Here is a 72,089-nt window from a genome sequence, read left to right as displayed (position 1 = left end):
TAAAGAGGTTAGTCACTATTCCTAAGTAGTCCCTTAGCCTACATTACAACCCGGAAAAGTCCTAATTGGTCCTAAATTCATCATTCTGATATTAGTGGAGCATTACACTAAGGGCAAGCCTATGATTCATTGTGTGTAATTTGTGAATTCTTTGTGAGAGTGAGTGTAATTTGATTCTTGTACCCATTATGTTATAAATTGCATTATTGTGAGTGATTATGGGTAACTCTCTTATTGTGAGGGGCACATGTTTGATGAATGTAGGTGAATTATATGATCGTGAATGAATAATATGCATGAGTTTGCCATGCAGGTGAGTCAATTCTTGAGGCTAGGATATTTTGAAGTAGTGTTTTTGAGCTTTCAATTGTGTAAATTACGTACTTTATGTAGAAACTTGCCTTCCGTATATTCATTTTAGTACTAGGTTGAGCATCTTTATTTTAGTAGAAGTGTAGCGTCACCTCAGTTTTTTATACTTAGATTAAAGAGTTGTTCGAGGACGAACAAGCGTTTAAGTGTGGGGTGATGATCTGAGGTGGTTTTATACACTTTTGTATCATTATTCTAGATTATTTCTCCTTTTTTTAGAGCAATTCAAGTGCTTAACGTGTTCATATTGATATAAATAAGCATTTAAGTGTCCAAGTATGTGATTACAATGTCCAAAGTATTTTTCAAACAAGTTTGTGTTTAATTGAGTCATTTAGAGTTCAACCCGGAAAATTAGTTTTACTAGCTTGAGCTAGTTGTGTGTCTAGTTGATCTCGGTAGATTCTAATGTGTTTAATTTGTTCCAAATATTTTAATGGTGTAATTATGAGTGAAATAACTTATTTGTAATGTGCAAAGTTTAATTTAATTAAGTCAAGAGTCGAAATAATAAGTGAACGATCATTGCAAATTTGCCTTAGCTTGTGTTTTGATTTGTTGTTAAGAATATTATGTTGTTTTGATCTTTAATTTGTGGTGTGTGGTATTGTAGGAGGCTTTGTGAGCTGAATACGGTGATATATTGATGATTTAAAGGCCAAAAATTTATTGAAAATACACTACAAAAGGCATTGACAAAGTATAAGACGTTCTACACTTAACTAGATTTTTGTACGCAAATTTTAGTGAGTCGACACGAAGTCAATGCATCACATCGAAGCTTTCTAATCATCGACACATTCAGTGACGCGTCGCTTTGATAATTCATGCATGGTCAAAAGTTAAATTCTGCCGACAAAAAAAAATATAATGGAGGGAATCTTGTGGGAAAAGTGAGACCACATGCTAGCTTCTTCTTTTAAATCCCACAAACATTTGAATTAGGAATAATATATATATATATATATATATATATATATATATATATATATATATCCACAAAGTGGGACTTTTCTGGTAGGGACAGTTGGACACCTGAATTAAGGTGGAGAAGTATATAAAAAGACTTGAAAAAATCAATTTGTCTTGGTCAACTACTGGGACAATTAAAAATTGAGGGGACAAGAACCTCGACACGGATAGGACCGAAAAACAAAAGAGGCAACTGTACTTCTTTTAATTAGGTTTATAATTTTTTATTTAGTCTTTAATTTTTCATATCATGTATTCAATTAATTGGATCATGATTATGAATATTATCGGCTATAATGATCTTTCCTGGATTAAAATCAAGAACATGATTACTATTGTTTTTGATTAATTTCATTAATTTTGCTTATCATATTTGATTGTTTATTTATTCTTGTTTTAATTATTTTTTGGATTGATCACCCATAAAATACATATATTGTCGGCTTTAGATCTCGGGAGAAGGAATAGGGAGATAGAACATGGAAATAAACAAAGTTCGGGTTTTTATTCTTTTGTAAAATAAAGAATTAAACGTAGCATCTAGGACAGAGATGTATGTAGATGCCTTACTTGATTCATACGTAGGATGATTGCTTTAATTAACTTAGTTGGATTATTAAATCCTCGTTCAATGATGTAGTTGTAATGTCCATGTTAGGTAAAAGATTAGAGGTTGGAAAAACCATGATCATGAAATTAACTCTACGAATCAACAACCAACATAAACAAGTTAACGAATGAAGTTCAATAACATAGTATTATTATTCAAAGTACTTTAACCCTATGTTTTAATCCATTGATTGTCCCAAAACTTTTATTTTTACGCATTATTTATTTTATTTTTAATTTACAATTCTAAAAATCTATTTGGTACTCTCCTCAATTGATTAAACTATAATTAGATAGTCGGTGACTTAATAAGACCACATACATTTGCATGTGCGCTCGAGAGCTATCATGTTCATAAAGGAAAACCAACTTTGGATCGGAGAAACTTTGCTTCATGTTTGCGATAGGTGCTTCACATGTGTGATGGGTCACGAACTGGGTCGGCTGTGTTCTCTATAGAACCATCACATTTGAGAAGATTATTTGAGACATAGATAGATTAAAAATCACTTTTTTTTTTTCAAATGTAGACTTTGTAACTCAATTTTTGTAGCTATGAAACTAATTTTTGGAGATAATTAAAGAGGGGGTTTACATATTCATTATTGGCTAAGTTTCTAAACCTATATTTTAACTTTTCTCAGTGATTAGTCATAATTTTACCTTTCAATATTAGTTTTTTAATTTAACAAAACAAGCCAATTCCATGCATATAAGGGGAAATTAGTCAAATCTTAAACTATGGTTTCAGCTTTAAGCTATATTAAATTAAGAATTCAACTTGAAATTTTGGAGTTTTCCCACTAAATCTATAGAAAAATATATTTATAATTTTGAGTTGATTTTAATTCCATTTGTTGTAAAATTTTAGAAAAAAACTCCCTAAGTTATAGGTAAATTGATTTTCTAATAAAATTCTAATTTTGTCCTTGGAGGCTTGAAGTTGACTTTTTGAATTTGAAATAGAAGTATAACAATATGGGTATCATTTAGATGGTATTTATGATTAGATATTATTTTTGATAGATTGGTTGTGTTTTAAAGATATTTGGAAGGGGAAGGCAAATTTATGATCGTCAGAGATTTGTAGTTCGTATTCGAGTTAAGATATGACTTAACTTTCATTAGACTTTGCTTGGGTGAGGACTTATCATATAAATCTTGATATTATTTTAGTAATTTAAAGTGGATTTTGATAAGGATTATTTTATGATTCCCAAATTGGGACCTATACCATGATAATAATGCAAAACTGAAATTTTGGACTTGAAAGTGAGGCTCGAAGTCTATGTTTAAGAGTTGATTGATATTTTTAGACTTTATTTCAATTTATCATATCGGGAATTGTGTTATTATATTTGATATTGCATATTTATTCGTATAATGGATATTTGTAGAGTGACATTACGATGAAACTAATTTTTGAATTGAGTGATCCTTTGCATTTGTCGGATGGTGAACTTTGATATTTCTGAGTAATCTGTTGCATTTGCCAGATGGTGAAGTATGATACTATTGATTGATTTGGTTTGATATGATTCTATTGAGTTATTTCCAGTGATTGTATATAGACCCTGTGAGTCCCTCATGGGTCCTACCTCACAGCAAACCGCTGGAGGGAGTGTATATGGAGTGCATTCATCACTGCATATCATTTCATACTATCGCATTGCATTTCCTTAAATTATCATTGCGATTGAGACAAACTGTTATAGTATTTGATATTGAACTGCTGAGATTTTTCAACGTGCACGGTTATTTTAGTATTCTTAATTTTATATAGTTCTCTGCTTAAGCTCTATTGATCTGTGATGCCTATTGAGTACAAAAAGATCGCACTCATTCCTACTTTTTGTATCTTTCTTATGTAGATCTTTGTAGAAGTGGTCCCCATGACTCATAATTACGCTTTTCAATGTCATTTAAAGTTGTGGTGAGCTCCCTCATTTAGATATTGTTTAGCTTCATCTATATTAGGGTTTCTCATATTGTGTATTTAAGTTAGCCTTGTATTTGTATTTGATTTTCTGTTAGAGTCACTCTTGTAGTTGTGGCTTTTAAGTCTTGGGATTTTAGATTTTTATTGTTCAGTTGTATTGAGATATGTTACTAATAGTTATTTATTTGGATTTGTGACTTGTTGTCTTCAATGTTGTTAATATTTCTGATTTGTTGAGTTAGGCTTCTGATTTGTTGAGTTAGGCTTACCTTCCATGGTTGGGCGGGGTTGGTGCCAGCACAACTTATGAGATTTTTGAGTCATGATAAGTTGGTATTAGAGTGTTAGGTTCACTAGTATCATTAATATATGAGAAATTTTCTAGTAGAGTCTCACAGATCGGTATAATGACATCCGTATCTATCTTCAGGTGGCTATGAGACATATTTAGGAAAGTTCTAATTCTTTGACTCATTGTCGTATAGAACTCATTCATCTCTTGAATTCTATACTCTGTGTTTCATTCTCTCACTAATGGTGAGTACATATTCTGTATTAGCTAGAGGTTCATACTTTGCACCTTCAGTACGTAGTAGAGGCAGCGGATGAGGTTGAGATTGGGATCGAGCATCAGGGGTAGCTAGTAGTTATGCTAGGATCCAATCTCTAGGGTTAGGAATTACTTATTATGATGGTTGGTCAGGAAAAAAGGTTTGAGTTTAGCATAAGCACCACTTGGTTTTATTACAACTCTTGTGATTTAAGATGTCTTAGTATAAAATTAGGTTTTCTTTAGGGGAGCATACTATTTATGTGACTCTAACTTCAGAGATTGTCATGATCTAGAATCCAAGGTCATGATGGTACCTATCTTGACCCAATCTTTGTAGGTTAGCCTATTGACCCAATCTTTGTAGGTTAGCCTAACTCCACAAGAGATATGAAAATACCAAAAAAAGATAAATAATAATAATAAAATCTGAGACTTTAGGATAAAGTCAGGCAAATAATATAAAACAACTCCAAATTTGAAATAGATGCAATTCCAATCCCAAAATCTAGTGTCATGAGTATAGACCACTCTAATACCAAAACAATGTATGAAAATATAAAAAGATTGTCGCTAAATGTAAAATAAAGATAACATAATGATAAAGAGAAATAATGGAACATGATCCAAAGTAAGAGCTTACCAACATTCTGAAACACTATCAAATCAACATGAACTCAGGCTCCACAGGTTGCACTCAAATTGGGATCCGTACCAAAAGGGCACATAAAGTAGGAGTGAGTATGGTCGACTTCTACTCAGTATGCATCATAGGCTAACCAAGAAAAGTAGAAAACTAAGCATATAAAGGAAACTATGACCAACACTTCCACCTATATACAGAAAAATTCCTAATAGCCGCTCAAGTCATACAACTCCTAAAAATATAAATAATACAATAAGAATAACAATATAATAATAAATACACAACAAATATACATATAAGAAAGACTAATTACATGCTATTAATCACACCAAAGAGATGCAAGTTATGCAATGCAGTGACATGATAAGGTTGCAATGCCTCAATTTCACCTCTTATACACCTTTTGAGTATAAGTTTTTAGGTTAGAATCCATAGGGGGTTTGCAACTTATATACTATTACAATTTCATCAATCAATGTCACAAACATATCTCTTGATTAAGGCATTTTATAAAGTGTCTCATTTCATTCAAAAATTGTATTTCTCAATGGTACCAGTTCCATGGATAGGATGAATGAATGAGGATGCATACTCATAACCAATTCAACATCATGTAATGAATCAACTCAATAGTGGTATAGATAAGTTCAAATCACCTTAAATTACAATAGATCATTATACAAGCCAACTCATGGCAATACACTAGTAAAAATTATGTTGGACATCAATAATATCCATCCAAGTCCCCACTCAGGCATCACAATAATAATAAAGGATAAATAATTCTTAAAAAAAACCAATACCATCCCCCACACGGGCATATTAGTGATAATAACCTATCAATCCAATAATAATATTAACATAAGCTCTCACACAGAAAACTGTAATACCCCGAATTTTCTTCCTAGCTAATTGCGTCCCAAGAATGCCTAATATTGGCTTCTAAATTGAATAATGATTATTACATGAGGAATATTCAAGATTTTCACTTTTTGTCATGTGGAAAATTCAATAAGCTTTCCATTGCCCAAATCCGACACCCGGGCGAAGAGTTAGAGCCTTTTTAGTGAGACAGTGTATCACTTGAGCGTCCAGCGCATCCCAGAGATAGCTCAAATGACAATTGTCAATTTCCAGTGTTGCTGTACGATAGTGGTGCATCGCTCCAAACTTCCAGGTCGCAGACAAGGCGGCAACGGGATATCTCTGTGTCGCGCCCCCATATAATTTCCTATTTGTCACTTTCCAGTGACTTGGCATGATAGTGGTGCGTTGTGCCAAGGATGAAAATCAGGAAATTTTTTCTTAGAAATTAAAGACGTGTCCTATGGTTAAATAGGGTCTATTTATCCACCCTATATAAGCCTTATAACATGAGATTTGGCCATAATTCAGCAACTTATACTTAATTACTCTAAAAAACTCTCAAGAACAAGCCCTAGGGTTTTCATAGAAGGTTCAATTCCAAGGGAATTCATCTTCAAATTTCATGAATCACTCCATCAATCTTCACGAAATCACGACTAAGGTATGCTTAGTGTTCATCCATGGATCCCTTTCATTCGTGGAGTCTAAGAATCATATTTTAAATAACCTATTGTGATTTGATCATGTTTATGTTAATAGTTGTTATTTATGTTTCAAGATGGTGTCTTGATGACCTTCCATGAAGTATGTGAGTTTGTTGATTGAAAACCTATGAGTTTGGGTAGTTTTAGATTCTTAAATTGATGAGTTCACCTATGCTATAAAGTGTGCATGTAAGGTGTTTGATAAAATGCCTAGAATGATAGAACATATTCCTTATGACTCAATAGTATCTAAATGACAAGTCCATGCTAACCCTTATGATGCAACACAATTTCCATGCTCTTGTTGTGTATTGACTATTGTGTTATGCAACGTTCATGATATTAAAATCATGCAAGTATTATATGTTATATGCATTCCCTTCCATGATCAAGACTATGATAACCATCTGAAGCATGAAATCCCTTATTTATGGCATTATGAATTATGAACTCTACTCATATGATCAAGAAGTATTATCGATAATTGGTGTTAGTTATGTAATCACGAATGTCATGCCTTATTAGTTTCCTTCTATTGAGTCCTGGGGGTACTTGTACCCAAAAAATATAGCTGTGTGCCTAGAGCCATGTCATGTTTTCATGATACTCTCAGTCAAACATTCCATAAAAGTCAGTCAGTCATGTGACTCAGGAAATCTCATAAATCTCATAAACACAGTCAGTTATCAGATATCAATAGTATTCCATCAATCAATGGAATTCAATAAACTCAGTCCATGTACAGTCAGTCAATCATGTTCATTCTCTTCAGATGGGAGTAGAAATTAGCACCGAGTGAACCCAAGGGTGGGAACACACACTGTCAGCTGAGGGTATGATTCTTAGTAGTCATCCTTATGTTCTAGAACTATGTAGCCAGCATAAGTTAAGACATCAACATTGTCAGATGAGGGTTGATGAGGTGGATAAGCACTGTCAGATGAAGGCCCCACCGTTCTATTTTGGGGACACTGTCAGATGAGGGTACCTACAGTTGTCCTTACCAATGGCGCGGTATTGACACCCTTCCAATCAGGGCACAGATTGGACCCCAACTCATCTGTTCTAGCATATTTGGGGAATGCCGGTTAAATAACTATTCCCATAGTTTCAGTAAAAGAACTCAAATAGTTAGTTAGATTTTAAGACTGTTAGATACAGTCAACTCAGTCACAGTATGAAACTCAAATAGTTCCAGCAGATTTAGGACTATCAGACACAGTCACTTATGTTATCAGTTATTTCAGTTATCGAAACTCCAGTATCAGTCATGCTAGATATCAGTAAATTCATGTCATCAGTATATAGATTTAGTTATCATGTTCTCACAATCTTAATTACTATGTATTCATGTGTGCACTCTCACGTTCATATTAGTCAGTCAGTTATTATCATTCATGCAAGTAAGCCTATTATTTAGCCTACCTTACATGTATATTCAGTACATTCTTTTGTACTGACGCATTTGTGCTATGGTGTTTTCTTTTTATGTTACACCATTGGTTCAGAAACACGACTCCCAGATCAGCAGCAGTAGTAGCATTCTAGGGTTCAGAGTTTTATTATATCAATTCAGTTTTTAGTTGACGGAGTTAGTTGGGGACATGTCCCATTAACTCCTTAGTCAAATAGTTAGAGGCTTTCAGACGACTACAGCATTTTTCATGTTTTTCAGACTTAAGTATTTCAGTTTTGTTTTGATATCGAGATAACACTCTATGTCAAACATTATTGTTATTATTTATTTATGTTTAGTATTGAACGTTATAGTCTCTCAGTGCATGTTTATGCATTTTCATGTCATATTATGTAGTGTACAGTTACAGATACCATTCATGAATAAGCTTGTGCTCCTTCGGGGTCATGAGTTCCATGTAGCGTTTCAGTTCAGATAATCGAGGTGTTACAAAAACACAATAAAATAATAACTTCAAAAGATGAATAACATTATAAAATTCATAACTCAAGACATACTTTACATGAATGGTTAACTTTTCAGCCCAATGAAATGAAGAAAGTTAAGCCATAACCTACCTCAAAAGATGAAACACGAGCTTGATCCTCAATAAGGGGCATTTCTTGCCATTTAGCCTTAAAATGAATTCAATCTATCAAAATTATAATTTACACATTAATAAGAGTCTAATGATATCCATATTAGACACTTTATTTTGGGTCCAAAAATCACTTTAAAAGTTGACCTTGAAATAAAAGGGTAAAGCTAAAAATTTTATCAAAGAATCAAGATACCCATATTTTAAGAATTCTAAATCTGAACCTATCGCAACCCGATTTACGAGTCATGATGGATCCTACTTTGTCCCGCCATTTGGTAAGACAAATCATAGCCTGGAGCTAAAATCAATGGGCCAATTTGGTGGAAAAAGGACATTAAATCTAGAAATTTGCAAGTAAACACTTACAACAGTAATTCAAGAGATAATAATAATAATAATTATAAAAGTACTAATACGAAGGATAAGTATGGTAAAGATAGCATCTCATGATCTAGTAGTGTTGGTACAAAAGCTACTAGCAAACAGGAATATAAGTAGTGTATTAGTCAAATACTACTGTAACGCCCCAAAAACAGGTCCCGGATCATCACACGGTGCTTGAGGCTACGAGTAGCCCTAAGCTAACCCTTTGAGCCATTTTCATTCAGTTCAACACGAATCAACGGGGTTTTCATAAATAACCCTCAAATATCAACAGAAAATAATTATCATCCAAGAATAAAAGAATTTCAGAAAGATAACAAAATACGACTTATTAGTCAACTCCCAACATCTATACTAGTTTGACAAGCCTCTAAGAAAATCAATAAAACCAGCGAGCCATTGAGACATGCCCCAACTGACTCATACTCAGTTATCAAATGTAAGCAATTCCATGAAACCAATATCGGACATCATGTCCTCGAAACATGAGGACTAACCACAACAGAGGATATAGAACAGCTGCCTGAAGAATCACTGTCGAACCTGGAACTGAGCATCTGAACCTACATTCCGAGAAATGCAGCCTACATCCAAAGATATAGGTCAGTACCATTGAAAGGAACCGAGTATATGGGGGTGTATGCAGTTTTATAAACATCATCATCATAAATATTTATAAGAAATATGTAGGATGTATGAAAGACTTACATAGCTCGAAGAAAATTATGATAATCATGAGAGGATGAAATAAGTATAATAACACATGTGAGTTATTATATAATTTGTCAATAACTTTCAGTTCATCAAGAATATCAATTCTCATAATGTAAATATCATTTAAATCTTTCGAAAGAATAACTTTCACAATTCCACTTTCAAATCACTTCACCGTTCACCATAGACACAAGGAAACACACACACACTGGGAGATCCTATAACCGACATAAACCATATGAGCCACATGGAGTCCAACATTCAACCCACATTGGGGAGAGTCGTCCTATCCTTGCCATCGGAGTAGGACTTCTAATCTCAATCCAAAAATACTAGTGATCACTATATAAATCAGCCTCAAGCTCACGTCCTATGGGGGCACGTAGTTCTAGGGAAGTAAGGTCACTTTATACCTCCCACTCGGTGCTAAAGAGTACTCCCAGACTTAGCTCAGATCATTTCAAAGACAATCCGCAACAAAACAACTTTCATTAATATATAAGTATACATCGGGATCCATCATGCTACACATTTATCATAATCAAACACGTTGTGGATTTCTTTCACATTCGAGTTCAAAGCGACTCCATTAAGACCAAAAGGTCAATCATTCAACACATCTCAAATATTCAACATCAACGTGCTTATAGCACACATTTTCTCAAAGACACAATTTTAAATGGGGTTCAAGACCCAAATATCAAAATCAAGATATATTTCGTTCAAGATTCATGCTTCATATCACCACACATGTAAATCCATCTTTCAAAATCATAGACATCAAAATTTCATAATAATCATCACAGAATATGAGTTCATGCTTCAAAATCATAATAATCAAGTAAAAATCATGTTTTCGTGAAGAAAATTACTTTTGGGCACAAGAACGAAAGAGTGCTCTTGTTGAAAAAAACCCCACATTCCTTGAAATTGACCTCTTGATTATGGAATTCTGTTCACATAAATAAGGGGTTCTCCTCGAAGGTCTCGAGATGATGAGTTCGATTATCGAATCAAATTTGAATTTCTACGATAAAATTGGAAGATATTTGGAGCTCAAAATAGACCTAGGGTTTAGTTATCTCAATGTTTTTGATGGAAGAACATGAATTTTATGGCTCATTATAGGTATAAATGGACAATTTTCGTCTATGAAGTTAAGGTATAATGACCAAAATGCCCTTAAAAATCAACTAATTCTTGAATCTGTCCTTTGGTAGACTATTTTGATAGTTTGAAGTAGATCAACCATAACATTTTGCTCCGATATCCAAATCGGATTAAACCAATTTCATTAGAAAGAGAACTCTCACATGTTTCCATTGATATATAGTATCTCACCCAGATCATTGTGTATGAGGAGTCATGATCATTTGAAGTTGACTCAAAAATTAACTTTTGATAGGCTGAAGTAGATCGACTATAACGTTTTTCTCCAATAGACAAATTGGATGAAACCAATTTCATCTGAAAGAGGACTCGTAGAGCTTTCTGTCGATATTTAGTAGATCACCCAGATCATTATGTACAAGGAGTTATGATCATTTAAAGTTTGAGTAAAAATACGTCAGGCATCAGTACTTTTTCCTGCACGTTTTACTGTTCACTACTATTCACGGTTCGATCGGAATGTTCATAACTCGTCGCTCGGGTGTCCATTTTGGATGATCCACATATTGTTCGAAAGCTTATTCGATACTCTACGCAATGGTGGGTCATAATATAAGACATTCCACACGAAAAATTTATAAGTCATTTTAGAAGATAGAACCCAACACATTTACGCACAAAATTTCAACGAAAAATTTCCTAGGGTATTACATCATCCCTCCCTTGGAAACATTCATCCTCAAATGATGCTAGACATGCCAAGATTAGATAGGGAATAGAGCATGCAGCTGAAACCATTCGTTAGACTCATTACCACATCGTTTCTCACTCCGAATGCAACATAGAATGCATAAATTGAAGAAACTATAGCTGAACACATAATAAATGATAGCTGAACTGGTACAACTTTTATCAAAATTGCATGATTTAGGAAAGAAGGGTACCTTCGGATTGATCAAAGTTCGCGGAAAATAGGTGCGGGTACTTAGATCGCATATCTGCCTCAGCTTCCCAAGTTGCACCCTCAACAGATTGGTTTTGCCACAATACCTTGACCAGGGGAACTTCTTTGTTCCTTAGTCTTCGGACACTGAAATCAAGAATCTCAATAGGAATCTCATCAAAAGAAAGATTTTCTTGAATGTCAGCACTCACAGAGGAATCCACTACCACAGCATCACTAATATACTTTCTAAGCATGGAGACATGGAATATTGGATGAACAGAGGACAACTGGGAAGGCAACTCAACCTCATAAGCTACCTTACCAACACAGCTAAGAATTTTGTAAGGACCAACATAACGGGGACTAAGCTTCCCCTTCTTTCCGAATCTCTTCTCCCCTCTCATGGGTGAAATTTTCAGATACACTAGGTCACCAACTTCAAACTCAAGGTCTCTCCTTCTAACATCCGCATATGACTTATGAAGACTCTGCGCTGTTTTCAAACTTTCCCTAATCAACTTAAATTTTTCTATAGCCTCGAATACCGAATCAGGACCACTCACAGCCACTTCACCCACCTCGAACCAATCTATGAGTGATCTACACTACCTCCCATATAAGGCTTCAAACGGAGCCATGCCAATACTAGAGTGAAAGCTGTTATTATAAGCAAATTCTATCAATGGTAAGTGATCATCCCAACTTCCCTTAAAGTCAAGTTCACAAGTTCTCAACATATCCTCTAAGGTATGGATGGTCCGCTCAGCCTGACCATCGGTCTGCGGATGAAAAGCAAAACTCAAAAGCACTTGGGTACCAAGACCCTTCTGAAAAGCTTTCCAAAATTGCGAAGTGAACTGAGTACCCCTATCCAAAATGATAGACAAGGAAACTCCATACAGTCTGGCTAGCTTTCAGATATAAAATCTAGCGTAATCCTCAGCAGTATATAAACTATGAACAGGTAAGAAAGGAGCAGACTTAGTCAATCTATAAACCACAACCCAAATGGAATCATGATGGCCTCGGGAAGAAGGTAAACCAATCACGAAGTCTATATTTATCTCTTCCCACTTCCAGGTGGGAATACTAAACTCTTGCATCATACCACCAGATCTTTGGTGTTCAACCTTAACCTATTGGCATGTTGCACACTTAGCTACAAATGCTGCTATATCTTTCTTCATGCCACTCCACCAATAGATTTCCCGCAAGTCTCAGTACATCTTGGTGGCACCAGGATGAATAAAATATTGCGCCCTATGCATTTCATCCATAATCCTTTGTCTCAGATCATCAACATTCGGGATACCCAATCTACCCTGCAATCTCAACATACCATATCCCCCTTGGGAGAAAGCCTCTACTTTTTGGTCCTTGACTGACTCCTTCAGTCTGACCAAACTAGCATCTAAGTATTGCTTTTCCTTCACTTCCAAAACCAAGGAGGATTCGGAACTGCTCTGGACCCCTATACTACCTTCAGCAGAGTCAAACAACTTAACCCCCAATCTAGCCAAACGATGTACATCACGAGCCAACTCTTTCTTACCTTCTACCACATGCGAAACACTACCCATGGGCACTCTACTTAGGGCATCCGCCACAACATTGGCCGTGCCCAGATGATACAGCACACTCATATCATAGTCCTTTAATAATTCTGACCATCGTCTCTGCCTAAGATTCAATTCTCTCTAGGTAAACACATACTGCAGACTCTTATGATCAGTGAAAACATCAACATGGACACCATACAAACAGTGTCTCCAAATTTTCAAACCAAACACAATAGCATCCAACTCAAGGTCACGGGTGGGGTAATTTTTCTCATGGGGTTTCAACTGTCTAGAAGCATAAGCTATCATCTTACCCTTCTGCATCAATACGCAACCCAACCCAACTCTCGAAGCATCACAGTACACCACAAAACCATCAACACCATCAGTTAAAGTCAAAACAGGGGCTAAAGTGAGTCGAGTCTTCAACTCCTGAAAACTCTTCTCACAAGATTTGGACCACAAGAACTTCACTTTCTTTTGGGTCAACCAATTCATAGGAGATGTTATAGAGGAGAAACCCTCAACAAAATGGCGGTAATAGCCAGCTAAACCAAAGAAACTTTGGATATCAGTCGGAGAAATAGGTCTAGGCTAATTTCTAACAGCTTTGGTCTTTTGGGGATCAACTCTAATACCCTCAGAAGAAATGATATGACCCAGAAAAGCAGCTGACCTTAGCCAAAACTCACTCTTACTGAACTTTGCAAATAACTTGTGATATCTAAGGGTTTGCAAGATAGTTCAAAGATAATCAGAATGTTCATCCTCACTACGGGATCAGTATATCATCGATGAACACTATGATAAACATATCCAGATATGGTTTGAACACTCGATTCATGAGGTCCATGAAAGTTGCTGGGGCATTAGTTAACCCGAAAAACATAACAAGAAACTCAAAATAGCCATAACGAGTTCGGAAAGCAGTTTTTGGGATGTAACACTCCCTAAATTTGAGTTGATAATAGCCGAAATGAAGGTCTATCTTTGAGAAATAACTTACACCTTGCAATTGGTCAAACAAATCATCTATTCTCGGAAGGGGGTACTTATTTTTTATGGTGACTTTATTCAGTTAGCGGTAATCAATGCACATATGCAAAGAGCCATCTTTCTTGCTCACAAACAACACAGGAGCCCCCCAAGGAGAAACACTAGGCCTTATGAAACCCTTATCTAGTAGATCTTTGAGTTGCTCTTTCAACTCCTTAAGTTCTGCAGGGGCCATACGGTAAGGGGGAATAGAAATAGGCTAAGTATCGGGAAGAGGATCAATCCCAAACTCTATCTCTCTATCAGGAGGTATCCCTGGGAGATCATCTGGAAAGACATCAGAAAACTCATTGACGACATTAACAGACTGGAGAGTTGGAGTCTCAGACTTAGTGTCTTTGACTCTAACCAAATGGTAAATATACCCCTTGGAAATAAGCTTTCTAGCTTTGAGGTAAGAGATAAAATGACTCTTGGGTGACACAGAATTCCCAGACTACTCAAACATAGATACACTCGAAAACTGAAACTTGACCACTTAGGTCCGACAATCAATAGAGTCATAAGAAGAATACAGTCAGTCCATACCTAGAATCACATCAAAATCTACCATGTCTAACTTAATAAGATTAGCCAATAAGACTCTATGAAGAACGATAACAGGACACTTTTTATACACTTTTTGGGCAACACTCTAATCACCCATGGGGGTAGAAACTAGGATAGGCTCAGGAATAACCTCAGGACTTATTTTAAAATTCACAGCAATCAAAGGTGTAACATATGAGAAGCTGGATCCAGGATCCAACAAAGCATACACATCAAACTGAAATATATGAAGCATACTAGTAACAACATCGGGAGAGTCCTTCTGTTCCTGGTGGGACGGTAAAACATAGAATCTATTCTGGCGCTGCCCGCCAGCATTGCTAGGAGAGGCACCCTGAGCTGGGGCTGGGCGAGTCGCTGGAACTGGAGCACTAACAGTCTGAGTTTGGGTCTGAGGGCGATAGTCACGATGCCCTTGTCAACCATAACATTTTACTTCGATATCCAAATTGGATAAAACTAATTTCATTAGAAAGAGGACTCTCATATCTTTTCGTTGATATATAGTATCTCCCTCAAATCATTGTGTACAAGGAGTTATGATCATTTGAAGCTGACCCAAAAACTCACTTTTGATAGGCTGAAGTAGATCAACCATAACATTTTTCTTCGATAGACAAATTAGATGAAATAAATTTCATTGGAAAGAAGACTCGTAGACCTTTCCGTTGATATATAGTAAATCACCCAAATCAATATGTACAAGAAGTTATGATCGTTTAAAGTTGGAGCAAAATTACGCCAGGCCTTAGTACTTTTTCCTGCACGTTTTACTGTTTACTACTATTCACAGTTCGATCGGAATGTTCATAACTCATCGCTCGGGTGTCCGTTTTGGATGATCCATATATCGTTGGAAAGATTATTCGATACTCTACACAATGGTGGGTCATAATCTAAGAAATTCCACACGAAAAATTTATAATTCATTTTAGAAGATAGAACCCAACGCGTTTACGCACAAAATTTCAATGAAAAATTTCCCAGGGTATTACAACTATGCAGTCTCAAATAATGAAAAACTAGATATAGATAATAGAAGAAAAGAGGGAAACTCCTACTTCAAAAGCTCACCTTATCTCTGAATCCAACTTAGCACAAACCGTCAGCGGTAGCCATTAGTACTTGCATCTGCACCAAAAAGGTACAAAAGTGTAGTATGAGTACCAAAGCCATGGGCACTTAGTAGGCATCATCGGCCAACTGTGATAAATCATGATATAAGTATAATAATATACAAGATAAATAAGCTAAGTCAAGGTAAGGACAAACCTGGAGTAACGCTCTAAATATTGTAAATAACAAATAAATAATTTGGATAATAAGGTAAAGAACATGCAATTATCACTAGAAATTAGCCCCCATAAGCCAGTAAGTACAGAAAAGTAAATAACCCAATGTGGGCCCCCATAAGCTTGGAAGGTACAATCAAGGAAGTAAGATAACTGGAGTTTTATTAATTGTCCAGGTCTCATCCATAACCAAGAATCCATCCATACTGTAAACCTCACATTAGAAACAACTCCATAACCATCATAAACTACCCATCACTGCCAGACTTGAACCGAACTTATATAATCAAATGTCAGACTTGAACCGAAACTCATATAATCAAATGTCAAACATGAATCGAAACTCATATCAACTCCTAATTCCAAAATAACATAATAATCATGTAAAAACCTTTTTCAAGATACCAAAAATACAATTCGTCCACAAAGCTACAAAGAGCTAATAATAATATTGGCATAAGGTGGTCGGAGGGGCCCAATTCTAATCCCCCAAGACCTGTTCTAAGGTAAATTCTAATGCACTAGACTAAGGTATCTAAGTTTACTTCATGATGTTAAATGAGTCACATTAAGCCCTAAGATAGAAAATTCTACTTAAACATGAGCAACTAAGCCAATCACGCCTAATTTACTGTTACTTAGTAGGCAAAAAGTCCCAAATTGTACTAATTATACCTTCAAGATCTAATTCCCAACCCATATCTAACAAATTATTATAAATATACTAAAATTATGCTAAATATACAAGAAGGGTAAACCTAGCCTATCTCAACGCCGAAACATGTTTGGTGAAATCTGCTAAATTGATAACTTTTCCTTTAAACGAGATTCGCAAGATGCCACTCTATCAAAAATCATAATATACTTATCAATATGAGAACAATGGTACCCTTATTGCATTTTTGTGCTTAAGTTTTAAAATTACGTAAAAATCTCATGTGGGGCCCACTTGTGAAATTGCACCTTTGAAACTATCAACACGTCCTTCTATGCTCAAGGAATATTTATCCTTAAGAATGGGTAAATTCTTAGCTCAAATGGTTCTACAATCAACCCACCAATATTTTATGGATTTTAAAAAATGTTAAGGGATTTAATTATGAAATTAATGAAATCTTACCAATAATTCAGAGAAGAAACACATTACTCGTGCTTACGAGCACCCTAAAATCAACCACCAATAGTTCTCCCAAGTTTTCATACTTCTTAGGGTTCTACACTCTTGAAAATGGGTGAAAAAATAGGATAAAACAGGCTAAGTGTGTATTTATCTGGTTCCAAGGTAGCCAGGTCCCGCTTAAACAAATACTAGGTCGCTTAAGCAGTCACCACTTTTGCGGCCCAGTGTTGCATTAGCAATATCTCCCATCTACATGCCTACCGCTTAAGTGACCCTCGCTTAAATAGTAAGGGCTCCACTTAAGTGGACCTCAGTTGGTACATCCTGTCTGCTTTAGCGGACTTCGTCTTAAGTGACAAAAGGGTGATTAAGCGGGTGCAGTAGCTAGACACTTAGAATTATTTTGAGTCTCCACCGACCTCTCAGGATTCATTTAGAATCCATTATATGCAAACGAACTAAGCTACCTTATTAAATTCAAAATTTTAGGCTCAACTACACAGTCGACATTTCCATACAAGGTTGTTTCAACAAAAAGTAGGACCCACACTACGTTTCATTTTCCTTAACTTTTGGCCAATAACCCAAAATGTGTTCAAAAGCCTCAGGACCCGAACTAAGGGTCCACCTAGCCTAACATTGATGTTTTAAAGTTGTTGGAACTATCAAAATTGGAATATAAGGTCATTTCGCTAAATTTTTTGTTCGATCGCCAAATTTAACCAACGAAGGCTTAAAAATAGAGAATTGGTCTAAAAAAACAAATGAACTACCTGATAATCGAACTGTCAGCTCCAGGAAGTCATAAATGACTTGGTGCAACTAAAGGAAAGCTCTAAATGGTGAAAATTAGCATAAATACAGAAATGACTTAGAGTGTTATTACAATATCCATTACTATAGGATTTTTCATCCGTAAAAGTAAAGGGTTAGGATGTACCTAAAGTCTCAAACAGGTGAGGATACTGTGTCCACTTCTCCCTATTGATCTCCCAAGTAACCACCTCTACTAGGTAGTTCCTCCCCTAAACCTTAACTACTGTAATCTCTAGTGCGCAACTGGATAACATCATTAGCTAAAATGAGCATCGACTCCTCCACAAAGGTCAACCGCCGATCCAACTGAATCGGGTCCTATCTAAGCAAAGGAAATGCATCTGGAATGTACCGCTGAAATATAAAAACATGGAAGACCAGATGAACAATTGCAAAATCAAGGGGTAAGGCTAACTCATTTTCCACCTCTCCAACTGTGTGAAGGATCTCAAAAGGCTTAATATATCTGGGCCTGAGTTTACCTTTCTTACTAAACTTCATCACACTCTTCATGGGCGATACATGGAGGAATACCCATTACCAACTCCAAATATCAAGGAACTATCTATGGTCTGCATAAGACTTCTGCCTACTCTGAGCTGCCCTTAACCTATCCTGAATCACCCTGACTCTATCCAACGACTCTTGAAGAAAGTCAGACCACGGGGTCTAACCTCTGAGATCTTAAACTAGTTAATCAGAGAATGACATCTTCTACCATATAAAGCCTCAAATGGCGCTATCTCAATACTCGAATGGTAGCTATTATTATATGCAAAATCTATTAAAGATAATTTTTGCTCCCACTAACCTTCAAAATATATAACATAGACTTGGAGCATACCCACAAAAACCTAAATAATTCGCTCTGACTAACCGTTAGTTTGAGGGTTGAAGGTTGTACTAAGATCCATCTGAGTATCCAAATCCTCCTAAAAAGATCTCCAAAATCTTGAAGTGAATGCTGAACCCCAATTTTAAATTATAGATATAGGAACACCATGCAATGGACTATCCCACGAACATCGATATAGGCTAACCTCTTGTCACTAAAGGACATCAGAATAGGAATAAAATATGCTGACATAGTCAATAGATCAACAATGACCTAAATACTATTAGAACCATAGAAAGTACAAGGCAACCTATTAATAAAGTCCATGGTGATCTGCTCTCACTTCCCCTCAAGAATGGGCAATCTCTAAATAAGGCCACCATATTTTTGATGGTCGACCTTCACCTGCTGAAAACATAAGCAATGAGCAGCAAAGTCTGCCATATTTATCTTCATACTGCTCCACCAATAATGCTACCTCAAATCTCTATACATCTTAGATGTACCTAAGTGAATAGAATATTTAGAGTTGTGAGCTTCATGCAAAATTGATTAAATCAAATGTCCAACCCTCAAAACACAAATGCAGCCATCAAATCTCAAAGAACCCTCAGAAAAAATGGTATTCCTCTTGGACTCACCACTCAATATCTAATCACGGATAATGAAAAGTTTCATATCCTTAAAATGATGACTCCAAAATTGCTTAAATGAAGTAAACCTCACCTCTACATTTGAATGAATCCTCCTGGGATCAGAAATATTAAATCTCACCATCAAGTTGTCAAAGGACTGGATGTCCTATTCTAACGGCCTATGGGAAACTAAGATAGAAGCCAAACTAACCATACTTATTACTTTCTGGATCCAAGCATCCACTACTACGTTCGGCTTGCACGAATGATACAAAATAGAAATGTTATAATCCTTAAGCAACTCCATCTATATATGTTGCCTATGATTAAGATATCTCTGGGTCATAAGATGCTAAAGACTATAATGATCCATGTAGATCTCATAATACACACCATAAATATAATACCTCCAAATCTTAAGCATGATAACTATCGACACTAATTCAAAATCATATGGGTAGTTGTACTCATCCACCTTCAGCTGCGAAAATGCATAAGTCATGACTCAACCCTGTTTCATTAGAACACAACCCAAGACAACATCTAAAGTATCAAAATATATGATGAATCCTTACCCTCGATAAAAAGAGCCAATATAGAAGATGAAGTGACAAATTCCTTAAGCTTCTCAAAGCTCGACTTACACTCCTCGAACCATAAAAAAGAAACCTCCATCCAAGTTAATCTAGTCATCGGTGCTGTAATAGTAGAAAAATCCTCAACAAACATCATGTAGTAACCAGCTGAACCAATTAAGCTACGAACCTCAAACCGAGATGTAGGCCAGGCCTAATCACAAATAGCCTTAATCTTTGTTGGATCTACCATAATCTTGTAGACATTACATGTACTAGGAATGTCACTGACACAAGCCAAAGCTTACACTTAGAGAATTTGGTGAAGAGCCTATGATCTCTCAAGGTCTGGAGCCAAATCCTCAAGTGTTGCATATTGTAATACCCTGTATTTTCATGCTGAAATTCTAACCGCCGTTTCTACACATCTAAGCTCTAATCCAAGTGATTCTCACATGAATATATATTGCATGATCATTATCCTAGTCTATTTAGTATTTTATAGGTGGAGAATGTTCATAGCAATGACCTAAAACAAAGTTGAGCTAAGATCAATTGATTCATCCAAAGTTTGTCATTTGATTCTACAAGGGTCTACTTCAAATGTACATAACTCTTTATATACATGGAATTTTTTATCCCAAGACCTATCAAATTGTAGATAATTGAATTAGCTTTCCAACTATTCCAATTTTGCAAAAATAAAATACCTGAGCAAAAAGTTATGGCCATTTTAGTGGCTGAGGCAGTAGCACCATGTGATAAGCATGTAACGCACGCTCTATCGCACGTTAATAATTTTCAGGTTCTATTTCTGCATTTTTAAGGGCAAAAGTGGTATTTTTCAACCTCTATCCAGCTATAACACGGGATTAAACTCGTATAAAACCAAAAAAAGTTTACTTTCTCTCAAAATCACCAAGAACATTCATTAGGGTTTCAACCTAAAAATTCTAATATCTCAAGATTCAACCGTAGGTTTTTGATAATTTTTCACGATTCGAATTCCCTATTCCAATTAATCTCAATAATAGAAATCCGAAGTTAAGAATTCATCCAAATCTTAAATTTCAAGGTATGTGGGGTTTGAACAAGAACACCCTTTAATTCTTGTGCCCAAAACTTATTTTAGATTATAAATTACTGAATTTTTGATTATTTTCCATGAAATTCTAGTTGGGGTTTATACCCATGGTTGTTAATTACAATCTTATAAGGTTCCCAATGATTTAGAAGTGTAATTGTATGACTAATTTTAGATATTTATGCAAGTAATGTGATTTTTCAGATCTTTCCAAGTGAGTTTAAGCGTTTTATTGTGATTCTTGATTTCTATATTTTGACATTGTTGAAGTATTTTCAAGAAGTATATTGAGTATGATGTTTTTCTATGATATTACATGAGTATGTTTATATTTTCATGCTTATTTCTGAAATTTTCAGATTTTGAGTTGATTCATCAATATTTACATTATCAAGCATGAATCTTTTGGTATTTTATTACGAGTTTGATGTATGGGTCATCAACCTCTATTTAAAGATTGCTATTTTGAGAATGAGTTATTGAGGACTTATAAAGAATTGCAGGAAGTATGTTTACATTTCCATTATTATGAGATCTTTAAAGCTTTGATGATGAGTCTATCAAGATTTCAGGAAAGAGTTGTTTTTTTGAACACAAGTAAGAAAACAAATCCACATTTGATTGATTTATGATAAAGGGGTAGCATATTGGTTCCCGATGAAAATTGTTGAATTGTTTATTGTGGATTTTCTTTAAAGTTCTGAGCTAAGTCCGGGAGTAGTATTTAGCACCAAGCGGGAAGTGTGGTACTTCCCTAGAACTACGTGCCCCCATAGGATGTGAGCCTAAGGCTGATATAGTGATCACTAATGAACTAAAAAGTTAAGGTTCTATTCGATGGCAAGGATAGGACAACTCTCCCCAGCGTGGGTAAGACGTTGGACTCCATGTAGCTCACATGGTTTATGTCGGTTAAGAGAAACTCCCAAAGTAGTTCCCCACTCTATCTAAGATAAAGGTATATGTTTTTCAAAAGCTATGATTCCAAGATTTCTAAGGTTCTCAAGTGTCAAAATATTTAAGTTTTCAAAGGAGTTCTTAGTTTTCATGAGATTAAACTGTATATTCGGAAAGATGTTGTTTTAAGACATTATCTAGACTACAAGTTTGAGAACAAAGAAAGAATGCAGATTTAGAATGAAGTGAAATGACTCAAGAGATTTATACTAAATGTTTCATTATTCATGATTTATGAGATTTATATTTTAGATATTATTCAAGCTATGTGAGTCATTTATGTCAGCATGCATAATTTTATAAACTATGATGATATTGAGATATTATTTTATATGTGCATTGCACCCCCATATACTCAGTACATCCTTAAAGTATTGATCCATATATACATCTATGTGCTACATTGTCTCATAATATAGGTACAAGTTTTAGTATGCACATCAGACTCAGATAGTTGCAGATTTCAGCCAACAGATGATATGTCCTCCTACTTTTGGGATTTAAGTTAGATGTCATTATATATTTTATTTCTTTATTTTTCTTATATATTGATTAGTGATAGTTGGGGTCGCTTCCTAGCTATCTATAGTCAGTATTAGTAGAGGCTTCATAGATAGTTAGTAGAGTCATTGTATTTATCTCACTTTCTTTGTAAAAGCAGAGTTGTAATTATGTGAATTCACTTTTGTATTGATCAGATTCAGAAAAGATGTATCTTCCGCTTACTTTGTTCAGATTTATCTATCTTATTCAGTTGCTTATGAGTTATGTCAGTAGAAGGGTTAGCTTCGGGTCACTTATGATCCTAGGCACCGTGTGACGTCTTGGGACCTGATTTTGGGGTGTTACACATATGCTCCTCTATAATCCTCAAATACACAAGGATATCATCGATGAACATAATCATGAAGGAATACAAATAAGCCCTAAACAACGGTTCATCAAATCCATGAATGCAACTGCAATATTAGTCAACCCAAAAGACATCACTAGGAACTCATAATAGCCATAACAGGTCCTAAAGACTGTCTCTGGGATATCCTCAATCCAAATCATCAATTGATGGTAACCAAACCATAAGTCAATCTTAGAACATCATTGTTCCACGAAGTTGATCAAATTAATCATCAATGCGAAGCATAGGATACTGATTTTTCACCATCACCTTATTAAGTTACCAGTAGTCAATACTCATACGCAAGAAACCATCCTTCTTCTCACGAATAAGATAGGATATGCCCAAGTAGACATACTCAACTAATAAAACACTTACCCGAAAGATTTTCAAGATGGGAATTCAGCTCATTAAGCTTGATCAAAGCCATATGGTGAGGTGCCATAGAAATAGGTTTGGTACCCAGCTCAAGATCAATAACAAATTCAATATCATGCTCAGGATAAAGACCAGGTATATAAATAGGAAAAATATTAGGAAATTTACAAACTATAGGAACAGAGTCATGTGACAGACTATCCATTCTATCATAAAAAATAAAAGTGAGATAACACTACCAACCCCTCATATTAAGTCTCCTAGATAGAATATAAGAACTAATACCTATCAGATTGTAGCTAATAGATACCTACCATACAATTGGGGTATGTTAGGCATGGCTGAGATAACAGTCTTGGAAAAATAATCCAAGATCACATGATAGTGGGATAATTAGTCCATGCATAGAATCACATCAAAATATACCATCTCTAATATGATAAGATCAGTTTAAGTATCAAACTCTTGAATAGTCATGATACATGATCTATAAACTTGATCCACTACTAAGAAATCACCCATGGGAGTAAATACACAAAATGTCACAGAAAAAAATCCCAAGATAAATCTAAATGTGAGGCGTAATAATCAGACACATAAGAGTAAGTGGATCCTGGAAAAAACAAAGCAAAAATCAACTGATGGCATACTAAAATTATACCTATGATAACAGGTCTAAAGACTCAGCCTCGAGTCTAGCAGAAATGGTATACAACTGACCATGCCTACCACCTGGCTAGGCTTCTAATCAGTTTTCTGTCTATCTGCTTGAGGACGTCCATGAGAACCTTAGGGAGCACTGAATGACCATGCACACCACCTCTAGCTAGGGGCAAAATACCCTAATCATTGGAACACCCTGAGCTGAAGGAGCCATCAATCATGAGTACGATACTCTCGCGAGAAATGGATAGAGGCACCACAATGATAACATGCCCCTATCACTGTACTAAAACTAAAAGATTTGGCTAACCCAGTACAATCAGCTTGGCTAGAATAGCTAGAAAATGAACCCCTCAGAGACTGATCACTACTCTATTTAGGATGATCACTAAAAGTAGACTGGCCTCCATCGGTGATCTGTATTACGGTATGAAAAGTCCTACTAGATTGACCCTAATGCTAATAAGTATAACGCATAGGACCTATGCTGAGAATCACTACCTCTGAACCATGAGCCACTATGGTTCCCACTGAAACTACCCTAATATCATGGCCTCTTATCGCTGCCCCCTAAGGCATCGTGATGAATCTCCTCCATAACCTAAGCATGATAAAAAAACTCAGAAAAAGACCTAATGGCAATAAATAAAATCATTATATCCATACAGAGAGGAAATCTTAATCTCCTAAAAAAACATCAAACCCTCTCATACTACATAGTCAGAATACAGGTGGCATGCCTAGCCAACTCATGAAGTCTATCTTTATACTCCACAACAGTCATGGAGACTTGATCTAACCTTATGAACTGATCCCTCAAATAATTTCTAAGGCTAAGAGGCATATACTTCTCTAAGATGACGTTGGAGAACTGAGTCCATGTCATAGGAGATGATCCAGTTGGCCTTAAGTCAAGACGACATCTATACCAATGTTGAGATACCAAATCAAACTAAAAATTAGTGTAATCGACATCACGAGTCTCAACTAGGCCTAAATTATGGAGCCTATCCTCGCAGGCAATTGAAAACTCAGAAGCATTCTCACCCGATGTACCAGAAAATATAGGGGAGACAATCTAAAGAATCTACCCAATATCTTCTACTCATAAATACACATAATAGGTTAGGAAACCACTGGTTGACCAACTATCAACTGAGCAACCACCTATTTAGGAGGGATATTAACTCTGGGAGCCACAACTACATGTTGCGCCTCCTCTTCAGGACCCCTCTGATTCATAGACTGTGCACCATCATATAGTGCACCACCAACCAATCCTAAGAGTTGAATTAATGCATCTCTAAGCATTAAAAGAAAGATAAACCTTGATGAAGCCTAGGTTGGTCCCTGTCCCACGACTGGATGAGGTAGAGGAATCTCTAGGTCGGGAGCATGAATAGGTCCCCTTATCTTGGTCAATTGGGGTTACATCTCTAGATTGTCCTCAACCTTTAGTTCATCCATAAATCAGGATAGGATCCCTAGGCATAGAATCTATTTCCTCATCTTGTGTAGTAGTAGCACGTGTCCTAGACATCTGCAAAAGAGTGAAACTAAAGGAATCTTTAGAAATCAACTCGTTCTCTAAGCACTAAATGAGTGAAATAAGTGAATAACTCTAAGAGTATCGTATAACCTCTCAAAGATAAAAAATGAAAGTCATTATTCTGATCTGCGAGACTCTACTAGCCACCTGCTCTTGTACCAAAAATATTAATGAACCTAGCACTATGATACCAATTTGTCATGACCTGATTTACAAGTCATGATGACACTTACTTTATCCCGCTAGTAGGTAAATTTAACCATAGCCCAGAGGTAGAAGCAATGGGCTTATTTGGTAGGAAAAGGGCATAAAAGACAAAAATTTACAAGTAAAGACATACAATAATAATTCAAGATATAATAATAATAAAATTACTAATACAAAGTATAAGTAAGATAAAGATACCATCCCATAACCTAGTAGTGTCGGTACAAGAGCTACCAACAAATAAAAATATAAGTACTGTAATAGTCAAATACAACCTAATCTCGAATAATGAAAGACTAATATAGATAATTGAAAGAAAGAGGGAAACTCTGACTCTAAGAGCTCACCCTCTCTTCGAACCCAACTCAGCACAAATATCATATTAGCTACAGCTACTATAATAGTATAGTATGTGTACAAAAACCCCAGGTAGTCATTAGGAATCATAGGTTGACTAAGCTAAATTATGATATAAGTACAATAATATGCAATATAAATAAGCTAAGTCAAGATAAGGATAAACCTAGAATAATGTTGTAAATAACGAATAAATAATTTGTATAACAATATAAAGAACACATTATTATCACTACAAAATATGCCCCTTTAATAAGTGAGTGAAAAAAAGTAAATAACCAATGCGGCCCCCAAAAGCCTGGAGGGTGCAATCAAGGAAGTAAGTAACCGGAGTTTCATTGATTATCCCTATCTTAGCCACAAACAAGAATCCATCCATACTGTAAACTTCAAATTATAATCAACTCAATAACTATCATAATAGCCCATCACTATCGGACTTGAACTAGAGATCATATAATCAAATGTTGGACTTTAACTGAAACTCATATAATCTAATGCCAGACTTGAATTGGAACTCATATCAACTCTCAATCACCATAATAGAATAATAACCATGTAACCACCCTTTTTAAGCTACTAAACATGCAATTTAAAGGATATAAATCACCTATGAAGCTACAAAGAGCTAATAATAATCTTGGCCTAAGGTGGCCAGAGGGGCCCACTTCTAATCCCCTAAAATTTTTTCTAAGGTAAATTCTACCTCGGACTAGGCTAAGGTATCTAAGTTCACTTTGAGATGTTAAATGAGTCATCTTAAGCCCTAAGATATAAATTCTAACCTAAACATGAGCAACTAAGCCAATCACGCATAATTTACGATTACTTAATAGGCTAAAGTCCCAAATTATAATAATTATACCTTCAAGACCCAAACACCCAACCCATATATAACATATTATTATAAATATACTAAAATTAAGCTCAATATTCAATAAGGGTAAACCTATCCTACTTCAATGATGAAGAATGCCTGATGAAATCCGCTTAATCAATGAATTTCCCTTTCAATGAGATTCTACAAGATGCCACACTATCAAAATAATAACTTATTAATAAATACGAGAACAATGGTACCATTGTTACATTTTTGTGCTTTGGTTCCAAAATTACATAAAAATTCTATGTGGGATCCACTTATGAAATTGCACCTTGAAAACTGTTAATGCATCCTTTTATGCTCAAGAAATATTTACCCTTAAGAATAGTAAATTCTGAGCTCAAATGGTGTTACAATCAACCAACCAATATTTTAGGGGTTTTGTTAAATAATAAGGGATTTAATCATGAAATTGATAAAATCTTACCAAGAATTCAAAGAAGAAATGCATTACTCGAGCTTATGAACAACCCAAAACCCACTAATAGCTTTTTCTAAATTTTCACACTTCTTAGGGTTCTAAACTCTTCAAAATGGGTAAAAATGGGGTAAGTGGAGTATTTAGGTTCCTAGGTACCTAGGTGCTGCTTAAGAGGATACTAGGTTGCTTAAGCAGTCATTGCTTTTGTAGCCCAATGCATCTTTAGAGATATCTCCCATCTACATGCTTATTGCTTAAGCAGTCCCCTTGCCGTTTAAGCAGTAAGGGATCCTCTTAAGTGGATCTCAGCTGGGCTAGCCTGGTTGCTTAAGATATGAATTGGCCACTCAAAATTTGATACGCCCAAATTACAACTCTCTTACAAGAGTGTAAGCGGTCGTTGTCAAGTATATAACCCAACTAGGTTGGGGTCGAATCCCACTGGGAATATGGTGCTAATTAAGTTGTATACAGATTAGTTGAATTTTAATCGTTCATTTCCTTAAAATAAATAGGGAGAATTTGATTCAGTTCACAAATTAATGGCTTCAGTTTAACAAGATGAAATATGTGTAGTAGTATTGAAATTCAGAGAAATGGCAAGCTAGGGTTATGTCTACCTTATAGTTTTCAATACTTTCTATCTATGGGCTTTGCGAATTCATACATGTATCATGCTTACAGAGAAATATATTGTATTTAATAACATAACCTAGTGTTTCTCAACCATCAAGGACTAATTCACTTTAGTTCTCTCGAATCAAAAGTGTTTACAAAAATGATACAAAATCTCCAAGTAGTTAATCCTATAAAGGAATTAATGTATGAAATACGGGTTGGAAATCCTATTTTCTTGTCACTACTCTCTTTTCCGAACAACAACCTTTCTCTCGAACAAGTTGTGTTTTAAGGCATATCCTCTATGTTTGCAACCACGAGAATTCAAGATAAATGAAGAGAGTATGATGTAAACAAATCAATGCATAATGAATTCAGAACCTAAAGTAATAGATTGTATGTTATAAGGCTTCCATAACCCTAACTAATAAACTTAGCTACTCATGAATAAAATGGGAATCACAAGAGAAATATTCATCATACCAACAAGTAAACAAAATCTTGGTGGAGAAGATGAAGTAGCGTTTCTCCCTTAGTGCTAAGCCACCACTCTCCTCTCTCAAAATAATACAAAATAATGAATAATGAATAAAAATTCAGCATCAAGTCTTTTAATAATCCCTTCTCTCATACTTGCCTTCTAAGTCCCTAAACTAATTATAAATGACAAATTAGTCTTGGACATAGTTTCTAGGCGCCAGATTTGGTCCAACAAGCTACTTTTCTCTTGTGTTATTTGTCATCCACAATCCGTAGTCCCATCATGTCTCTATCTACCTCATTAACACATGAAATCATCTAATCATATAGGTTAGCTGAATTACATCAAAGTAGAGTAAAAACATAAGAAACTAGGCACTTTGTTCTCAAAACTTAGCTAAAATATGGGTAAGTTATGGTGCTTAGGCATATAAATACACTCAAGATTAGCGGACCTCCGCTTAAGTGATCCAAAGGGTGCTCAAGTAGTGCACCAGCTGGAGACTTAAAATTATTTTGAGTCTCCACTTACCATCGGAATTCATCTATGATATTATGTACGTAAATAAACTATGCTACTTTATTGAACTCGACATTCCAAACATAATGGAGCAGTCAAATTTTCATCCAAGGTTATTTTGATGAAAAATGTATTCCACACCCACGTGCTATTTTCCTTAACTTTTGATCAATAGCCAAAAATATGTTTGAAAGCCTCAGGACCCTAACCAAGGGTCCACCTAACCTAAAATTGACATTCTAGAGCTGTTGGAACTATCAAAATTTACATACAAGGTAGTTTGACTGAATTTTTCACCCGGTAGCCAATTTTAACCAATGAAGACTTTAATATAAAGAATTGGCTCTAAAAACCGAACAAACTGCTCAAAAATCGAACTGTCAGCTCCAAATGACTTGGGACAGCTATAGGAAAACTCTAAATATAAAAAATAAGCAAAAATACAAAAAATAACCTGGAGGGTCATTACAAAAACCATTTGAAAATAAGTTAAAAATGAGCTTGAAATCATTGAAAAAACATTTTCTAACTTTACTAGGTAAAACCCAAAATTCCACGTTTAAAGTCCCAAGTTTTGCTGATGTTTTGCAAGATAATCAGTGGATAATGATAGAAAATAGGTATAGAGGATTAACCAAACAATTTTGATAAAAAATCTCTTTTTAATAACCTACCTTGAGGTCTCAAGGTCCAAAATTGGTGAAAATAAAGTTGGAATTGTAAAAATAAGGTTTAAATACTATTTTGGTAGACACTACCTTCTATGAATATGCACTCAATCCTCCATATATATATAGAAGAATCTGACCCTAAATGGTAGCTTTATATGTGTGCAATAGCTTGGATGCATGTGCGATGACCAAGTTGATACTTCAACTCATTCGTGAGCCAAGGCTATATGCACATAGAAAGACCATATGGTTCATAATTAGTTGTGCTTTAGCTGAAGCTTAAGTGCAACAAAACTCTAAATAGACCCTTGGGATTTATTTTAGACCTTACAAAAATAACTTTATAGTGCTACTAGGCTAATTCTGATGCTTTTGACTTACTAAAACCCTTGAATTTACCATAAAAAGGTTATCTTTAACAAGTTACTCCCAAGAACCCTTTTTAGGCTAATATATCTAAATTATTATCAAAAATCAAAATAAAGACTCAAAACCTATGTCAACTGTACTACTAACTAAAAATAACATTCCCATCTAATTGAACTGACAAAATCATAATCTGATGCTCGGATTACAAAATATTGACCAAAGTTAAATATAACATATTAAGGCTACTCAAAACCTTAAACTCACATAAATCATTGTTGGATGCTTTAGGGACTATTCCAACAATCCCCATAAATCATAAATAATATAAAACAACCAAGAGGAAGAGAAAAATAGTTAAAATATAAAAATAATAAAAAATCACAATGAGGGTTATTATAGAGACTTAGGTAGTCACTATTATAGATTATCTTTGTATTGGTGTATTATTTCCATGTATTCCTCCATATCTAATGACTATAACACACTAAACCTTGGCCCTTGAAAAAAATCAAGGGTTTTGGACATTCTGTCCATGGTATGACTCATAGGTACCAATGGTACCCTAAGATACGACTTGGGGTATCTCTGTCATATGTTAGGAAGTGTATTTTGGTTAGGATTTTTCCCAAGGTATGACTCAACATCGTACTAGTCATATTCCAAGTTGTATGATGCTTATTGGGTTGCCTAGTTAAATCTATCCAAGATATGATTTTTGGGTAATTTTTGTATCCTAAGATATGACTTAGACCTAGGTTGTCGTATGATGGTCAGTATAAAGAAAAATGGTGGGGTATATGGTATGATTCCCTAGGGTATGACTAAGAGGGTTGGATCATACCCTCTCGGGACTTGGTTTATAGCTTTTAGGTGATGGTAGTTTGGACATTTCCCACATCAATTCTTTATGTCCCACATTATATAACCCTTGGTGACATCTCATAACACTTATTATAAGATCAAAATACTCCAAATATCCTCTCTAAAAACTCTCTTGAAGATTGGAGTCTAAGGTTCCTACTAATGTTCTTCAAATGGCTCAGGAGTCAAGTTTCTCTCCGGAATCTTCTTGTATAAGGCATGTACTTCTCCCTCATTGTTATTTACCACTAAAGGCATATTTTAATGTGTTTTAAACATTTATTATGAATATAAAATATTGGTTTTGGAAATATATGTTGAGGGTTTTGATGTATATTATTTTTTCACATGTTATTGTTGATGGTTTTCACATGTGGGTGCTTGTTGGTTTTATTTTAACAAATGAATCATGGGTAACCCTTATTTTGATGGTTTATGCCTTGGTTTTGGTCTTGGAAAAGGTATGCCCTCAACTTGTTTGATAAAAAGCCTAAGAGTATGTTTTTACTCTATTGTTCAACTTTCATAGGGACTATTGCTTGGAATGGTTTAGTAATTGAACCCTAAATGGATTTGGATAGTTTTGCATTAGTATAAATGTTTTGCATGGTATAGATTGCTTAAATTTTTTGGAATGATTTTTAAATGGTTTTAATGGTATGAATGGTTTAGAAAGGTTAAATAGTAAAACCATGGTGGTTATGAAATCAAATAGAATGAAAACCTTATAGGGTACATAGGAATCCCCCAAGTAATCTTGATAATAATGTACTTATGGGGTAAGTAGGAATCCCCCAAGTAAATAAAATAATATAACCTATGGGGTATATGAGAATCCCCTAAGGTTGGCTAAGGACATTGCTTAGAAGCTATAGTCGGTATGATGATACCACTTGTAATAACCTTGATTGATAATAAATAGAGTAATGGTTTGGTTGGATGGTAATGGTTTTAATTGGGAAATAATGGCGGAGTGTGATAGTTAATAGTAAAGGTGGGATTCCAAGGGGACGAACACTGGAAACTTATGTTTGCCGACATGAGTATAGGTCATGACAATCTCATATATGATACTTCAAGGGTACACAGAAATCCCCTAAGTATATTTGTACATTTGTATCATGGAGAGCGAAGGGTACTCGGGAATTCCCTACTCCTATGGTATCTCCGATTCATGCGGCTACATGTATTGAGGCCTGTTTAGGGGGTTGAATTGGACCCATATAGCACATGGGTGGATTATGACGATTATGTTATGTATCCCTAGGTTAATAGGTTTAAAGGAATGCTAAACCTCATTCCCTTTCCCGATATAGATTATATAATATTTATGTACATGTATATATATGTATGGTTGTAAATGTATATGGATGGTTTACTTGGTTTTAAAGGTTAGGATTATTTTATCTTTATCCTGAGTTCATGCTAGTATTCACCCTCTAACCCTTCTTTGGGCGGTTGTATCCCTATATGATATAGGAATTAACCATACTACTCTTCTTGCTCATTGATTGGATTCGAGAACAGTCAATATTGGATTGAAATAGTGAGCTTCCATAGATCAAAAGACATCTATTTTATGTCATGGATTACTTTATGTACTTTTGTCTTCTCATAGACTTTGTTTTTAGCTATGGTCAGGTGAATGTCCCGACTAGGTAATCTTTGGTTTGGTTTAAAGGCTTTGTATGGACAACTATGGATTTAGGTATGGATTGATTACTATACATACATATACATGGGATTATGGTCTTAGTTTTTTCTTGGTTATTGATTGGATATCGAGTGGTTGGACTTGCTTGGGTTAGGCATGGTTATGGACCTATCCCAAAGTCCTAGATCGTGCATTAAACTATTATTTCATATGTTTGGTGTTCATCCAACTCTGGGTATATTTATATATAATGGTTGGTTTAGTCGAGCATTAGGGTGGTCTCCGATCCTACTTGGACTTGGGATTGCCCATTATGGTAAGGCCTCGATTTGGGTTGTGTCAAGTTGGTATCAAATCCTAAGTTTTAGTTTCATGGGGTATCTATAGAGCTATGTCAAGTAGAGTATTGCTTATGGGTGTTTCATTTACCATACTTATAATTAGGAGGCTACGAGGTAATTAGGAATGTTTCACTATTTTGATGTTTTACTTTCAGGCTATGGAGTCTAAGGTCTTGAAATCTTCCCTAGATCTTCAGTTGGTTCATCTTTTAGATCATGTCCTCTTAATGACCTAAAGTTTGTCGAAACTCACGTGTCCCACTTAAGGATGACATAGATGGATCTAGTCCAGCCCTTGAAGGACAAACTCGGTTAAGTTTTCCAGCTTCTGGTTTTCCCCGTGGAGTCCTACCGATCTCTACTAGTCCTATTTTAAAAGGTGGTACTCATGGTCGGTTACCTCAAGGAGGGGTTACCAATGTCGAATTTTGATATTTTATTAATCTATTAGCCCAGATAGTGACATATCTATCATGTCAGTCCAGTCCTATTAGTATGGGGAGGAATAAGGCAAGGTCGGGAAATAGGGAAGGTAAGGGGTCTCGCTCTTTTGAACAAAAGAGAGACCAATGGTATAGTGGTAAGAGGTCTAAGAGAAAGAGTTGGATGGGTCCTATCTCCTATTCTATGGCTTGTTCTCCCTACCTAAAGTTAGGAGGCTGGCATTTTCAAAGTGGTAATGCTTCTAGGTCACAAGATGCCCAATCTCAAGCCATTAGGGCCCAGTCCACATCATCCTACCCTCTTTGTAGATTTTGTGGTCGATCGCACCATAGTTGTTGTAAGGAAGGAAGGAATCGATGTTTTAGTTGTAATAAATTGGGTCACATACAATAAGAGTGTCCCATAATGATTGCCTCTTAGGAAAATAGGACACCGCTTACCACGTCTCTAGCTCTTGCACTAAGGAGTGTTGCTTCTAGCTCCGAAACTAATCTGATCATCTCAATGCCTTTACTATTTCTCAGGAGTCCAAGGCAACTTTTGATGATGACACTGGTACATTGAAAACTCTATTCTTATTATGTATATTGGTTACTTGGTTTGGGGTTCTTTCTTTCTTTTGTGACCCCACTTGTGGTTGTGTATTTTAGTTTTCTACCCGACGTTATTTTGGACTCTTTTTGTGTTTCTACTCTGGTAAGTGACTCTATGATTTCTAGAAGAGTCTATGGGGATGTGTTGTATGTGTTGGTGTTTTTGGATTGATTTGACTTGGATATGGTGGATTTCAATGTCATTCAAGGGATAGATTGGTTATACTTGTGTTATGCATTATTAAATTATCGAGTCCATACAGGTTGTCTTTAGGATCCCTAGTGAGTCAGTTATGGAATGGGAGGATGGTTTTATTTCCTAACTATTAAAGGGAAAGATTCGCATTTTGTATTCGCCTTAATCCCTAAATATAAGTCTTGACTTAACATTACATTATTTATGGTATATGGGACTGTGTTTCTTTTGATGTCCAGTCCTAAGGACTCTTATTATTGTATGGTTATGTCTGATTTGTTCTTCTTTATGGTCTAGGTGGTTGCTATGAAGTACTTAGTGCCTATTATGTCATGTCTTATTTCAGTGGTTTTGCCTAGGGTAGAATAGATAATTCTTATAATTTGGTTCCTTAATAACCCTTCTTACGATTAGAGTGGTTGTGGCTTAGACAACATGGTGATGTTTCAAAAATGAGGAATATAAAAGTCCCTAAATGGGGGAGAGTCTAGGGTGACTACTAGAGTTAAGGCTTTGTAAGGTGAGGTAAGGTTGTTGTCATGAGAAGTGGTTAGAAAATGAACAGGTGGTGGAAACCTTTATAAAAAATAATAGATGCCACTAGACCTTTGAAAGAATAGATCATACCGTGGGTATAGAAGAGATAGGATTGAATGTTGTGATTGATAATATACCAATCGTGGTGTTGGGTACCTAAATTCTTAGTTGGAGCAGAACAGTATTTCAGGTAGATGTGCAGAGTAGAGCACGGTGGCCTAAGTTAACTCCTTTTTCTTTGGATAGGCTTGAACATTGAAGTAGTTTATGGTTAAATTTAGGCTCTCATAGTGGTGTGTCTTTAAGAAATTTTAAGTTGAATTGGACTTGGTCTCTATCATGAGTTTCGTTCATCTGGAATTCCATGTGTTTATGTTGAGGTAAGATGTGGGTGGTCCTTAGTTTGTTGTTTTCAGTGGGCGGTGTTGGTATCTCACACTCTTTGTTCTGAAAAGGTCCTAGTGAGGATATTTGGTTGGTAAGTTCACCGGATGTGAATGAAAGGGTATGGCTTCGGTGAAGGTTCTATGGTGGAGCCAAAAGACCGAGGAAGTCATTTGGGAAGCGGAGGCAGACATGGAGTATTGGTATCCATGTTGGTTTTTGGAAATTCATGCACAATGCATGCACTCTTTGACATATCTTGGTATTCTACCTTGGTTAAAGAAAAAGAATGGTTTCTCTTACATCTTTGTTTGCTAACTTAGTTAGAGGTCGAAATGAAGGTGTTAGGGTTAAATCGTGGTTAGGATAGTGGTGATCTTCTCATCTTGGTTTATTTTTTTATTTTATAAATTTGGTTAGAGGGAAGTTTGAGGGGTGTTAATGTGTTATCTTATTCTTGTTCTCGTCCGTACCCATCTTTCGAGGATAAATGATCCTAAGTGGGGGAGAATGAAACACCCTAAACCTTGGCCCTTGCAAAAATTCATGGGTTTTGGACATTCTGTCCATGGTATGACTAATGGGTACCAATTGTACCCTAGGATACGAATTAGGGTGTCTCTCTCATATCTTAGGCAGTGGATTTAGGTTGGGATTCTGCCCCAAGGTTTGAATCAACATCATACTAGTAATATGGTTGGATACGAGGTGTATGATACCAAGTCATATGATGTTTATTGGCTTGCCTAGTTTAATCTGTCCAAGTTACTATTTGTAGGTACTTTTCATACCGTAAGATATGACTTAGACCTAGGTGGTCATATGATGGCTAGTATAAGGGACAATGGTGGGGTCTAGGGTATGAGTTAGGGTACTACCCATACCCTAGGGTATGACTATGAGGGTTGGGTCGTACCCTTATGGGACTTGGTTTTTAGCTTTTAAGCTGAGAGTAGTCCGGATATTTCCCACCTCAATCCCTTATGTCCCATGTTATAAAACCCTTAGTGGCCTCTCATAATATTCATTAGAAGATCAAAACACTCAAAATATCCTCTCTAAACACCCTCTTGAAGATGGGAGTCTAGGGCTTATACAAATGTTCTCAAAGGGCTTAAGAGTCTAGTTTCTCTCCGAAATCTTCTTGTATAAAGCATGTACTCCTAACTCATTGTTATTTCCAACTAAAGGCATATACTCCTCCCTCATTGTTATTTCCAACAAAAGGCATGTACTCCTCCCTCATTGTTATTTCTAACTAAAGGCATATTTTAATGTGTTTTAAACATTGATTATGAATAATGAATATTGGTTTTGGAAACATATATCGAGGGTTTTGATGTATATTGTTGAACGTTCATTTAAATTGTTTTTAACATATTTTTGGTGATGGTTTACACATGTGGGTGCTTGTTGGTTGTGGTTTAAAAAATAGGTCATGGGTAACCCTTATTTTGATGATTTATACCTTAGTTTTGGTTATGGTAAAGGTATGCACTCAACATGTTTGATAAAATGCCTAAGAGAATGTTTTTACTCTATTGTTGAACTTTCATTAGAACTATAACATGGTATGGTTTGGTAATGGAACCCTAAATAGATTTGGATGGTTTTGCATTGATATAATGTTTTGAATGGTATATATAGTTTAAATGTTTTGGAATAATTTTTAAATGGTTTGAATGGTAAGAATGGCTTGGAAAGGGTGAATAGTAAAACCATGGTGGTTATGAAATCAAATTGAATGAAAACCTTGTGGGGCACATAGAAATCCCCCAAGTGAATGAAATAATGAAATTAGTTTGAATGTTGAATGTCTTGTGGGGTACATGGGAATCCCCAAGCAAAGACTAACTTATGAAACACTTGTGGTGTACACAGAAATCCCCCAAGTAACCTTGATAATGTTGTACATAGGGGGTACATGGGAATCACCAAAGTAAAAAAAATAATGTAACCTATGGGGTACACGGGAATCCCCTAAGGTTCGCGAAGGACATTGTTTGGAAGCTATAGTAGGTATGATAATACCACTTGTAATAGCCTTGATTAATAATAAATGGAATAATGGTTTGGTTGGATAGTAATGTTTTTAATTGGGCAATAATGGCGGAGTGTGATAACTAATAATGAAAGTGGGAGTCCAAGGGATGAACATTGGCAACTCATGTTTGCCGATATGAGGATAGGTCATGACGACCTCATTTATGATACTTCAAAGGTACACGTGAATCACCTAAGTATATTTATACATATGTATCATGGTGAGTGAAGGGTACTCAGGAATCCCCTACTCTTATGGTATCTCTGATTTGTGAAGTTGCACAAATTGAGGCCCATTCAGGGGTTACACTAGACCCATATAGCTTGTGGGTAGATTATGATGGTTAAGCTACACATACCCAGGTTAATGATTTTAAAGGCATGCTAAACCTAGTTCCCTTCCCCGGCATGGATTATATAATATTTATGTATATGTAAATATATGTATGGTTATGAATACATATGGATGGTTTACTTGGTTTCAAAGATTGGAATTATTTTATCCTTATCCTGAGTGCAAGCTAGCATTCACCCGCTAACCCGACTTTGGGCGGCTGTATTCCCACGTGATGTAGGAACTCTCCATACTATTCCTCCTACTTATTGATCGAATTCAGGAATAGTCGGCATTTGATTGAAGTAGTGAGCTTTCATAGTTTGGAAGACATCTATTTCATGTCATGGATTACTTTACATACTTTTGTCTTCTCATAGACTTAGTATTTGGCTATAGTCGGGGGCATATCCTGACTAGGTACTCTTTAGTTTGTTTTAAAGGCTTTGTATGGACAACTGTGGATTTGGTTATGGACTAGTTATTATACATATAAATACATAGGATTATCGTCTTAGTATTGGCTTATGGTTTTTGGCTGGTTGGTATTTTTTAGGTTGGTCATGGTTATGGACCTATCCCAAAGTACTGGATCGTGCATTATGATATCTCATCATATGTTCAGAGTTCATTCAACTCTACGTATATTTATATATGATGATATGTTTGATCGGGTATCAGGGGTGGTCTCCCATCTGGGTTAGACTTGGGATTGCCCATTACGATAAAGCCTTGGTTTTTATCGTGTTAATGACCTTTACAATTATGTTATTGGAGGGATAAAGGAGGTTTAAGGGGTTCTTAAGGATAAATCCCTCTTTGTTCAATTGAAATCCAAGTATTGATTCTTATAGGTACTTAGATAGTTTCCATGAGAGGTCATATGCCTTAGGGTTGATATATTCTAACAAGGTAGATTTCACTACTGTCTAGTTGATTGGGACAATAAGATAATGGTAAATGATTGTTATTAAGAGTAGACTATCTAGATCATCTCCTCTCTCATAGAATTGACACAAGAATTTTTTGATGAGTTTATTTAGAAGCATGAGGGGTGCACGTACTCGAGCTATCATAGAATTAATAATGGTTTTAGTGATACATCATCGCAGGGCAGTAGCTCTACCGGTAGGGGCCATCCTTATCAACATAGTAGGGTAGCTTATGTAGCATTACAAATTCTGATAGTAGTTATTTAAGGTCTAAAATTATTGGTTAGAATTTGGGACTGATTTCTAGAGGTTCTCATTTTGGGTGTTTAGATCGCAACGGGTATTTGATAATGCTAAATTTATATGTCAATTAAGTGCAAGGCTTTCATTGGCAATATATTTAGCCATCTTTAAGTCAGGGTAGAATCCATGAGAAACAATATGAGTAGCGATTGAGTAAGTTCGAAATAAAAGTTGCTTGCTAAGTTCAAACCTATGGTCCAAGATGGTTTGGGGGCTTTCAATGATTTCAAATGTAAAAGTAATTCTTGGGATTCAAAGGGACTAATTCGAGACTAATAATAATAAAGTTTAATTAATTATGCACAAATCCTAGGATTATGCTATCCTACGGGCAAGTTATGCATGGGAACATGATAATTTGGAGAAAAATCTAATCATGATGATGTGGTAGGATAGGGTGAAAGTCTTTGAGGCTAGTATTTTAATAAAGTCTCATAGATATCACTCATTGATCCTTTCGAGTACCTAATGAGTGTGTCAATTAAAGCCATTCAACACCTCAATTGGGTATCCCTATTTCTAGGATGATACCCATATTATAGTCAACCTTGTAATCACCCTTATGTCTAAGATAGTGAGAATTAGTAACCTATTCCCATAAATTATCTGCTATTGCCTTGGTTCCCACACCCTTTTTTCAAGGATGATATGGGTACCAAAAGTTTACCCAAACCCCTCTTTCAAGAATGGTTTGATCTTTCAAAAGCTTGGGATTTTCACCCATCAAACCTATTTGGGTAATTGGGCCTTTCACCCATAAATTTCAATCAATTTAATCAAGCAGTAGTAGAACTTATCATTAACAAACTATAATCTACACAAATACATCACAACCCATACACAGTTGCACCCTAATCAAGCATAACCCCCTGAGGTAGACCTAGCATATCATAAGGATAATGAAAACAAATATACCAAGATGTCCATCAAATTTATTCATAAGAAAAATAAAAGGAGGATACACCACACTTTAGACTCAAATGAATCTTCAATAGACAAAGTTAAATCTACACTTTAGAGTTCCTCTAGTAAAATCTTACCTCAAATTAGTATATATTTAAGCCCCAAGCTCCAATAGATTACAAAAACCCTAAACTAAGAATGGGTGGTAGACTTGTGGAATGATGGTGATTCCCTAGAATGAATGGGTTTTGAGCCTTAAATGGGATTTGGCACCTGCTGTCCAAAATGACATAATTGCCCTTGGGAATAATCCTGCTAGTCCGCGATTGTGGCAGCTTATGCACAATCGCATCAACCATGAATGCATTAAGATCACTGTGATCGTGGTCCTTTGACATGTCTTGACTAGCTGCGATCGTAATCCATAGACCGCGATCACAGTAACTGAGATCGTGTTCTGCTCCAGATCTACTAGCTGTACTTCTTCTCTCTTTTATGATCCTTTTCAGCTTGTATCCATATCTTTCCTTCTCATAACTTATATGCCTATAAAATATGGATATTAGTTTATTTAATCACAATTATGTCCCACTTATTTATTCAAAACATAGTAATGTGGATAAATGTTTAGTGCAAATGAGTGGTAAATTCACTACTCATTAGTATTCTAGTTATTTTAAATAGACCTACTATTGTATTATTGGTAGAGAATTTTATGATTATGGTGATTTGGTTCATATAATAAGGGATTGGTCTAGATGTAGGCAGGGTCATCCAGAGCAAGGTTCTCAAATGAAAATTCATTAGACATCAACACTGCTAGCTAAAGGAGGTGTACAGAGTAGTAGTGTGATTCTCATATTGCTTGGGTTACAATCCAAGTAGTTCAAAGGAATGGTCATGGAATTGCTTAGTTTGGGGGGAAAAGTGGTCAGTGTTACATATTTTTGGGTAGACCCGAGCTAGAGGCCTCTAATGTAGTTGTTATAAATATCATACCAATTTTCCATTGGTAGGCTTTATTATTTATTAACCTTGGATTTACTTATTACAATGTGTCTACATACTTTAAATCGGGTATTAAAATGTATTGAATTTACTTGATGTGTCTATTCATGTTTCTACTTAGGTAGGTGATTCCTTAATGGTTGATCATGTGTAGCGATCTTATGTTATGACCCTTTTGGGATACAACACTTAGGTGGACTTAATTATTCTTGATATAGTAGATTTTAATCTGAACTTGGGTATAGATTGGTTATTTTTGTATCATATTTTCTTAGATTGTTATGTCAAGATGGTTACCTTAGTTACATTGTGTTTATCAAGGTTGGAGTGGAAGGGTACTCTATTTCATATTTTAAAGGTGTTATATTATTTCTTAGAGTTTGACATATGACGGAGAAGGGGTGTCTATCTTACTTGGCTTATGTGTATAATATAAGTGCCAACATGCCTCCTTTAGAGTCCATGCAGGTGGTAAGGACTATCAACAGTTAAAAAAGGTGACCGTTTAGAATAAATATCATCATTTTTATATTAGTGATTTTTCTTGATCAACTTTAGGTGCCTCAGTATTTCTGAAGAGTGATTTGAGATTGGGGTATCATCAATTGAATATTAGGGTTTCATATGTCGCTGAGATAGTTTTTAGGGATTGATATACTCATTATGAGTTCTTCATGATGTTATTTAGGTTGACTAACACGCTATAGGTGTTTATGGAGTTAATGAATAGAGTAGTTCAGTATTATCTAGACTCTTTCATGGTTGTGTCCATTGATATCTTGGTGTATTCCAAGAGAGTGACCAATCATGTTAAGCATTTGAGGATTTTACTTTAGAGGTTAAACGATGAGAATTTCCAAGTTCTCAAGGTGTGAGTTTTGGTTGAGTATTGTGTCATTCTTGAGGCATGTTGTGGTCAAGGATGTATTGTAGTTGATCCGACCATATTTGAGACGGTTTAGGATTACTTTAGGTCTACTTCTCCTATCGATATTCATAGTTTATTTGGTTTTTTAGATATTATAGATGGTTTGTTTAGAGATTCTTTCCTATTGTGGCTCCTTTGACTAGATTGACTTAGAGAAATATTTTTTTCAATCGTTTGATGTATGTGAGGAGAGCTTTCAAAAGCTTATTACTTTATTGACTCTAGCACCTATTTTAGCCTTATATGTGGAATGTGAAAGTTTTATAGTGTATTCTAATGCTTTAGTTGTTAGACTTGGTGGTTTTTTATGTAAAAGGGAAAGGTTATAGCATCTGTAATAAGGTAGTTGAAGATCCATGAAAAGAACTACCATACTCATGACTTAGAGTTGGTGGTGGTAGTATTTATTTTGAAATTTTAGTGGTATTACTTATATGTATTACATTACGAGGTGTTCACTGATCATCACAACCTTCAATATATTTTCATCCAAAAGGATATAAATTTAAGGCAGTACTAGTGATTAGAGCTATTGAAGGACTATGAATTAACTGTTTACTATTATCCAAGGAAAGCCAATTCTCTGGCGGGTGCCTTGAGTAAGAAGGTGGTGACCATGGGTAGTCTTGCTTTGGTGGCTAAGGAGAGACCTTTCGCTATGAAGTTCACAGTTGGATTATAATTTCATACGACTTGATAGTTTCAAGCTGAGTAGAGTCTTTTTTGTGTTGAGGCACGATCATTGTTATTTGAGGAGATTAAAGGTAGGAAGTTTGGGGATGGAAAATTGTTCATCATCTAAGATAAGGTGTTAAGCAGAAAATCTCTTGATCAAAATTGCGTTTATAGGATTAAGGATTGGATTTGTGTTCCTAGAGTGGGGGATTTTAATAGAATTATCATACATAAGGCTTACAATTAGAGGTACTTTATTCATCTGATTATAGAAAAGATGTATCATAATCTAAAGCAAGATTATTGGTGGTGTAATATGAAGAAAGATATCATGGAGTTTATGGATAAGTGTATGAATTATTAGCAAGTAAAGTATTTACATCATAGATTGGGTGGTTTGACTCAAAGGTTGTTTATACCTGAGTAGAAGTGGGAGCACATCACTATAGAGTTTGTGTTGGTTTAACTTAGACTTTGGGAAAGTTTGACTCAATTTGGGTGATTTTGGATAGATTGTCTAAATCAAATCATTTCATTCCAATGAAAGTAAACTACAATGTGGAGAAGTTAGCAAATATCTACATTCGAGAGGTATTCTAGTTGCATGGTTTGCCTATTTCATTCATTTTAGTCAAAGTTACTTATTTCACTTCATACTTTTAGAGCTATATTCAATGAGAGTTGGTTACTCAGCTAGAGATGAGTATGAATTTACACTCTCATACAAATGGGTAGTTGGAGTAGACTATTTATGTTTTAGAGAATATGGTTAGGGATCACATGATTGACTTTGGTTGTCATTGACACTAGGTTTTGCCCTTGGTAGAGTTGGCCTACAACAAAAACTATCACTCTACAGTTGAATGGTATTATTTAAGGATTTTCAATGGGAGGGAATGTAGATCTCTGATTGGGTGATTTGATTCCTTTTACGGTAGACCTTGGGGTATGGAATTAGTGAGAGGATTCATGGATAGTATGAGGTTGATTTAAGATCGATTGCCAAGAGTAGACAAAAATTTATGCATATCAAAGGGTTCATGACTTGATGTTTGTGGTTGGTGAGTGGATTTTGTTAAGGGTGTCACCTATAAAGGGTATGATGAGATTTGAGTTCAAGGGAAAGATTAGCATGGGTTCATTGGACCTTTTAAGATCCTTCAACGAATTATAGGGTGGCTTATGAGTTGGCTTTACCATTGAGCCTTTGAGTTGTGCATCTAATTTTCCATATCTCAATTATGAAGAAATACTATTCTGGAAGTTTTCATGTGATTTAGTGGGGTTTGATTGAGTTGGATCAGAATTTGACTTTTGGTCAAATGACTGTAATGTTTTGGATAGACAGACTAGGATGTAGATCTCTAAGAGCATCTATTAAGAAGAAGCATAAACTAGTTGATGAGGCTGCATAAGATATAGAGTCAGAGATGCACAGTAGATATCTCCAACTTTTTTATAGTTCAAGTAACTTCCGTACTCCTACATTTGAGGATGAATGTGTGTTCTAGTGGTGGATAATGTAATAACCATCATATTGAATTTTAGATTTTTGTATGTTTTGCCCATTTTACCCCTCCCTGTAGTTGCATTGTAGTATTTGTGGTTGTGTGAGTAGGTGTAGTGGTTTTCAAGGTGGTTGGTTGAGTTTGAAGTGAGATCTTAGTTTTGGAAGATATTGAAGTAAATAGGATTGACTTTAGTCAATATTTGGAGCTTTAGACGTCGTATGGAAATTTAGTTAGTTTTGTCAGCTTCAAAATGTCATTTTTGGGTTAGTAACACTCTTAGTTTGGGTCTCGAGGTATTCAATTACATTTTGAATCATTGGTTGGGTGTTGGTTAAATATGGCCTAGAGTTGAATATGGTCAACATTCATTAATAACAATCTTTGTTAGTAGTTCTGATGGATCCATTGATTATGAAATATCGATGTAGCATCGTTCTGTTTGATAGTATAGTTGATTTGTGTCCATGGGATCTCGATAGTCCATTCAGGATATTTTTAAACTTGGCCTTTAATGGTGCACCAAGATTATGCATAATATATAGGGAGGGGAAGAAGTAAGACATATGAAACGCGTTCCCTAAGACCCGTTAAAGATAGTAAAATAGCCACTAAACATAAGAAGAACTAGATAAGTTCAACATATAGAGAATAGCCATTGAAAGATACGAATAAGAGTAATCCAAAAACAGAAGGAGATGGACCAACTCCATACACTAAAAGGTCACCCTTATCTCAAATCAATAGCTTTGCTCAAGGGAGACATCAACGATGATGACTCATACTAGGATTTGCATTAGGGGAAAAGATGCAGAAATGTAGAATGAGTACCTAAACACACGGTACTAAGTAGGTATCATAGGCCAATGGAGCTCAAATAAAGTAAAAGTATAATAAAGTGCAAAATTTGCTAAAGGTACTAAAAGAAGGGTCAAAAGAGAATAAAAGGCAAGAAGTAGGAAAACACTAGACTCATAAGTAAATAACTCTAAACACGTAAATAAGAAACTAACTATAACCTAACTGGCCCCCCATAAGCCCAAAAGGTACACATAATGAAAAACAAACCCAATCGAGCCCATATAAGCACAGTGTATGCAAAAATGAGTAATACTAACATAAACCAGGTATGATAGTAAGTAAATGATATGCATTGAATGCACCATATTATCTTTCTTCAGCAATACCCATAAACCATATGCGGACTCAAGCCAGATTCCCAACCAAAAGTCAATAACAATGCATGCCAGACTCAAACTGAAGGAAAACAACTAATCAGGCCTAGACTAAGGCATCTAATTACAAATCAAAGGATATCAAGTACACTAAGTCAAGTCCTACATGAGAAGAGACTACCAAGCCTAAGAATTTCAAGACCGAACTCTACTCTGACGGCCCATAACTGGCTATAAGGGTCATTAACACCTAAAATATTATTTGAGCCATAATGCCTCACCAATAATTAGCAAATTATCACACCAATACATTAAATGAGAAAAGTCTAAATGTAGGTAAGCGGTAGCCTACCTGAATGCTGAAGAACACTCTCGGAAATAACTAAATTGGAAGTTTTCCCTTCTAAGAAGACTCTAACCGCTCCCATGCTATCAAAAAGTAATATACTCATCAATACAAGAATAATGATATCCATATTGAAAATAAAGTTCTTTGGGTCAAAAATTGGGCTAAAAATTCACCCATGGGGCTCTCTTACAAAATCTAAAAATTGGACCCTCTATAACATCCCTCAGGAAACAAGGAGCTTGTGCTAAAAAATTGAGCACCACCAGCTCTCCATTCGTGCTCCAAATCAACTCTCAAAGTCTAAGAAAACAAGAACATAAATTAGAGAATTAATACAAATCAAAGTCGGGAACTTATCAATTAGGCAGAGATATATTCAGGGGAATGAACTATCAATTTCCCCCAAGATCAGTGTACAGTTAAACACTAATTTTCCAAGCTCCAAAGTGTGATAATGGTGGAAAACATGGAGCAAATTGAGGTAAAATTTTGAAAGAGGGGAATATATACCACCAACATTGGACAATAAAGCTACTCTTATAAGGCAAACTTTTAACCACTAAAGTGGTCCTAACCATGATGAACAACTCCCATATATGTAGCTCCCTAATTACTAAAGTGGCCCAGCTAAGGAAATAAAGGGGTTACTTAGGAGATAAATGTTCACAACATTAACATCGGTTACAAAAGTGGCTCTCAACCAGTAAGGCAGGTCCACTAAGGTGACAAATAGGTCGCTAAGGCAGCTGCACTAGATGTTTTATGCTAGAATTTTCAGCCAAGTTAAAAAACTCCGACCAGGTGCTCAAGATTTGTAAGAGTCTCATTCCTGCAAACAAATTATTCTACCCTACAAAAAATTAAATTCAAGACTCAATAGAACCATCAAAATTCCCAACTGAGGTCATTTTAACAAAATATGAGCCTAGAAGACTCAAGACCCAAACCAATGGTCCTCTAGCCTAAAATCCATATTTTGGAGCTAACAAAACTGTCAAAATTCTTATCCAAGGATGTTTACTTGATGTTTAGGCCAAAAACCTATTTCTCAACTTCAACAACTCCAAAATAGTAAAAACTAACATAGAAACCCAACAAAATACCTAAAGTATCAATCCCAGATAGTTATAAATGACTTAGGGCAGTTATACGAATGCTCTAGTTTCAAAAAATATACAAAAAGAGGAAAATTACCTAAAGGGAAATTATAGTATCCACTACTAAAAAGACTTCTATTCACGAAAGTCAAGAGTTAAGAAATACCTGAAAGCTCAAACTGGTGAAGATACTAAATCCTTATGTTATGCTTAATCTCCTAGGTAGCCTTCTCAAGTGGATGGTGTCTCCATTAAACTCTTATAACCAAAAACTCTCTTGAATATAACCGTCTTACATCCCTGGCTAGAATAGCTGTTGACTCATCTACGAAAGTCAGCCTGTCATCTAATTAAACTGAGTCCCACTAGAGTAGGTGAGACTTATCTGGAATGTAACATTGTAGCATCGCCACATAGAAAATAGGAAGAATTATAGAGAATGTTAATGGAAAGGATAACTCAAAAACTATATTTACATCCTTATGTAGAATATCAAATCGCTAGTCATACTTGGGGCAGAGGTAGTCCATATTTCCAAATTTGATCACGTCCTTGATGGGCAACACTCCAAAGAAGACATAGTCATAAACTCCAATCTCTAACACTCGAAGCCTACAGTTGGCGTAACTCTTCTACCTACTCTGATTTACCTGTGGCCTATCCTAAATCATCCTAACCCTATACAAAGAATCATGAAGCCAGTCTATACCCTAAGTCCAATCCTCAAAAATATCAAACCACACCATTAGATAAGCACCTCCAACCATATAATGCCTCAAATAGACCATCTGGATAGTCGAATAATAGCTAGTATTATATGAGAACTCTTCCAAATAAAGGAATTGAACTAACTAGCCTTCAAAATCAATAATATAGTCCCATAACATATCCTCCAAGACTTGAATAGTCTACTCAGACTGGCCATTAGTGTGAGGGTGAAATATTGTGCTACAATCAATAATACATACCAGAATCCTCCTGAAAAGCCCTCCAAATGTTAGAGGTGAACTTAGTGCATCTATTAAAGATAAAGGACACCAGTACCCTATGAAAATAAACTATCTCATAAACATAAATTTGGGTCAACCTCTCTATATTGTAGGATATCTAAACTTGTTATTACATCAGAAGATTTGATCAAGTGATCAATAATGACCCAAATATTATCAATACCTCTAGAAGTACGTGGAAAACCTATAACAAAATCCATAGTAATTAACTTCGACTTCTACTCGAGAATGGGTTGTATCAGAAGTAGACTACTAGGTCTTAAATGCTCAAACTTCACTTTCTAAAAACACAAACACTGAGATGCAAAGTCTGCTATATCCCTATTTATCCTACAACACAAGTAATGTATCCTTAAATCTATATACATCTTAGTTGTACCCGGATAAATGCAATATATAAAACTATGACCCTTGTATAATGTTAATAGAATCATATCACCAACCCTCAGAATGTAAATACAACCCTTGAATCTCAAGACACCTTTTGAATATATGGTGACCTTCATGAACTCACCCTCTAGGACTTGATCTCAATTTCTATACAGATAACAATATTCAAGTTGTTATGCTAGAATCTGCATAATCAAAGTAGACCTGGACTTCACACTAGAAAGAATCCTCCTAGGGTCTGAAATATCAAGTCGAACTAACCTATTGGCTAAGGATTGGATGCCCAAGGTCAATGATCACTCCAAAATAATAAAGGAAGGCCAACCTCCTTGTACTCATCGCCTTTTAGTTCTAGCCATCCGTTAACATATTTACCTTTCATAGATGGTGTAGAATAAAAATGGTATAGTCCTTTAGCAACTTTAGCCACATGAATTGCCTTAAATGAATCTCTCTTTGACCAAGAATATATTGTTGGCTATGATGGTCGGTGAATAACTCACATCAAACACCATAAATTTACTGTTTGCAAATCTTAAGCTTAAAAACTTCCAACATCAACTCCAATTCATAGGTAGGGTAGTTGTGCTCATGTAACTTTAGTTGTCTAGATACATATGCAATTACTCAGTATTTTTTCCTCAAAATACAATCCAAGCAAATATGTAAAGCATCACAATAGACTAAAGGTCCATGATCCTCAAATAAAGGAGTTAAATTAGAGTTGAACTAACTAAGGCCTTGAGCTTCAGAAAGATTACCTCACACTCATCGGACCAATAAAATATAATATCCCTCCTAATTAATTTGGCTAATGGCACTGCTATAAGAGAATGTATTTACAAATCATCCGTAGTAACCAACCAACCCAACAAAATTGTGAATCTCAGTTCGAGTGGGCCTATCCTAATCAAGAATTGACTCAATATTTGTTGGGTCTATCATAATCCCATCCTTGGTCACACATTCCCCAAGAATACTACAGACTCAAGCCAAAACTGACACTTTGAGAACATGGCATAAAGTCGTTGATCTCTCAAAGTATGATGCACAATTCTTAAATATTGTTGATATTTCTCCCTACTTATCAAGTAAACAAGGATGTCATTTATAAATATAATCGTGAAGGTGTCACAACCCAAATCATAGATCATATAGGTACTTACCCAACTCTATCCTAGATAGGAGAATCGTTATCATCCAACCTTTAATCATTCCAAGAAAATATTGTTAAAACCTTAAGAATTCATAAATAATAACTTTTTCCTTTAAAATAAAACTTTACAAAGTACATTGTAGAATTAAATTCATAAATTCCCATAACCTATTCTAAATTGGTACAAGAGCACTAAACAAATGAAAGAATGACCTGAGACACAATATCCATGAATGAGTGAGATGACAATAGCTTCTAAAGAATAATCACTAATATACCTAGAGAAACTCCAACAAACTTGCAATAAGGTTATAGCCCCAAAAAATAGTAAATGTAATAACAACACAACCATATATACTAGTAAGTATTATAGGTCGATCAGGGTTAGAAAAATATAAAAACATATAGCAAACAAAACAAATTCATGACAAGTATACAGGAATAATATGTGAACATACTTAACTTACTTCATCGTCCAACCTAACCATCTTTCCTTTGTTTAAGCAATATTAATTTATCCTCAAGGTGTGATTAACTTACACAATTCCATGGACCAGCTTAACTCACATCTTTTATGAACTTACCTTGCTATAATAACTCCACACTTCTATCTCTCTCTCATTAATCATTTTTCTTGACAAGCCTGTCTCCCTATTATACTATCATTAATCATCAGAATTGCAACAATCAAGATAATAAATAGCATCAACAATTTTACAAGAAGGAAAACTACTATATACATCAAATATATTACTATATGGATAGGAGAATAATATTTATACATAATTTAGGACGTACTTGGTATTCACACTTTTCTATAATGCACAATCACGATCATCAACATAACCGGTCTACTCAAGTAACCATAGTATCTCAACAAGGTTTACCACAACACACTCATACACACACACACACATATACATGAACATATATTTAAATAAATATGATGAGTGTATACATGTAAGATGTACATATCATCTCAATATCATCATACCGCATCTCAATATCATTTTTACTATTATTTCAATATCATTTTGATACCATCTCAATACATAATATCTCAATGTCATTCTCATCAAATAATTGGTCTACATAAGAAACCATAATATATCATCAACATAATTGGGTTCACTCAAGAAACTATCAACATCATTCTCAATATCAGATAAACATCATCCCAAAATCAATTATAAATGCAAGATGAAGTCAATAATTACAAATGAAAAAAAGTGAATTACCAACACTCAATTCAAATCAGATACAAGTAACAATGGTCAACACAAAACTTAAATTAATGACAACCAAGTAAATATAGTCAATAATAACAAGTAACGCCAAAAGTGAATTCATCACTTATTCAAATGAGCATTATCAAACACTATCATCAATCACAAACATGTCTAAAAACCAATCAATTAAGTAACCATTTTAGGAGTGCACATTCGACAAAGATCGATATCTACACTCTAATTTAACATCTTATTCAATTCATTAGTATAACCCCTTTTTATTCATAATGGATCCAGTAAATTCAATTACTAACTAGCAACCCTTACACTCAAGTCATCACTAAGTTTAAGACACTATCCTCTTTAGCCGATCATTCAATCACTCGGTACTATATAACTTACAATTATGGCTAGAGTCGTACATCTCACACAAACTTGACTTTAGGTTCTTTAGTTATGACATCACACTTTCTTATCACAATTAATCCTCCTAACTATCTTCTAGCAAGAATATCTCATACTTTAAAAATACACAATATTAAATTCACTCTTTTTAAGGTATTGAAGACTAGTTATATGGATAACAAGTTCTCCTACTCCTATTATTACTCATATTCACATATTAAACTTTACAAAATCACTAAGTAAGCCATATAAATAAAAACACCCATCAAGGAATCCACACAAACACGACAACACACAATTATTTCATCATTACATTACTATGTTTTATACATTCAAACTCTATGTCCATGGTCCTTGATATGAAATATCCCATCAACTATAGTTATTACACACAACTAATCCAAGTCTACGACACATTAAACTGTAGCCTATCTCAACCAAAGATCTTGGAACAAGAAAGTTATACCAAGGTTGCTTTTTTCCTCTACTTCATGGCCCCATTAGTCCAATTAGCTATAAATCAAAAAATTATAGGAGTAATTAAGCAATTACTCTTCAAATAACTACTTTGAGAATTTAAAGCACTAATTTTACCCCTATTCATGGTGTAAAAGATTAATTAACCATTAACTAATTCTATCATACTCCAACCATCTCTATTAATGGAGTTTCAAAGCTAAAGATTCTATTTCTATTGAACTTAAGGTTCCCAAGAATCAAATTTCATATTTTAGAATCAATAATTCATGTTAGGAATCATTTGTAAACAATCTAGAAGTATTTCTAAGTGATATTACCTTAACCCATATGTTTTCCCAAAATCTCATGAACTTAGAATTCTAATCCCCACGAATTTCACCATTCAAGATCATTCTAATGATTTTAATATGTTATCATACTAAAGATGAAGAATATGATGAAATAATATACCTCAACAAAGAATTTCCACACTAGTACTTGGAAAATTGCCTCGTTAGTGCTCTGGAATAAAGTTTTTGAGTTAAAAACTCAAAAGTCATTAAAACCAGTTTATGTTCTACCATTTTGTCATTGCAGCGGCCAAATTATTACTACAATAGCTCTACTACAATGGTAAATCATTATTGCAGCAATGACAATTTTTAGAACAGGCAATCTTTAGTAAAATGGACATAACTATTTACTTCGTAGGTAGATTAATGAATGATCAAAGACATTGGAAAAAAGACCCAAAGATATTTTATTTGGTGGGTATTGGACCCCATAAAGATTTATATTCTAGGAAGAGTGCTCATTTGAAGTTGTCCTTAGTTTATAGTTAGCTCAAAATTCAATCAATAAAAACACTTTCAACTTAACTTTGTGCGAAGAGTATTGTATGAGCTTAGTTCATGTCTAATGCACTCTCACACAAAGGAATTGGTACAATAACCTATGATGAATGAGGTTTATATTTCCTTTCTACAGATATTTTTAGTAACAATAGAATAGATTATTATAGAAGGAGTCCAAATAGGGCATGAACAAGTGGTTCATCAAGTTTATGAATATTGGTGAGGTGATCTTAGGTGTATTTATATGTCTAAGTGTTAATTATTTTCAATTTTTTTGTCTATTTAATAAGATACATTGCATATATATTCATTTGATTAAGCTTAATTTATTTCATAAAGTAATGGATATGATTAGTGTTTCAGGACTACACTTTTGGGAAGATTGAGCTTGATTAGGTGTTAATACCATACTTGTGGATAATTAAAGGCATTAAGAGCAATATTCGGAAGAAATACAAGCTTAAAAAAAGTTGGAAAGGCTTCTACAAAGCATGAGACATAAATCAAAGTGGAGAGACTATACCTTATTAGGAAATTCGAGTTTGAAATACAACTTTGTGCCATAAAAGCTGAGCCTAGAGATAAAGGTATGTCACAGAGCTAGCCAAAATTTTAATGGCACAAAATAGTTTTAATAATTGATAAGGGAATTCCATGACCCTTGAGTCACCCAATAAGGGTGTGGCACAGTGGAGTGTTTTTGATAGCTTTTACCTTTCTACCGTAAATTGGACACTTAGATTCTATTTTTTTCATTCTTGGATGGCTTCGGAGAGAAAAATACATGAAAAAGGCTTCAAATAGGGTTTTTATTCTTCTCTTTTTATTACTTACTTCTTGTATGAACTACATTAATTTGGTGATTGTAAAGTAGATTATGAGTGGCGAAAAACCTTCTTTCTAGGTTTGAGGCTACGAACATGATTACTTAGAATTTAATTAAGTTGGTTTAAAGTTGAGTATGATATTTGGCTATTCATACATTCTTTTAATTACTCTTATATTGACTTACATCCTTAAGAATATATTTATATTTGTACTATAAGCCCTAAATAAGGAACATTAATTTTGAACGTAGAGCATTTAGAGTGGGTTATTATCTTTTAAAGAATTTAAGACTGGATTCACAATTAGGATACGAATATACCTAATTCATCCTATTTGGTTGAAATACAGGATAACATACTAATACATTTGAATTAGTTCTCGCATTCACACTTAATGATGTAGTTGTAGGGCTAATTTAGATAGACGATTAGAGACTCGGAAGACCATTTCACGTTATTAACCTCGTGAATCAACAACCAAGATAGTTAACTTAACCAACGAGATTATATTTCTTTATAGTATTATTCAAATTGACTCAACTCTGGATTTCTCTTTATTATTGTTTCAAACACTATATTCTAATTATTATCTATTGTTATATTTTTTGTTATAAATCATCCTTGTCTAACTTTAATAGTAGCACTTGAATTGGATTTCTTGCTAACCATGAAGTCCCTATGGGATTGATATTTGTCTCAAAAGGGCTACTTTATTACTTGTATAACCACATACACTTATGTGTGCAGTTGCACGTAATAAGTTTTTGGTTCCATTCGATGAGGACTTCTTTAATTTTTAGATTTACTACTCTGTTTTATAAGTGCTGACAACTTGGATATCTATTAAACTTGTAATTATAAGTTTGAATCTTATGTAAGATGGCAAAGGAAAGGGATTTAGTTGAACCATATCCCAAACCTGAGCAATGGTTGCATCAAATAAGGAGAGAAGTAGCACTTTACTATCCCATCTCATAATTTTAATAGTTCAAAACCATTCCTATAGTCATGGGTGATGAATAACCAATCTGTAGGATAGTGCGTAAAGTGATAACACCACTCCTAACCAATGTTATCTCCGCCATCCATAGGTGAAAACTGGGGGTAGATTTGAGGATAAACAAAACATGGTGCAATTATTGCATAACAGTGAGGAATTCCAAGCTTTCCATATGAGGACCCACAGGTCCACTTTTAAAATTTCTTGGATATTAGTAATACTTTATTCTCACCTGAGTATATACGTAAGGCTTACATATCTTACCATTTTCATTATTGAGGCAAGCAAATAAGTTGTTGTAGGCAGAACCTTCAAATTCAATCACAACTTGGGACAACTTTGCAAAGAAGTTCCTCGTCTGGTTCTTTCCTTTTAGAAAAGCTACAAGGTTGAGGAGTGAGATCTTGAGTTTCAAACAAAATCAAGATAAGAATCTCTATCATACATAGGAAAGGTTCAAGTTTCTTCTCCAGTATTATCCATATCACTAACAGACCAATGAGGTATTACCATATACTTTTGTTGAAGGGCTTGACCATAAGATAATTATTTTTCTAGAATAAGCTATAGTTGGTTAGGCTTTGAAGAAAACCTATGATAAGATATATGCTCCCCTTAACCAAATTACACAAGGTAATACCAAATAGTGGGGTGATATGTCTAGAAGTATGGTAAATAAGCCTACTAGTATGATAGGTGTAGGAAGTATCACATCTTTGACTGCATAGTTAGCCCTCTTTCATAACCAAATGATCCATAGTTTAACAATTTAAGTGTGAATCAACCTCAGATACAAGTTAGTATAATTCAACAGGGTAAGAGTTGGTATGAAATCTATGAAGGTAATGACCACTCAACAGATTTATGTGGATCAAGTCTAGAGTTAGTGAATTTTTTGGGCAATGCACAAAAGGAAAATCGTAACTATGATAATGCCTATAATTGCAATTGGCAAAGTTAGTCCAACTAATCATGGGTCGCTAATTAGGCTCAACCTCAGCAATTTGTGCAGCTTCAAGGTAATCATAATGATACTCAGGCTAGCAATATAGTGGAGACATTAAAAAATATCCTTTCTAACCAAGAACAAATGGTTGTAGAGATAAAAGATTACCAACTAGCTCAAAAGAATTTAGAGACACAATTAAGCCAGTTAGCTCAGGTGCTAAACACAATACCTCAAAAGGGTTTGCCTAGTGATACATAAAATCCAAAAAAAGTGATGGAAACCACCTGGAGGAGTGGTAAAGACCTGATTGATGCACCTCTAAAAAGAAATCATGAGGTACAAGAAATTTGATCATACTAAGGTAGCTTTAAAAGCAAGTGGAAGTGAAAAAAATAGAAAAAAAGGGAAGCTTGAGTACCTAAATAAAATTTAGTTGAGAAACAAGAGAGACCACCACTACCATTCCCTCAAAAGAATAAAAGACCCAAAGAGGATATTTGTTTTATGAAGTTCTTTGACACATTTAGAGAACTCACATTAACCTTTCTTTAATAGATGTTTTGTAAGGAAAATCCAAGTACACTATGTACTTACAAGATGTGTTGAAAATTGATGAAGCTTGGTGACATTAAGACGGTAAAACTTAGTAAAGAGTACAGTTCTGTGCTGATGAGCAAGATAACTTAAAATCTCAAAGACCTTGGGAGTTTTATCCCTCCCATACAAATTTGTGAAAGTGACTTGGTACATGCTTTGAGTGGTTTAGGGGAAAGCATCAACTTGATGCCCTTTATAGTGTTTAATACTCTTAGTTTGAGAAATCCAAGGCCCTATTTAGTTATGCTCTGGATGGAAAATAGAACTAGAGTGGTCCCCAAAGGAATTATAGAGAATGCTCTCATCAAGGTTGGTAAGTTCATTAGTCCTACTGACTTTATTATTCTTGAGTATGAAGCAAATTATAGGGTGCCAATCATATTGGGATACCCATTCTTGTCTATTTGAGAAACATTGATAGATGTTAGAGAAGACACTCTTAAAGTGAGATTGAATAATGAAGAAGTGGTCTTCAGAGTGTACAAAGCACACAATACACCCTCACAATATAAATATTTATTCATGATCATAGATATGGAAGTAGATAAGTGTAGGGGAGAAGTACAAACCTTCATTTACCTCTTCGAACTCCCTTATGAAGTTGCCCAAATTAATAATTAAGCTTGAAATTGAGAAACTTAAAGAAGAGACTAAAAAGGTAAGTATACAAAGAATTATAGACTATGAGAGTGAGCACTCAAGAGGTTGGAAAAAATAAGAGATGGACTCTGATTAAGAGAAAAAGTATGAGAGATAGTGGTTGAGAGTTAGGAATTTAGTCGTGTTGCGATAATAAATTAGGCGCTTCTTAAGAGCCAACCCAAGTTAAGGTAGTCGTTTTTATTATTTTTAGTTTTTTTTTTTGTATAACTTTCAATTTTTTTTTTTGAGTCAATAGGTTGAAGGTAAGTCTGATTACCTGAGGTCTAAGCTAACGAGTATGGGAAGACTGCGAGTGGGGTCCTGCAGATCTCTTTCATGAATAGGATGCTACTAGTTAGGTCTAGAGGCCTCAAGGAGTATTCGTAATCTTTTTTAATTAATTTATACTTTGGGGAACAAAGTATACTTTTAAGTATGGGGTGGGGAATCATCCGATTGTCTAGAGTAAAGTGTTGCTATAGGATGTCTAGTTTTTGGCTAAATTTAAAAATAACAAAAAGATATTTTCTTTGGTTATTTTTAGTGTTTGTTGCATTGTCTATCTCATAGAAGAACACTTCAGCAAACCCTTGATATTTATTTTCAATTCTTTCTTGAGTGGGATTCCTTTGAACCTAATATCCTTGTGATTTTTAGGAGTAATTTTAGAAGTTTTGTCATTACGAATAAATAGAGATGTTTGTGCTCGGTGTTATGTATGATTACATGATGCATGTTAGTTTTGGAAGTCAAAGCATGTGTAGTGAGTTGAATGACTATTTTTGAGACACCTAGGCTCATTTATTTGACTCTTATATGATGGTAGCTTAATTTTGAATTCTTGTTATTGCTTGTTTGAGAATCTATAGATATCCTTTTTTATTTTAAGCATGTTCCATGTGTGAGTGAGGTATTTATTATATTCCATGTGCATATTCATGTCTAGAACTTTCCTAGTGTGTTTACAAAGTTAAATAAAGAATCTTGAGCTTAGGAGATGATATAGACAATTCTTTGTTAGGAATGTCTTGCACCTTCTTTATCTACCCTTAAGTGTGATCTTAGTTATCCCCCATTGAGCCTTTAGCCTATTCTTGGATAGCCTTATATGTAGCTTATACCCTTTTTATCAATTGACCATAATTTTATCCAGAACACATAATGACTTTAGTTAAGAAATTAAAATATTAAGGAGTGTAGGATTGAAGAAGGAAAAAAGTTAATGTGAATCCCCAAAATGATAGCTATAGAAGTGTTGAAAAAATTTGTGTTGTGGTTAGGAGTAACGTTATGAAAATGAAAAAAATTGATCAATGAATCATGTGTTAATGGAAAATACTCCCTACTAAAGTTGTGTGAACTAGCTTAAAGAGATAGGGAAAAACAAAAGAGAGGTGGGAAGATAAAAGTGGTGAAAAAATTTATCGGTTAAAGAGGAGTTTAATGTAAAGTGTGATGTATTAAAGTTCTTAGGGAAGATATCACTATTACTGACCAAAATGGTTCCTACCTATCTCTTAGCCTACATTACAACCCTTAAAGTCCTACTTGATCTTGAGCTTGATATTTCTGATATTAGTGGAGTATTATACTAAGGTTAATCTATGGTTTATCCTATGTGACATGTGAGTTCTTTGTGGAAAATAGCGGAATTTTACTCTGGCACCCATTCTGTGTTAAATTGCATATTTGTGAGTGAATATAGGTGCCTCTCTTATGGTGAGGGCGCATGATTAATGATGGATAGGTGACTTATATGATCTCTTTATTGAGTAATGCATATGAGTTTTCCAACTTGGTGGATTTAATTCTTGAGGATATGAAGTCTTAAAGTAGTATTCATAAGTTTACAATTATAATATGGCATTCCAAATGTGGAACTTGCTACCCATGTAGTCGTTGTAGTTCTAGATTGTCTGTCTTAGTTTAAGTAGTGATGTTAGAGTCTTCCTTGATTCTCCTTAGTGTAAGGAGTTATTCAGGGAAGAACAAGGCTATAAGTGTGGGTTGGTGATCTTGGGCATATTTATATGTCCAAGTGTTAATGATTTCCCACACTTTCATCTATTTAGTGATCTAAATTGTGTGTAAATTCATTTTATTGAGATTAATTTGTGTTTGTAAACTAATGGATATAATTAGAGTTTTAGGACTATACTTTTAGGAAGATTGATCTTAATTGGATGTCAATACCATGGTTGTGGATGATTGAAGGCATTAATAGCAATATCGGGAAGCAAGATGAGCTTAAAGAGAGTTGGAAAGGATTTTACAAAGTATGTGACACAAAGAAAAGTGGAGGGACTACACCTTATTAGGAAATTAGTGTTTGAAGCACAGATCCGTGACATAAAAGCTGAGCTACGCAATAAGGGCGTGCCACACAATAAGGGCATGTGATAAGGGCGTAGCACAAAGGGTGTTTTTGATAGATTTTACCTTCAACTTAAATAGGACACTTAGCTTCTATTTTATTCTCTCTTGGATGATTTGGGAAAGAAAAGCACACAAGGGAGGCTCCAAATAGGGTATTTATACTTCTCTTTTCATTGCTTAATTCTTATATGAACTACATTAATTTAATGATTGTAAAGTAGATTATGAGTGGCTAAAAACCTTCATTCTAGTGATGAGGCTATGAACATGATTACTTATCATTCAATTAAGTTGGTTTAAAGTTGGTTATCAAATTTGGTTGTTTATATGATCTTGTAAATACTATTATATTGACTCGCAACCTTTAGAATACATTTATATTTATATTGTAAGCCCGAAAGGAAGAGAATTAATTTAGAACGTGGATCATATGGAGTGGGTTCTTTGTTTTTAAAAGATTTAAAGATAGGATTCATAGTTAGGATAAGATTATACCTAATTCACCCCATTTAGTTCAAATACGGGATGACATACTAATACGTCTGAATTAGTTCTCACATCCCCGCTCAATAATGTAGTTCTAGGGCTTATTTAGATTGATGGATAGAGGGTCAGAAGACCATAATCATATTATTCACCTCGTGAATCAACAACCAAGATAGTTAACTTAACTGATAAGATTGTATGCTTTGTAGGAATGTTCAAATTGCCTCGACCTTGGACTCCTCCTCATTACTGTTTCAAACACTTTATAATTACATTATTGTTTATTGTTACATTTTAAATCTTCAAAACAAAAAATATATTTTTTTTATAAATCACACTTGTCCAACTTTAATTGTAGCACTTGAATTAGATTGCTTGCCAAGAATCAAGTCCCTGTAGGATTGATATTCGGCTTGAAAGAGCCACTTTATTACTTGCATGACCACGTACACTTATGTGTGCAGTTGGATATAATATTAGGCATTGGTCAACACAAAAGATATCACCATTAACTCATAAAGGCCATAGCGAGCCTGAAGGTTGTCGTAGGGATGTCCATCGCTTGAATCCTCAACTAATGATAGCCGGATCTCAAGTCAATCTTAGAAAACATAGCTTTACCCTCAAGTTGGTCAAATAAATTATCACACATGGCATAATATACTTACTCTATATAATCATCTTATTAAACTATCAATAGTCGATACACAAACACATAGAGCTATTTTTTTTTCACAAATAGGATAGGGGTACCCCACGAAGAAATACTTAGTCTAGTGAAACCTTAACTAGAATATCCTGAAGCTGAACACTAAGATCTCTTAACTCTATGGGAGCTATACAATATGGTGAAATAGAAATAGGTCTGGTTTATGGATCAATATTTATAGCAAAATCAATACTGGAGGCAAGGCAAGTCAGCAGGGAAGACATTAACAAACTCACAAGCCTTAGAAATAGAATCAAGTTAAGGTACGTTGGCACTATTATCACAGACATAAGGAAGATACGCCAAATACTGCTCAACACTAATCTCTTTGCCTAAATGTAAGAAATAATGCTAGGAATGCTAAGCTAACAATCATGGTAAATCAATCCAAGACTATATTGTAGGGAGATAACTAGTCCATGCCCAAAATAGCATCAAAATCTACTGTGTCAAGCATAATAAGGTCATCCTAAGTGGTATACTCCTGAATAGTAACCAAGTAGTATCTATAAACCTGATCCACTATTAAAGGATATCCTATAGGAGTATCTATATACATCGCCATAAAAAAAGGCTCGCTAGATAAATCCAAACGAGTAGCATAATATAAAGATACTTGAGAATATGTAGAGCCCAACTCAAACAAGAACGAAGCTAGTTGATGTTAAAGTAAAATCATACGTATGATTATCGATTCTAATGCCTCTACCTCTAGCCTAACTGAAAGGCATATAATTATCAATGACCATTGCAAGATTGAGAACCTAGCTTACTACCTATCCTACCTAACTTACCACCTATCTTACCCAACTTACCACCTCCATAAGAACCCTATAAACCATCCTTAGCACATTAGAAGGAACCTTTAGATAGTGGTGCCACTATTTAAAGAGGCTGAATTATCTGCAGTGAAGGCCCAATAATCCCAAACTAAGGACACTCTCTAGAAAAGTGACTAATAACCCTATAATCAAAGCATACCCTAGGTGCTTTACTCTGATGAGAGGGTCCTATTGACCTAGAATGGCTACTATATCTTGAAGCCCCCAACAAAATTCCCAACGATGGATTACTAATGCCCTGAACACTGAATCTCTATAACCAAGATGTCTCCTATCTGAAATCTAATGCACACCATAAGCTGGCCTACTAGATTGACCATACTATTCATATGGCTATTGCTACTAGTAATATTGGTAATGCCTACTGATATATTGATACTATATTATATTTAAACTGATGGCAGGGTATCTTACTGCAGCCTCCATAGGCCTTGAAATATATATCTTGTACAGTGCGATAATGATCAACAATATTTACGAATAATATTCCTGAAGATACCATGATCTAAATAGCCAACTGAGTTGAAGTCTCAACCCTCTAATAAAGCATTGTACTTTCTCATGCTTGCTAGGTAGACTTATAGTGGCATGCTTGCCTAAGTAATGAAACCTAGACTCATACTCAGATATTGTCATTGACCTTGATTCTACCTATATGTAACACCCTAAAAATGGTCCCAGACGTCACACGGTGCTTAGGACCACAAGTGATTCCAAGCTAACCCTTCTACTGGCATAACTCATAAGAAACTAAATAAAATACATATATCTAAACGAAATAAGTAAAAGATTACTCTTTTTTGAATCTGATCAATAAAAAACTAAATTAGAATGAGTACAATTCTTCTTTTACAAACAAAACTGGAATCAAATACCTTAACTCTACTGACTGTCTATGAAGTCTCTACTAGCATTGACTTTAAGTAGATGGGACATAACCCCTAGCCATCCTAAATCAATACGACTGAATAAAGAAAAATAAAATATTGCTCAAACTGTATGATTAGCTCGAGCCCTTGAATTAAGAGGACTCATCACCTGCTGATTGGAAGCTGCAAACTATTTAAATTAACTCTAAATCTATTTTAATTCTAACAACTCTTCTAACATATATCTCTTCCGTACTTTTTAAATTACTGTGCTTTGATACCATTTGTAGGGGGGTGCGCGGATTTAATAGGTATAATAGATTTAATAGGTTTCTAGTGAATCTATTTTTATTAGTGCGTGGATTTTTTGTTTCAATATCTTTTAATAATTTACTTTTTTCGTAAGATATATTCATTAATTATTTTATCCTGTAGTAATTGCAGAGTTACAAATTCTTGTATAATAATTTATCCTATCTGTGCTATAATGTATATCTAATTCTAGATTTTCAATGTTATTTATTATCTTATGTTGTTCTTCTCGTAGTGAGTTTTTTAAATTATATAAACTATCACATGTACTTTTATCTAAATTTTCTAAGGTTTTTTCTATCCATGCTAATTTTTCTTTTAGGTCTTCCATTATTTTCTTAATTCGGTTTCTATAATTAATTTGATTATTTAGATTTTCTTGATTTTCTCTAGTTTGTCTAATATATTCTAACATATCTTAATCTGAATAATATCTTTCTGGGTAAATTTCTTCGTATAACTGTTCTAGGCAATTTATAGTTTCAATTTCATAGTCTATTACTTTTTCTAATATTATTTTCTTAATATCTATAATTTCTATGTTTTTAAGTATATATAATATTAAAACTTTAAGATAATCTAAATGATCTATTTTTAAAATTGGGTTTATTAAAATATTTTATAGTTGTTTGTTTTAGCCTTAGTAATTTTTGCTTTTTTTTTTTTTATTAAGAAATTTTATATCTTTATTTTCCATGTATTTATCTATATTTATTTTTATCTGTTTTTCTAGTAACTGCGTATTTTTTATATCTTTTTCTAAAAATCTTATGTAACTTATCATCGTAAATATTTGTAAGAGTAGTTAGGTAGTTGTGGTATATAGCTTACTCTAGTCATATAATTTTCACCAAAAGCTTTTTCTAATATTATTTTTCTTATATCTGCTACTTTTATATTTTTAAGTGCATACAAAATAAGTATCTTGAATTTATCTACCATCATATCAGATATATTATCATTCATTTTTCATAAATTTGCTTTTTTCAAAATATTCCCTTCAATCATGTACACAACAAAATATGGTCATATTGGTTTACTATATACTAGATTATTCTTAAATAATATGTTCTTCCGTCACTATTAACATGGTAATCCGGATACTTTTTCCCTTAAACAGCGCCTCTACTCTGGTTACTCCCCGCCACGGCTTCTTGCCTCATTGGTTTCACCTTTAGGATGGCATAGTCCTTAGGGATATTTCTCCGTTTCCTCTTTGTTAATAAACTTCTTAACATATTATTCTTCGAATAATTCTACTATAAAGTAACTAATATGAATTTATTTTATCATATCATGATTGTTGGGAATTATGAAATTAGCTATTCATAATTATAAATAGATATACCTGTTCCGGTAGCTTTTATGTTTCTGAGTTTTGTTGTTCCATAGCTTTTTCCATTGGAGTATGTTTATCTAATTAACTGAGTAATATTTTTTTTTGTGGAATGGAGAGAGAGATTTGCTTCAACGCATGAAGGCTTGCCTTTGCAAAGCCTTCTGCTTCTGATTTATATAGAACGAAAAAGGCTTACAATTTTTACATGTGTTTTTAATTTTTGAAACTAGAACCTAAAAAAGTCAAAAAAGGTGGCTTTATGGCCTACCTAACTTTTTCTAACGTAAATTTTCCTATAAGCTAATTAATGTCCTACTATTACATTTCAAGACTTTTGTACAATAATTCTAGATTTTTGTACAATAATTCTACCTCTGTACAGTATCTTGTCTCCGTTGGTTTTTGTCGTATTTGCTCCATTATTGCTCTATATCTGCTCCATTATTGCTCTGTATTTGCTCCATTATTGCTCTGTATCTGCTCCATTATTGCTCTTTATCTTATCTTTCCAGCTGGCATTTTATCTTCTTTATTCTAGATGTACCTCTGGAATAATATTATCTTCTCCATTGCACCTCGAACATTGGTGGTCTGGATATTTATGTCCGATTATCTTACAGTATCTTGTTAGCAGTCCGTCTGAAATAAATCCCTTTTTTATTGCTCGCGCGGTAGATTGTTTTTCTGGGTTAAGTAGCGTCAGTATCCATTGTCTTACGTCTTCCATATCTGCTTGTCTTAGTTCTTTCGAATTTGAATATATCATCTGGTGATCTCTTGAATAGTAGCTCCATATTGGATTTCCGTTAGCGTAGTTATTTGCTAGTTCTTGTATGATCGTAGCTAGTCCAATAAGTCTTTTACTTGCATAAAAATCTGGTATCTCGATTCTAGGTATCTCCGGTTGTTGCGATATATCTTCTGGTATAATCATATCTCTTGTCAGTCCTATCTTTACAACTTGTATCACTGGTTTTATCTCATCATATAATATTTCTGCTGGTGCAGTATAACACTTTATATAAAATAAATTTCCTTTTGTTATTCTTTTATAGGTAGTAAATATCTTGTATAGTTCTTCCATAGCTGTTAACTCTTCTCTGTCTTGGGTGTATATGGTATTTAGTAGTCCATAGTCAAAACAGGATTTAACTAGGCTTGGGTTAGTTTTGGGTAGTGCTATTAGTTTATTGTATCCTTGTAATTTTTGGGTTATATAATTGGTATTTGGTTCTTTGATATCTGTAGCTCTGGGGTTATGGTTTAGAAAGGTTTGGACTCTATATATATTTTCTATGTATTTTTGGGCTGTGTAGTTGTATATTTTCTTGTCTTGGTTTAGGCTGTCTCGGTATGTGTTAACTTGTGGGGGTATGAATAAATGGTCTTTTTGTGTTTTTGGGGTAAATGGTTTTTCAAATATTTTGTTCATATTTACATTCTGGTATCTTGGTTTATTAACTCCTTTGCTTGTACCTGCAGAAGTAGATTGATAAACGTTATGGGTTTTATGGAGTGTCCCAACGTCTCCTTCTAGCTCTGGATTTTTAATGTCTTCCGATCGACATAGCTCTGCACACTGCTGAGTTAGCTGATTTGTAGCTATAGACTTCAGTTTATCTTCATTAGTCTTTAGCTTTTCTATCTCATTTCCCATACTGTCCACTTTCATTGAAAGCGTAGTTAGGGTGTTAAGTATCTTTTCTAGAGTATCTTCCTCTATTATTTCAGTCTGTGTAGCTTTGTCTTGATATGTAATCTGCAATAACATTTTTGTTAGTACTGATCACTTCAATTGTAAATGTGAAATTTAATATATTTAAAACTAGTCTTCGAATCTCTTTTGTTGTAACTGAGTTTTGTATTTTCTTTGTTAGCCACCAACGTACCTGTGTATTATCTGTTCGTACAATAAATTTGTTATATACAATATATGGCTCAAAAGCTAATAAACACTTATATAATGAACATAACTCTTTTCTATTTATTTCCCATTTTATTTCTGTCTCGTTGAACGTACCTGAGTAGTATCTACAATGGTGTTCTATTTTTTCTGCTTCATATCGATATTTAAGTACTCCTCCGTAACTATATTCACTTGCATCTGCTTCTACTATATATATAAATTTTCTATTTTCATCTGGAAATTGCAATTTTGGTAATTCTCTACAAAGTAATTTTATTTTTTGAACTTGTTTTTTATCTTTTTCATCATAATTATATTCTATATCCTTTTTTAATTTTTTCTGCAGTGGTTTTAAGGTTTCTGCTAATTTTGGAATATATTCTCTTACTTGGTTTACTAGTCCTAAAAATGATTATAATTTCTTTTTTGTATCTAATTCTTCTTTCGAATTTATTATTTTTTGTACTATATGTTGTTGCATTTTTACTCCACTTTTATCTATTTGTATTCCTAAAAATTCTATCTGGTTTTTCATAATTTCAGCTTTCTTTTTGCTTAGACTTATTCCTGATTTTTCTATTATATCTGTGAATTGTTCTAATAATTTTAAATGTTCTTCTTTGGTTTTGGTGTATAATAATATATCATCTATGTATACTATACAATTAGATAATTGTTTAAAATAATTATCCATAAAATGTTGATATCTACCTGGTGCATTTTTATATCCAAATGGTAACACGTTCCATTCATAAAATCCTTGTGGTACCGTAAATGCGGTTAATTCTTTAGATTCTTCTTCTAGCTTTAGGTGGTAAAATCCTGATTTACAATCAAATTTGCTAAAATAATTATATCCTTGAATTTGTCTTATCTTTAATATCTTATTGGGTATTGGGTAATTATATGTTATAGTTTTTGCATTTAAATTTCTGTAATCAATAACCATCCTACTTTTTCCTCTTTTTTGTTCACTATGTTTATTTACTATAAATGCTGGGCTGTTATGTTTACTATTACTTTTTTGTATATATTGTTTTTCTAATAATTCATCTATGTGCATTTTAAATTCTTTTAAATCATCAAAATTATATGTTAATGGTTTTTGTGTGATTATGCTATTTTTATCTATTAATTCAATTTTTATAGTAGTTTTGTGTTTTTCCCAACCTTTTAATGGATCTATCATAGGCGTATAGTATCTACTGTAATATCCTTCTACTACTATCTTCATTAATACATGTATCTTCATTTCATGTTAAGGCCCTTTTTAAGAATAACTTTTCTTGGTTATATGTTAAGGTTAATTGTGTATGTTCTATATTATATGGTTTTACTTGTTCTAACCATTTTATTCCTAATATTATGTCTGCTTTTTGCATTTCTTCTTTTACTTCGAATTCTATTTTTATTTTTCTAACTCCTAATATTATTTCTTTTTCTGCTAGATTTTTATTATTTATTAAACTTCTTGGTAAGTCTGGACATATATTATTGTCGGTTTTTATTTCTTCATTTTTTACTAGATATTTTGCTATATAATTTTCTTCTTGTCCTGTATTCAAAAGTATTAAATATTCTTTTTCATTTATTTTTCCCGTTATGTAATATTGGTTTAAATTACTTATTGAGTTTGTTTCATAACTTGTTCTTTTTGATGAGCTTGATGATTCTGGTTTTTCATTAGCTATTCTTTTCGTTGTACTTATTCTATCATTTACTATTTCTAAATTTTCTTCTGTATCTATGTCTCTATAGGTATAATCATTATAATCTATTGTTTTTACTATTTGTTCAAATGGGCTTTCTATTTGTATTTTGTTAATCTTATTTTTTTCTGTTATTTTATGTTTTGTTGTTAATACATATAGGTTTTTACATCTTGCTGTAAATATTTTACTTCCTGGGGTTAACTCTATTCCTGATATTTTCCAATATAATACTAATGATTTATCTATATTCCTATCTGTTACTGCTACTGAATAATTTGCACTTATTATAAATTTAAATTTTTGGTATATTAGATTTCCTTTTACTGCAGTTATTATGCTTTTTTCTATAGGTTTTATAATTCTATCGTCTGCTAAATATAATTCTATTGGTGTATCTATTCCTTCTCTAAAATATGCTTTTATTAATATCTCTGTACCTCCAAGGTGTACATATTTTATTGGATCTCCTTTACTTTTTATATCATTTATTTCTTTATTAATTATTCTTTTTGTTACCAGTGGTATACTAGCTTTTCCTTTTGCATATCTACAGTCTATTACATGTTCTTTTTGGCACACTACATAATATTCATCTTTTTTCCTAGTAAAAATATTTTTTATTGTTGGTATTTTAAATATTTTTTCTACACTTAAATCTAATTCTTTTCCTTTTATTTCATCAAATATATTACTGTCAAATATTATTTTTTGTTCCGTTCCTTCATCATTTAAATATTCTTCCTTTGTTATTATTTTTATATCTTCTTCAGTCATTTGATTCATCTATTTCGCTATCTGTTTCATTATCTGTTTCGTTTTCTGAAATTTCATATATACTATCTTCACTTTCTAATTCATAATCTATATAATCTATCTGCATGTATTCGGTATTTTCTATTTTTATTTCTGATATTTGTTTATTTTTTGGATTTTTAGGTAATTTACAATCTCTAGCTAAATGTCCTAATTTTTCACAATTATAACAAGTACATTCTTTTATAGATTTCTTCTTTCTATATGGTCTTTTATGTTTATAATTTTTTACATAATATCTTTTTCTTGGTTTTTTATATTTATATTTTAATTTTTTATATTTCTTATATTTCTTATGTCTTTTTCTTTTCTTATAATATCTTTCTTCGCATCCAAATTGGGGTGCTATTTTATTTTTGCAACAAGCTAAATTTCTTATTAATGTTTTTTCCATTTTTAATTCTTCTCTATATTTTTCACATAAGTTTCTATACCATTGTTGTAAATATTTTATTCTTGCTCCTAACGTATCTACTATTTTTGCTTCTTCCCAACTTTTTATTATTTTCGAACTAAATGGCTCGGGTAATTTATTAAAATATAATTTTCTTATTTCTTTACTTTCTTCTATACTATATGCTCCTTTGTAATAATATTCTTTAAATGCGCAAGTATATTCTTCTATATAACACATATTACATATTGCTAATTTTAACATTAAATTTCTATTTGTATCTTTTTCTTCATTTTGTTCTTCTTCAATTGTTGTCGTACTACCAAATTCATCTTTTATAGCTGTTTCATATTTTTTTAATAATTCTATAGGTGTTAGTTTAGTTGTTGTTGATGATGTTCCTTCTATAGGTTTATTAGTTCTTAATACTTTTTTGCTATTTTCGGTTAGATTTGTAAACCATAGTTTTACTGATCCTATTAGTGTTTTTTTTATATATTCCGGTGCATCTGTTATATTTATATTATTATCTAATAATAGTTTTGTCATATATCCCGTCCATAATTGTATTGTCTTTTCTGTATCTATTACACAGTCTAGATCTAAAAAGTTATAATTTTTATTCACTATTTGTTTTGGTGTCCATTTATCATATTCATTATATTTTTTAAACTTATTCTTATAATATATGGGTTTTCTTATTTCTGTTGTTTTAGGTATTATATTTTCATTTTCTTTTTTATCAAGAGTATTTATTTCTGTGTGGGTATCTTCTAAGTTTTCCTCATAAATTTTTTGTTCTTCATTGATTTCTAAATTTTTTGTATTTGTTAATATTTCTGTATATGTTTCACTATCTTCGGACTCATAATTATCTGTCTCTTCAATATCTATGTTATTTATTTCTAATTCTTCGTTTTTTATTTCTAATTTTTCCTTAAATTGATTTATCTCGTTTAGTAATTTCTGTTCTCTATCTTTCTCTTCTTTTTCTTTTTGTCTTTGTTCATACAACTCTTTTAATATTTGTAATTCTTTTTCTAATTCAGCAATTCTACTATTTTTGGTTTCTTCTATTTTTCGTATTTCTTCCGTAGTTTGTTGTTTTATTTTTTCTATTTCCTTTTTCCTATCTATCTCTTCATTTTCTTTTTCTATTCTTACCATTGCTGTTAATTTATCTTCTAATTTTAATTCTTCTTTTTCTAACATTAGATATAAATGTTCACCTATTTTCTTATATCTTCGTCCTAGATTAGAAAATACTATTTTTATTTTTGATCCTTCGTAATTTTCATATATTTTTTCATCTATTATAAATTCTTCTTTATTCATTTTATTGTGAATAGTTCATGTTGATATATATATTCTAAGCTATCTATTTGTGATTCTAATTTTGATATTTCATCCTTTTGTGTATTTATTGAATTTTTACTAACTCCGGCAAATATATTATAATTTAGTCTTTCTATTCTTATTTTTAATTCTTTACGTTTTTCAGAGATAATTTGTTTTAATTCTTTATATCGTTGTACTTTATTCATTTTAAATTATATTTATAATATCTTGGTGGATATCTAAATCTAATTTTATCATAATTAAGTGGTATATGTTTCATTCTTCTAGATTTTAAATGTGTTATTAATTTTGATTCAATACTAGATATTAATGTAATTAAATAGGCTAGTTTTTGTGGATTTTCTTTTGTTTTATTTAGACTTATATATTCTGAATAATTACTAATTAATGATTTTTTAATTTTTCTAAAAGCTTCTCTATTTTTAAATGGTCTTCGCATAATTAATTTAATTATAAGTAAATTGTTTTAACTCTAAATCTATTTTAATTCTAACAACTCTTCTAACATATATCTCTTCCGTACTTTTTAAATTACTGTGCTTTGATACCATTTGTAGGGGGGTGCGCGGATTTAATAGGTATAATAGATTTAATAGGTACATTATGAGACAATGTAGCACATAGACATATATGTGGATCAGTACTTTGAGGATGTACTAAGTATATGGGGGTGGATGCATAAGTAAAACATAATATCAATCATTATTTGTAAAATAATGCATGTTAAATGTAAATGACTCATATAAATTGAAATATGTGAAATACTGAAGATCATGAGTAACAAATCATACTTTATAAATCTAATGAGTCATAGCATTTAGTTCTAAAAGCTGTACTTACATTCTCTCTTTAAATCATACTGTCTAAGTGTATAAAAGACTCACTCTTTAAATCTAAAATCTGAAACTAATATGTTTTTGTACAGCATAATCTGAGTAAGCTTTGTAAGCCTTTACACTTAGTTTTATAAAAGTTTTCTATTATTATTTTCTAAGAAACTATTCTGAAAATCTTACCATAAGCTGTAAGGAAAGCACTTTATCTTAAGGATTTAAACCAATAGATTGTTTTAAGAGTAGGGGACATCTTTTTGGGAGGTTCTTCTAACCGAAATACACCATGTGAGCATTCATGGAGTCCCACATCTTGCCCCCATTGGGTAGGACTGTTCTACCCTTGCCATCGAAGTAGAACTTCTTATCATATGTGATCACAATCTTAGTCATCCACGTAGAAGTAGGGATAATCTTAATCCTATGGTGGAACGTTGTTCTGGGTTACGAAACCATAGTAACATACCTATCTTGGTGCTCAATACTACTCCCATTCTTATGCTCAAAATCTTAAGAAAATCCACTTCAAATTAGCACAAGGGTTTACAAGAAAACCAATTATGCTTTTCTTTCTTTAAATCTCAAGTCACATAAACAAAGTGGATTCTTTATCTTAGCTTAGGACCAAAAGGTCAAATCTTTATCAAAAATCTAAGAATAGTCTTATCTTAGGATACTCATAGCATAAACAATCTTGAAACAACAATCTTTAACTAGGGCTTAAATACCCATGCATCAAACTCATGTTAAAACACCAAATGATCTTGCTTGATAATGTATTGATAAATCAACTCAAAATCTAGAAATTTCAGCAATATGCATGAAAATATGAACATAACCGTGGAATTAACTTCTAAATCATTGGGAATCTCGTAAGCTTGTAAATAACAATAAAGGGTATAAACCCTAACTTGAATTTCATGGAAAATCATATAAATTTCAGTACATTTGAATTTAAAATAAGTTTTGGGCACAAGGATGAAAGGATTATCCTTGTCCATACCCCACATACCTCAATTGATAATCTTAGATGCTAAAACTTGAATATTGGATCTCTATTGATGCTTTGAAGATGAATTCTTTGAGTTCTTGTATTGAGAATTCTTAATCTTGAATTTCTTTGAGGAATTAATGGAGGAAATTTGAATTTCTTGGGGAGAAAGTTGATGATCTAGGGTTTTCTTTTCCTTGAGAGAGAATTCCTTGATTTGGGGAAAATTCAATAAAGAATGACTTGGGAATGATTTTAGGGATTAAATCCCAAATTTGGACGAAATAAAATTATGGGAAAAGGTCAATTTAACCCTGGATGAAGTTTTTAATTTCCGTTGAAATTTTCTGAAATAGGCACCTGGCGTGACGCACCATTATCACGTCAGGCCACTGGAAATAAACAACTGGGAACTGAGGGCTTGGAGTGACGTAGAGAAATCATGGTGCCCTTTTGAAATGTCATTTTGACCACCAACGTGATGCGGTAAGATCGCATAGGGCTATTGGATTTTGAAAAATGGGAAAATAGACCATTCCACAATGTGCCAATATCTCAGAGGTCCACTGGAATTGATGATTGCCATTTTTTCCTTTTTTGCGACGTGCTGAGAGTCCAGGTGGCACATTGTCAACTTAAAAATACTCTAACTTCTCAACCGAGTGTCGAATTTTGCCGAATTTGGTATTAATAGAAAGCTTATTCAATTTCGCACACAATGGAAAGTCAAAATCTTGAAAATTCCACATGGAATAAATATTATTAATTTTGGAAGATATCGTTTAACATTCTAGGAATGAATTTAAGCTTGGAACATATAGGGTATTACACTTTAGAAATCATCCCTTAGATGCTCGCATGCTTCGAGGCATATATTTCTTTAAGAAAGACTTGAAGAACTAAACCCATGTCCTAGGAGGGGACCCCACTAGTTTGTAATTAGGGTCCCCCTCCACCAATCCCACTTTATTCTATCAACCTAAAATATGGTTTAATCTACACCATG

The sequence above is a fragment of the Capsicum annuum genome, chromosome 7 (genome assembly GCF_002878395.1).
Source record: "Capsicum annuum cultivar UCD-10X-F1 chromosome 7, UCD10Xv1.1, whole genome shotgun sequence".
Classification (NCBI taxonomy): domain Eukaryota; kingdom Viridiplantae; phylum Streptophyta; class Magnoliopsida; order Solanales; family Solanaceae; genus Capsicum; species Capsicum annuum.
The sequence above is the reverse complement of the archived record's forward strand: the minus strand, read 5'-3'. Positions refer to the sequence as shown.